The sequence below is a fragment of the Oenanthe melanoleuca genome, unplaced genomic scaffold, assembly GCF_029582105.1.
Source record: "Oenanthe melanoleuca isolate GR-GAL-2019-014 unplaced genomic scaffold, OMel1.0 S056, whole genome shotgun sequence".
Taxonomy (NCBI): domain Eukaryota; kingdom Metazoa; phylum Chordata; class Aves; order Passeriformes; family Muscicapidae; genus Oenanthe; species Oenanthe melanoleuca.
This window is the reverse complement of record NW_026612705.1, coordinates 2774-71231: the sequence shown is the minus strand read 5'-3', so window position 1 is coordinate 71231 and position 68458 is coordinate 2774. Positions and strand designations below refer to the sequence as shown.

The 68458-nt window shown below is 47.6% G+C and overlaps 5 protein-coding genes across 7 annotated transcripts in view; 3 read left to right on the top strand and 2 right to left on the bottom strand.

Annotated features, from left to right (window-relative positions):
- Positions 1-10038: 10038 nt before the first annotated feature.
- SRPK1 (SRSF protein kinase 1) lies at positions 10039-35911 on the top strand. 2 transcript variants are annotated; one of them, XM_056515736.1, is made up of 16 exons: positions 10039-10152; positions 10238-10298; positions 21576-21694; positions 22564-22672; positions 23078-23165; positions 23326-23413; positions 24760-24866; positions 25521-25686; positions 26665-26690; positions 27186-27399; positions 27656-28075; positions 29523-29623; positions 30540-30647; positions 31954-32023; positions 32469-32561; positions 33434-35911. In XM_056515736.1, the coding sequence occupies exons 1-16, from the start codon at positions 10140-10142 to the stop codon at positions 33616-33618; spliced, it is 1968 nt and encodes a 655-aa protein (XP_056371711.1). In that variant the 5' UTR covers positions 10039-10139; the 3' UTR covers positions 33619-35911. The 2 variants fall into 2 exon arrangements, with proteins under 2 accessions (XP_056371711.1, XP_056371712.1); XM_056515737.1 differs by lacking the exons at positions 10039-10152; positions 10238-10298 and adding an exon at positions 16939-18175.
- LHFPL5 (LHFPL tetraspan subfamily member 5) lies at positions 35425-41380 on the bottom strand. The gene is made up of 4 exons (XM_056515739.1): positions 40822-41380; positions 38088-38324; positions 37374-37406; positions 35425-37114 (listed from the first exon to the last, which is right to left on the bottom strand). Exons 1-3 carry the CDS (start codon positions 41231-41233, stop codon positions 37390-37392), a joined length of 666 nt encoding a protein of 221 aa, XP_056371714.1. The 5' UTR covers positions 41234-41380; the 3' UTR covers positions 35425-37114; positions 37374-37389.
- Positions 41381-43089: 1709 nt separating this feature from the next.
- On the top strand, positions 43090-44160 carry CLPS (colipase). The gene is made up of 3 exons (XM_056515741.1): positions 43090-43227; positions 43707-43829; positions 43908-44160. The coding sequence occupies exons 1-3, from the start codon at positions 43132-43134 to the stop codon at positions 44043-44045; spliced, it is 357 nt and encodes a 118-aa protein (XP_056371716.1). The 5' UTR covers positions 43090-43131; the 3' UTR covers positions 44046-44160.
- Positions 44161-44222: 62 nt separating this feature from the next.
- Positions 44223-46394, bottom strand: LOC130266475 (uncharacterized). Its single transcript, XM_056515738.1, has 2 exons — positions 44771-46394; positions 44223-44639 (listed from the first exon to the last, which is right to left on the bottom strand). The coding sequence occupies exon 1, from the start codon at positions 45831-45833 to the stop codon at positions 44871-44873; it is 963 nt and encodes a 320-aa protein (XP_056371713.1). The 5' UTR covers positions 45834-46394; the 3' UTR covers positions 44223-44639; positions 44771-44870.
- Positions 46395-52372: 5978 nt separating this feature from the next.
- Positions 52373-68458, top strand: part of FKBP5 (FKBP prolyl isomerase 5) — an 18853-nt gene continuing 2767 nt past the window's right edge. Inside the window, exons 1-10 of one of the 2 annotated variants that reach the window (XM_056515734.1) lie at positions 52373-52444; positions 58611-58684; positions 61014-61131; positions 61961-62105; positions 62305-62447; positions 63335-63449; positions 66494-66650; positions 67085-67175; positions 67879-67962; positions 68390-68458. The exon at positions 68390-68458 is cut by the window's right edge and continues 117 nt beyond it. In XM_056515734.1, the coding sequence (XP_056371709.1) occupies positions 58674-58684; positions 61014-61131; positions 61961-62105; positions 62305-62447; positions 63335-63449; positions 66494-66650; positions 67085-67175; positions 67879-67962; positions 68390-68458 (933 nt within the window). In that variant the 5' untranslated portion in view covers positions 52373-52444; positions 58611-58673. Of the gene's footprint in view, positions 53148-58610; positions 58685-61013; positions 61132-61960; positions 62106-62304; positions 62448-63334; positions 63450-66493; positions 66651-67084; positions 67176-67878; positions 67963-68389 lie in introns of both variants that reach the window. The other variant, XM_056515735.1, reaches the window with a different exon arrangement.

Here is a 68458-nt window from a genome sequence, read left to right as displayed (position 1 = left end):
TAAGCTGAAGCAAAGTATGCAGCTCTATTTATGTTTAATGATCCACCGCACTTCAGCAGAGAAGCTACAAATTAAGGGTGTATTGTATCTCACACACGTAGCCTGCTTTGTTCCTACTAGGTAAGCATTAAAAACTAAACTTTTCAAGCTCCCTGTATTTCTGCAGGTGTCATAGCAGGACTTTACTCTCCCAGGGAGCACATGCTGCAGTAATTCTAGAGCAATAAAACGAGTCTTCCTGCATTCATCTATTATTGCCAAGAAAATATTGGTGCTTGTAAATCCACTATAACAAGTCAGGGATACTAAAACAGCCCTCACAGCATTCTCCCTACTTCTTGCCTATCAACACTTTCCAGATTAAAATACAATTGCCTCAAATGTAATCTATCCTTCAGGTCCAGAAAGAAACTGGGACAAGAGCTGCCAAGCGCTCAGCTCTGCAAAGCCAGCTATGGGGGGGTTTACCAGGCTCCATCCCTCTGCGCTCCCCACCTACAGACTGAAAGAAATGGCACAGAAATACATCCATATGAGCTCATTCGGGGCGGGGGGGGGGGCCGGGAAGGACACATTATTATCTTCCCCTGCAAAAATGTTTCAGAGCCACCTGCCATGTGGTGCAATCCCCGACGCATTCCAAAGACGAGACTGCGGCTTCCCGGCAGCACCGCGCGTGAAGCCGGGAGGGAAAATGTCTCTTGCAGGAAGCTGGTGAAGAGCTGGGGGACAGGGACCAGCGGTGCCCACCCCGCACGGAGCCCTGCGGGGCAGAGGGGCCGCGGGGCGGGGCAGCGACCTAAGGCGACCTCCCCCGCACAGCCCCGTCCCCTCCCCGCACTCACCAGACGGAGCCGTAGGCCCCGGAGCCGACCGGGGAGAGGTTCTGGTAGCGCTCGGGCACCTCCCACACCGTCTTGTTCAGCTCCTGCCGGTAGAACTTGGGCCGCTCCTGAGACATCTCGGTTGCGGAGCCCGCCCCGCCCGGCCCGGCGGGAGGGGGAGGCTCTGCCCGCGGCTGCAACAGCACCGCCGCCGCCACTACCTCCTTCTCCTCCTTCTCCTGCAGCAGCAGCAACAGCAGCAGCGACTTCTTCCTTCCTTCCTTCTTTCGCTCCCTCCCCTCAGCGCTCCCGGGCGGGAGCAGCCCCGCAGCAGCGACGCCCCCGCTGCCGCCCTCCCACAGGCACGGGGGGCGAGGCCGAGCGCGGCCCTGTCACCGCCTTCTCCCGCCGCTCTCCCTCCCTCTCTCCCTCCGCGGGCTGTGCCACGAGGGGCGGGATGACCCCGTGAGGCGAGGCCGGCGATCGTGCGGCCAGCGGCGGGCGAGGCGGGGGCGCCGGCGTGCGGGGCGGGGACACGCTCCCGCCGCAGGTGGGACGGCGCAGGCGACACCGCAGCCGCCGCCTCCGCCCCTCGCGGCACAGCCGCTCCCGAGAGCTGGCCCTGTGCACCCCGCAGAGCCCCGGGCAGCGCCGCTGTCCCTGCAGAGCCGAGCGCGGAGCCCGCTCCTCGCACAGCCCCGCAGCTCCCCGGGGCTCCTGAGGGCCGCGCTCGCGAGAGCTCCGGGCCCGGGGCGCGGATGCCCCAATATGGAGCCCGCGCCGCGCGGTCTCGCGAGAGCGGCGCTGAGGGCGGCGGGGCCGAGCGCCTCCTGCCTTCCCCACAGGGAGCCTCGCTTCTCCTTGGGCGGCTCTAAAAGTAGAAAGAAAAGGAAAATAGATAAGAACGCTTAGCTAGGGCAGCGCAGGGTGAGTAAGAGCCTGCCAGGGTGTATCTCAGCCCTAGTGCGAGCTGCTATGAATTTTTCATCTAAACTCCCCAATGGTTTGTTCCCTTCCAGAGGTGTTGGGGAGAGCTAAGCTCGCACTGCACAGATTTGCCAGTGTCTTGATCGTTCTCTGTGTTTTTTTGAGAATACGCTGCTTCTCAATACTTTCCAATATCAGCGATACAGATGTGTTTGTTTTTAAGTGCATGCATTAAGTCTCCGGTCATAAAGTGCAGCAGGTTAAGCTAATTTTGGAGTGGAAGCCATGGTGTCTTCACCAGGTAGCAAGTACAGAATATCCCAGCAAATAATTAATGTTAGGGATTTGTGCTGAAGGCCGCTTAGCTTTTGATCTCAAGCTTTAGAAAGGTGAATTGTTAGCAATACAGTGCAAGACAGGCACGTTCTGAACGGGTTATAGAAGGTTGCTTTTAAAACATTTGGCTTCCCATATCAAAATGCTTCTTTTTCTCTACACAAAGTGGCACCCTGTCCTATGGTGCTGTGTGTTGAAGCCCGCAGGTGTAAACACTTAAAAGTTGCCACTGCTTTCACCTATAAACTAGCAACTTCTTGGCGTGTTAGGGTTCCTAATACCTTTAACTCGCAAACTCTTTTGCTTCCTGTTCGTTTTGTTGTGTGACTTTGCCTTGAAAAGGTGATTGTGCTCAAGGATGTCAGACACACCTCGCTGTCTCTGTGGTTGGAATGACTGGGGCATGTGCATGTGTGCAAGACAGTAAAGGAAATGCTGGAGTCCCTGCTGTGGTATCAGAAACAGGTCTCAGTGATCATGGTTTTGTTTCTTTTAGTTTGATTTGACTATGAATATCGCAGTTTTCTTTCTGAATCTCTTTATGGATCCAGTCTTGACTCTCAGTGTTTCTGGCTTTGTCTGCTGTGCTAAGTCCTCCTGTGAAAGTAAACACAGAATCTCTTATTCATCATTTATTTGGGCTTTGTTTCAGTGTGTACTGAAACTTCAGCTGTTGTTTTCAGACCGTGACAGGGCTTGAGACTGGAGACTGAGCCACTGGGTGAGGTTTTCCAAGGTGTGGTGAGCTAATCTATCAGCCTGCTGCTGCCAAAAAGGACAGGACCACAGGGGGAAAGGAAAGCAGGGGAACCAGCTTTCTCTTTCTGGATAACCAGCTCTTTCATCAGCTTGGCCATGTGGTACTGAATCCTAAAACTGTGGGTCTTGTCCAGCTTACACTGCTGTAAAGGGATTTTCTGGTGATAAATGCAGCAAACACAGCTGTAGTTTGAGTTGCTATTGTGTTTTTTGTTTTCAGTAACTGTGAAGACTTGTCAACAAGGTTACTTTCTGTAATATGAGATCCTGTACATTGTGCAAAAGCCTTCTGTTCCACCACTGTTCTTTTTATCTTAAAAAATGCAGGAAGGAGATTGGATGAAATTCTGGAGTCACAGAAACAAAATTACTTGATGGTAATAATAGAATTGTGTACAATTATGACATGTGAATTAGGACTGTCCACCAAAAATCACCTGATGTAATAAAATACAATTTGCCTAGAATTCAAAGGGAGAATTTTGCTAATATTATTGGAAACTTTATCATTGCACTCAATGCTTAATAAGAAAATCTCTTTTATTTCTTTCTCCAGCTGATTTTTGAAGAAAAATGTCTGCCTTGCTTCCTCATGATCTTTTCCCTGCTTCTTTGCCACTTCCCTGTTTCATGTGTTTTCTCTGTTCTCCATTTTGTATCCACTTGTTAGCAGAGCTATCCTTGACAGTGAAATTATGGAGAGGGACACAGCTCTGCAATGTTAATTTGAGTCCCCATAGTCACCATTCACAGTTCTGGAATCCCAGAAGCCTCACTTATATTTGGTTTGTAAATAAAAAAAAAAAAATTCACCAACACTGCTAGGGAATTAAAATGAGAAGAAGGAGCTCTGGCAGTGGGGTTAGTCAGAGTTTAGCTACTGGAAATTCTGATTCAGACAGATACACGGGAAATAAATCATGTAGGTCAAGTCCTGATTTAACCCACTTACTAAATAATATAATACAGGAAACATTTGTCTGGTTTTGGGCAGGTAGGATAGGTTTGTTTACTTTTGCTCCCAGATGCAGTGTTTATATGGTTTTCTTCTAGGTCAGGACAGGAGGAATCAAAATACCATCCCCTCTTTTTCTGCAGTGTTAATTAGGTCAAATAATTGATGTGTCCAGTGCTCTGGGCTTCTCCAGTGACAGGCTATCATGTGAACAGCACCCAGGGTATTTGTGATTCATCTGAGTGGAATGCAGGGGCACAGAGGTGCCTACCTGGGGCTGATGGTGTGTGCCAGCTCTGGGATAACACCTGTGCAGAGAGCAAACAGAGCAAACCATGGTGCTTCATGAGGGCACACAAAAGCACTGCAGAGACAGAGGTTGTAAAAGGAATTGTTCATCTGTCCAGCTTCTCCTGTGGAAGGTTCAGAAAGATCACACTCAAGGCATTCCCTGTCCTAAACTGGCTGTTTTCATACTGGTTCAAAGATTGGATCTTGAGGGATCAAAATGTTGGTGTGTTTCAGATTCCTCAAGGTAAGCAGAGAGAAAAAAATGCTCCAGCTTCCCTTTTGTGTATCATGGTTTTCATAATCTATCTCCTGTGTGGGTTTCTGTCCTTTCTAATGTCATCAGGTTATGTGGGAGCTTTAAGCTTGGAAGTTCCTTGAGTCATCAACAATTTATTTGCATATTTACAAGAAAGCAACTTTCCTGTAATCAGATATTATGTGGTATCATTTCAAGGGCAGGATACTCCTCAAAATATAAAGTAATAGCAGCATTTTCCTGTCCCTTGTCCCTCAGGCGCTTTCTAACAGCTTTAGATTTTTCCTAGATTGTGGCACTCAGAAGTGCCCCAGCACTCGAGGTGAGGCCACAGAGCAGAGCAGGATAATCCCATTTTGACCTCCCAGGACAAGGAGTCTCTCCTGGCTACCAGTGTGCTGCTGACCCATGTTCACCTTGCCACGAGGATCACAGGTCCCTTTCCTCAGCCTGTTCCCACATCCAGGGTTGCCCTATCCCAGGTGCAGAACCCAGCACTTGCCTTTGTTCAACTTCCTTCAGCTGGTGATTGCCCAGCCCTCTAACTTGTCAGGGTCTCTGAAGAGTCTGTCTGCCTTCAGGGGATTTGACAGCTCCTCCCAGTTTAGTGTTGTCAGCAAACTTAGTCTACCTTAACTCTCCTGTGTCCCAGTGGTTTATGAAGATGTTGAAAAGAAATGGACCTAAGATGGAACCCTGCAGATAGCAACTTTTGGGAATTTTTTTTTTCTATATTTACATTTAGAAAGGTTCTTTCTAACTCTTTAGATGCTGTGCTGGCTGCTTTGGACAAGCATGAAAAGGTGGGGAAGAATCTACTGCAAAACAGTTTGCTGAAGTCTAGCTGAACAGCAGAAGGTAGAATATTTGGCTTCACATTTAAGCTTTCATGTTAAATTATCCTGCAAGTAACTTAAATACTGTCATGGAGCTCAAGAAATGGGGCTGGGCAGATCCTCCTTTGGATTCTCAAATTTTTCACGAATGTATTGGCTGGATAATCCAATTTGTTTCTTTGAGTCCTTTGTTCCTGTTTGGGCAAAGATATCTTCATGTGCAAGCTGATAAGGCATCCTGCTGAGTTTTGTAGCAGGGAATGACCTTGTTGTTGTTTTTATTTCTCTGACAGAGTGAGGACCCTTCCAGCTATGAACTTGGCTTTTCAAGAAGAATAAATACTTTTTCTTTGCAAAAAACCCTGACAACAAAATTCTGCATGAAGGGCAATGTCAGAGATCTCATACTGAGCCCAGAATAAAAGAGCCAAGCTCTTCCCAGCAGCATCCTACTCCACCCCTTCAATTGGATTTCCAGGACCCAGGCTGGAGAAAGAGATGGAAGTAAACCAGCAATCCCTGAAGGACACTGATGAGGGATTCACATTTCAGTAGAGAGGAGAAAGGTACAGTTAAGCAACAGTTCTGGTGATTCTTTATCAGTTGTTGAACCTCTTTTTATTATTTCTGTTCCAGAGTTCATAAAATAGCCTAACTAATGCCTCCAGAAATCCTGTTGTTCTGAACAAAGACCAACATTTATTTATTTCAAGCATTTTCAAATAGATATGCTACATAGCAGTGCAAAAAGCAGAGAAATTTCAATGTATTGAAATTGTATTGTATTCAATTCCTAGTTTTGTAGCTAATTCTAATAAACTATTTGGACTTGGTTTTCAAAATTCTGTAGAAGTTTAAATGTCCTAACTTAGCACTTCTTAAATATGTCTTTCTTGCTAGTAAGTAAAATTAATCTAGTGTATTTCAACAGATTACATGTAGTCAGTTTTATTCTTTTCAGATGTATTTAGAATGATGTGAAGCTTCAAAGAAAACATTTTATTACTGCTCTTCATTACTGTGCTGAAGCTGATATTGACTGCATCAGCATAACTGGGTGTCCCTCCATCATTTCTTCCTCAGTCCCTTTCTTATCCATTAGAACTAAACCCCAGTAGGCAATCTAATATTTTTGTTCATGTTTTTGTAGTCCTGTGCTGAAGTAGTGGAGAATGGAGGAATATACTCCCTTTTTTCTGAATAGACAGGAAAACTGTAGACTTAGCACTTGAGATAAATACACTTAACACTTGAAAAAAAAAAATCAACTTTGTTATATTGTCTGGAGATCAGCCATGGAGTTTGATGCAGTAATACCAGTGTAAAAATGTGATCTAGTTTTCTGCTGAAAGCAGAAACCTTTAAGTACACCAGCAATACATATCACAAGGCTTCACCATATCCTGTCTGAAGAATTCTCTCCTGGCACAAATTGCCTTGAGTGAAGAGCTGCAGGTGAATTATTTTTGATGGATGGCCAGCACTGTGAGTATATACAATTCAGACCCCATTTTAGGACAAAGCTTGAATTCAAATGATGAATCTTTTGTGTACTGATCCTGTGCTCTGGGCTAAATCTGTTAACATGTGAATAGCTCTAAGTTTTGCTGCTGGGTATTTTGTGGTTTCTGGGTGTGCAGTAACAGCACAGTGGCTCCTCTCAATTCTGTTCCTCCTGGCTGTTAAATTGTAGCAATGATGTGATGACTAATTGGAATATTAATAGTAGTATTAAATTATCTGTAATGTTTTCACCTGGGTTCTTCTAATATTATTTTCAATTTTTGCCATTTAAATTTTGATTGCTTCCAGACAGTTTCTAGATGGAAGCCACAGTACTGCAGTGCAAAAAATGTAATGGTAAAGGATTTTAGTGAACATTACTGTGCAATCTCTTAGTGCAGAGGAAACTGAATCCTGGAACGTTTTGGACTGAAGGACAGGAAAAACTGAAGGCCCAAATGGTATTGAGTAATTCTCAAACCACATTTGCTTCCCTGCATTGTTCTGGACAGTGGCTTCATGCCAGGCTCCTCTCAGCTCTGTTCAAAACAGTAATGTAAAACCCATGAACAGCATATTCCTCATTTCCAGATTCTACTGGCTCTCCTATGGCAGCCTTGATTTAAGATGAAATGGATTCCTAGCTATTGGCACCATGAAAGGTCTCCACTGAAAACTTAAAAAGATTTTGTTTTCATCTTGTTCAGCAAATCTTCCCTTCCTGCCACAAGGACTTCAGAGTTTAGCACCAGGGGACAAATCAGGACGTCAGGATGTCAGCATGCAAGTTATGAGTATTCATGTTGCAAAACAAATATCCTGCTGAGAGAAAGTCCAGTCAATCCTGATCTTTTTCCCTTACAGGTGTGCAGTGCATAACTTTGTTCCCACATACAGACACAAGGGCTCTGTGTTCAGCCAAGCACAAATCCCTGGACATGGGCTTGAAGTGACAAGGCACCTGCTTTATATCCAAATATTCCACCTATACCTCTAAAACCCCACAGAAGACAGAATTTAAAGGCCTGTCTATAATTTTTATTGGCAGCCTGAAGTTCTTACCTGACTTAGTTGCAACAGCACCAATTTTTCTGCATGCAGCAATGTTCTAGTGTTCTTCCCTGCTTTTCTGGCAGGGCTTGCTGCAGAAGCCCAGGCTGCTCTCCCACTGCACTGAACAAGAAGATACAGATCCCCAGACATGCACATGATCATTGCTGATGGTGCAGTCTGCAAATTGTTGTGGTTTTATTCCATACCCCCTCCTCTCTTGTGGTTTTATTCACATGCTTTATTCTGTACTGTTGTACAGAAGTGGCTGCAGAAGACATAAAGCAGCTGAGGAATCTCAGAGGTCACGTAGAGCTTGGCAGGAGCAGTTCTTGGAGCTGTACATGGCAGTGTGTCACTCTGCACTGGGAAGCTTGAAGGAAGGACCAGATAAACCACTTAGGAAAGAGCAGAGTCTGGGGACATTTATTCTGCTCTAAAAACTAATGCCAGGCTGGTTGTGGAAAGATGAGTCTGTCTTGACTTAGGCCTGGCCCAACAACCCCTTGATGGTGCTATTTTCACTGTGTTTTCTACCCAAAATTAGAAAAGTATGGAAGAAACATGGCAAGGGGGAGGATGCTCATTTTTTTCTTTTGTTTTTGTGGCAGAACTTGGGAGGGGGAGTGTCCTCATGCAGACTGGTGGCAGGTACTGCTCAAGGGAATACAATGCCAGCCTGGACATGTGTTTCACTGTGGCTTTCCAAGTCCAGCCATGTTTTTGTCATCCCCATATGAAGAAACCCATAGGGAACAGGTGTGTGAGCACACACCTTTCTAGAGCCAACAGAACAGGTCACTCTGTCCATGGGATGACAGACAGGCTACCTATAAATTGAGATTATAATCTTCTCTGCTCTGTTAAAGTTGTGTCTTCTTTGAGGCAGGACATTGTGCAATGTTTGCAGAGGGGAGACTCTACCACACTTGAGGTCTTTCACCTGAACCTTATCTTTATCACCTTTTCAACAAAGGCTGAAATTTACCCCTCTGTTGTGTTATCACAAAATCTTGTGTTAGTTTCTCACATAGAACTCTTTGTAGAACAGGCAGATGGCCTAAACATCTGATGCTTGTAGAATACAGCAACATTTACAAATATGAAAAGGACTTTTCTATCTTCCAAAGTTGCACACACACATACTTGCCTTTCCATGAAGATATCCATAATCCAGTGCCAAAGAGCTCAAATGTCTTGGAATTAAAATCACACCAAACACAGACCCCACTGATGGCTGTAACTCCCTCTGTGGCTCCTTGACAGGAATAGGGGATCAGAATCCCAGACAGACACCTGAATATGGAATGTGCTTGTGACAGAGCTGCAAGTAGTTTTGACGAGTTTGTTTTTCTTTTTGTTTTTGTTATTCTTCCCAAAGTTCAGGAGTTTAGCATGACCTTGGCTGAGCAGCAGTGTGTGTCAATTAGTAACATTTTCTGAACTTGATGGTTTCTTCCATTTCTTCCTTATCTACAAGTTTCTGGCCCTACCTACAAGCAGATTCACAGAGCCTTTAAAGACACATTCATCTTATTCCTTTCAGGTTAAAAAGTGTTGAGAAAAACTGCAGATAGAACCTGCAAGAGTTCTAAGGTGGATACATAGCCACCTTAAACACAGGTATTTGTTCAATGCATGCAGCAAAACGTTGTTTTGTGAATGGCCCAGTAACTGTAAAGGCTTTTTTCATGGTTGGTATTAAATAACATTAATGTTTATCTTTAAAATTCAATAATTATAATTTATAATGAATGTAAATATATAGACTAATACTAGATAATATTTATATAATATTATATAGTATATAATACTATATATATACTAATACTATATAATATAGTTATATAATATTATATATTATATAAAATGTATTATATTTATAATATCAATCAATTAGAATTAAATCTAGAATTAAATTATATTAATATTTAATATTAAGAAGATGCTTTGTGTGATGGGCGTTGCACTCTGCTTAGAGCACAAGATTTTACACGTGGATTCAGTGAAAGGTTTTGCGGGCAGAGAGGCGGCTGCGGGAGGTGTGCGGGAACGGGTGCAGGTGCGGGAGGTGAGTGGGAACGGGTGCGGGTGCAGGAGGTGAGCGGGCGCGGGACGCCGCTGCACACCCCGAGCGCCCCGCGGCACCACCGGCTCCGCCACCCGGCGCCGCCGCTCGGCTCGGGCTCGGGGCGGCTCCCGCACGGCCCCGCGCCTGCGCTGCGTCCCGCCCGCGCCGCTGCCGGAGCCGGAGCCGGAGCCGGGGCCGCGCAGGGCGGGCGGGGCAGGGGCGGCTCCGGGCCGGGAGGCGGTGGCTCCGCGCGGCCGAGGCGGCCGAGCCGCGCGTGCCCAGCCCGGCGGGCGCAGCGCAGGCGCCCGGGGCCGCCGGCGGTGGCGCGGCCATGGAGCGGAAAGGTGAGCGCGGCGCGGCCTCCATCGCCCCGCGGGGCCCCCGCAGGGCCCGCCGCCCTTCACGCCTCTCTCTCCTTCTCTCCCTCAGTGCTGGCGCTGCAGGCCCGGAAGAAGCGGACCAAAGCCAAGAAGGACAAGGCCCAGAGGAAGTAAGTGCGGCTCCCTTCAGGCGGCATCTCCCGCCGGCACCGCCGCCCCTTTGTTCCCCCGGCGCTCCCCGCGGGGAAGGGGCTGCCGGGCCCGGCGGCGCGGGGGGCGCTGGGGGCAGAGCAGCGAGCGAGCCGCGGGGCCGGGCGGGTTTGTAACCGGACTTAACCGAGCGCACGTTTCGGCCGCAGGCAGGAGCCGCGCGTGGCCCGGAGCGGCCGTTCCGTTCCCTCGGCGGCTCCGGTGGCGGCTCCTTGGGCCGGACGGGGAGCGGGGAGCGGGGAACGGGAGGGCTCTGCCGGCGCTGCTTCTCCCCGAGACCCGGCCGTGGTGGAGCTTAGGGACGCAGCTGCGGGCGGTGGTCTGCCCTTGCCGGCTCCCCTTGGCCGCTGTGCCCCGGGGGAGTTGTCACCGTCCCCTCTCCGCAGCACCCGGGGCGCTTTAGGAACCAGCTTCTCTCAACTCTCTTTCCCCCTGAGTTGTTTTTTTCTTTTTTTTTTCTTAAATCTTGACGAAAGAATGCCGTGGTGTGTGTTGTTTACTTCATTTTCTAACTTTGATGCTCTCGTGTGGCTTCTCTCCTACCGCAGGAATGTCCCGAGTCTTTATGTGTGGGGAACTTTTGGAGGCAGATGTAAAAATTAGAAGAACTCGAGTGAATGCTAAACAATGGCTTTCAGCAGGCTGCACTGAGTGCTGTGTTCAGTGCTGCTCGTGGATTCCTTTCTATAGAGAGGTGATGGAAATCCTAGAGCTGGTTCTGTATACTCCATAAAATGCTGCTTATTTCTCTAAAATCTCTGGTGACTCAGGATGCTTTTAACTTGAAGGTGGCAGGAACTAAAGATAGTTATTAAGTAAGGCTAAGGCTTTGGGGGTGGGAGTTGGAGGGCTTTTTCTTTAGGCCTAGAGTAATGCTTCCTCAGACACATCACAGGGATTTAAAATATCTTTTTTCTTGTTGCCTCCAGCCAGGAGTCAGTGGTTTTGGAATGGGGCTTTTGAAGAGTGAGGAGCCTTAACCAAAGTATTTGGGAGACATGCACTATGGTTCTGTGCTATTCCATATGTGTTCCTGGTATTTCTTGAAGGTAGCATTAGGACAATTTTTGAAATGCTCTCCTCCTCCTCTAATTTCTGTATGAATAATCCATTGTCTAATTCTATACATGTTACTTTTTTTTTTTTTTCTTTCTCTAGCTGCAGACCAGCAATACTGACTCTGCTAACAGAGTCCACAGTGCAGCTGGAAATTATAATTTCTGTGTAGATTTTGAGGCTGCTGAATAACAACTTTCAGACTGGCATGTTAGGGGATTTTATTATCATTCTTTTTTTAACCACATATTCAGGACAGGTTATATGCACTGCTGGTTAGCTCTTGATTTTGCCACTAACCTTGATTTGAATGCAGAGCCATGCTATTTGTCAAATGCTGTGTTTATATTCTTACACTTCATTCTTCAGCTCTTTTCTCTGGTACCATAAGTTTATTGGATTGTATCTCAGAAATTAAAGAAACTTGCATGTGCTTTGTGCTGTACAACTAAATGAACTCAGTGTCAGTCTCTAACTTTAGGTACAGTTCCACAACATTTATTCTATTTAAATACAAAGCTGCTCTACTTAAATCTTCTAAAATAGGCTTAACTGGGTTGTTTCATGACTTTCCATAAAATCTGTACTTAAAACCATATGCAGTGTGCTTTTAATATCTGGTGTTCCATGCTAGTTTAGATCACACATGCAATTTTTTTATGTAATATCTTTTTTCTTTACATTTGCAGTAAGAAGCGTAATGGTTTTAAAAGGTTGAGTTTAGCATTCTGGATTTAAAACAATTCAAAGTAACTTCCATTTTGAAAATTAACTAGACCTGATTTAAGTTTGCCTATAATCCAAATATTGGTAAAAACAGAAAAAAAAAAAACCACTTGGAAAGGTTAAAAAAACTGGAAAGTTACTTATTTTTTTCATCATCCAGTAGTTAACATTGCTGTATGTCTGGTTCAGACAAGACTAGTCTAGATGATTTACAGAAATACCTTGTAAATACTAGTTATGGTTCTGTGTATAAGCTTTTTTTATAGGAAATGAATATATATTTTTGAAATTAGTATATATTTTTATGGGAACGTCAACCACATTCTTAATTTTCTGTAAATTCAGGATGTTCCTATTTCTTTCACTCCTTTATGTCTTAAAAATTTCATTTTATATCAGTGAAGTAGAGAATGCATTTATCCTAACACTCTTCTGTAGAAAGACAGCAGGCAGAGTTTCTTGGAATTCTGAAGGTGTGATACTTGTAATTCCCCAATCCAGTAAAACTATCCCAAATCTTTTGGTAATTTGGAGGATTCCTTAAACCAGCTGTCTCAAATATTTGCTCAGGAAGCTGCTACTTGATTTGCCTGCTTGTTGGTTCCATTTCTGCCACTTCAGAGAATGTCTTGGCTGTGTACCTTAGTTCAGGTCCCGTTTCTGTGAGACCTGAGGAGCAGGGCAGGGACAGTGACAGCTGAATGCCCTGGAGGGACAAAATGCAAGCTCAGATTCAGGGAGATCCTGAGTTCTAGTATTGACTGTTACTGGCTTGCTTTGTGGCCTTAAGTGAAGCATTGATTTGAATTTCTTAATTTCACTTGTTTTCCATCAAAAAGGCAAGAAATCAGAATTGCTTTAATCTATTTTTAGAAAATGAGAGGCTTTTTCCTTACTGTCAGGAGATCTGCACATCAGAAGTTGCTAACAAAAGCTTGGTAGGTAGGTTCCTGCAGTGTTGCTGCCTAAAGGTAGCTTTTCCAAAAGCTGTCTGATGTATTAATTTTATCATTTCTTGAGATGTGAACATCTTGGGTGCTACCAGTCTGTTAAATCCCGAAGGCTTTCAAACAAACCTCTCTTTAAAAACCAGCCTGTGGGCTTGCAAACTCTTTTTCCTACCAGAGTTTTATTAATTTCAACTGTAAACTCTTCAGACAGCAGTAGCTGGTGAGGTGCATCCAGGTAGTTGGTTTTGCCCAATTCTGTATTTTTGACAAGCCTTTTACAGTTCCTTAAATCAGTTACTGTGTCTTTGGAGTTCATCATAGGTGGACAGAGGTGTTGGGTGAAATACTTGGCCATGTCCTTTGGAGGGTGGGGGAAATGCACAATGGGAACACTTCTCTTACTAGTTTTCCTTGTGTTCTGTGGAATTGCAAACACAATTCTCTGTGTTCTGGTGTTTCATGAGCCCTCCTGGATGGGGATGTTCCAGGAAAGGGTGATGGGAGTGTCAGCAGTTCAGCGTTTCAGCCCTGCAGGTGTCCCTGGGAACACTGAATGCCTTGGTGCAGCAGGGTGGGATCTCTTTAGGAAGCAGAGCAGGATAACAGATCATCAGCTGGTTTTTTTCTGAAGACCCCAGGTGCTGTTTGGATGGGAATGTTGCTTTATTAGCTCTTGCTCAGAGGTGATTCTGGAGCACAGCTTCTATCTGCTTGCATTTGAAAGAGGTTCATGTTCACAGAATCATGAAGGTTGGAAAAGCCCTCCAGGATCATCACATCCAACCTGTGACCTCTCCCCACCTTGTCCACCAGACCAGGGCACTGAGTGCCACATCCAGGTTTTTGTTGAACATCTCTTGGGATGGTGATTCCACCACCTCCCTGGTAATCATTCCAGAGTTTACCAACCCCTTCCATGGAGAAATTCCTCCTGAGAATTCCTTCATTTCATACTCTGTAAGTGTACTATGTAAACAAAAGCATAATGCACAAAGAAAGTCTGGTATTTACTTCAGAACTGTGCTTCTGTTTGAAAATACCAGTTTGATCTAAAATACAAATGTAGTTGTATTTAATTGATGTCTCAGGCAATTTGTAATGGAGTTGGGCACTTGTGACTGTTAAATCATGACTGCTAGTAAAATACTGTGGGTTTTTTCTGTCTGTGTTTTATGTTACAAGGCCTCAGAAGTGCAAAGTGTTTTCTTTGTCCTAGGAGAAAATTACTCCTTTTGTTACTACTGAGATTAAGAGCCAGAATTTAAAAATTAGTCTGAAACAGCCATCCAGATTCAAAGCAGAGACAGACAAGAGACTGAAGAAAAAATTTTATATTGCAGCTCATTTCTCTGAAATGAAGAAAATAAGTGTACTACATAGAACTGGGCTACAGGTCTGTATAATGTGTAGGTGGTGGGTATTTCAGTGGCAGTACCAAATGATCATACTGTTTCATCAAATTCAGCATTTCTGTGTTTCAAGAGAAGTTGACATATTCATGTATAAAACCACTAGTTCTGTGTAAGGGGTGTTGAACCAATTGTACTTCAAAGCAAAATATTTTATTACTGTGAGCATGAATATCTACAGAAGCAGTGGCAGCTGTAAGGTATGTGGCCTGTTCTGGAAAATGTGCATGATCTGAATTTCAGTCTGCTAATTCTGCCTGCCCTGGTGACTTTGATCATTTCTTACAGGCTTTGCTGAGTGGGAGATATTTTTTGCAGGACTTTCAATAGATCCTCTGTCTCCCTCTACTCCTGCAGGGAATCAGTGGCAGAGCCAAGTTAGTGGTCTTACTTTCTCCTCATTTCTTCCCAAATGCCTGCAGTATTCATTATTTTCAAGAAGTTGTTTTATCATTACCTGAAAATTTCTGGCAAGACTCTTGACATGCAGTGAAGTCTCACTTCTTCCTCCTCTCTAAAATTGCTATGAAGAGAGACACAGTTGGTAGTTTTTCCGTCTGTGTAGTCTGGGGAGCAGAAAATTCCTAGTAGGATCTGAGTTTCAGTTTGTTCTTGTGTTGTATCACTTTTGTCTTCAAGGAGCCCTTGAGTTCTAACAGCTCTCTCAGGTTCTTCTTCAATTTATTCAAAGCTTTGCCTGGAATCAGGATCCTGGATTATGTTTTCCTCACTTGTCTTTCTTAAGTATTTTGAACATAAGTTTAAGGTAGAGTCAGAATTCATTGCCTTCACAATTTTTTCATTCAAGTACAGAAGTGATTATCAGACTGTGACAGGACACAACTGAAATCTGTTGGTTTCCATGGAAGTCCCTTGCTTTGTGATAGCTAGAATAGCAGACAGTTCTACAAACACTTGTTAAATGCTGGTGTGGGGGAGTGGAGATGGGAAGCAAGAAACTTGATTGCCTGTTATTTGTGTTCTAATACCTTTCTCATGTGAAAGCCAGTACTTATCTTCCAACTGAGCTCCCACAGATCTGCTAATCAAAAGTATATGTTGGTGCCTCTGAATGCTGTTATTTAAAAACTAAATGTTTGACCATCTCCAGTCTTCTTTTAAGTTCTTGACAGTGATATTCCAGTAGCTCTGGAATGAGTGCTCCATAGCAGCAAGTATTGTAGATCTGCCCTACTGGTGGAAAACACCAGTTATGTATTCAGAAAAATAGGGATGCAACAGTGAATGAGCTGCAATAATCATGAAATAACATGGATTGTACACTCATAAGTCCCCCACCATTGATGATATATAATTCCCCCCAAAACAGAATTTCTTGAGCAGAAAGGCTGGCTGCATACGAGCAGGAAAACACTGTCATCATTTCAGACCTGAATTCATCCTGGAAGTTGTGTGTAGTTAGTTACCATATTCATTGAGCATGAGGTTTGCCAGCAGATCTGCATGTGAGTGCTCATTCTCACTAGATGTGTCTTAACATGATCTGGAAATCACAGACACACTAAGAAATAGTAATGAGATGCAGCCTGCAAGCATTCTTCCTTAAAGAGACATTGTCTCCATGCACAGATGTGGAAATGAGAAAGAGATTTTAAAGCCTGGCTTTTCACCATGCCATATGGAGCTTCTTCTGAATTGAAAACACAGAATCCTTGAGTGAGCTCTTGCTGTGTTGGGTGTAGAGCCCAGCAAATCGTTGGCTGGGTGGTTAAGGTGAAAGAAGAGTCCTGGGGTGTGTTTGCAGTGCCTTTATCTGCTGCCTGCAGTGGGAGCTGGGTTTGTCATTCCTTCTGCCTTCTGAGTTGAGTTCTGCTTGGGGGCGTTTCGTGTCTGTAATTTGAGCTCACCAATAAGGGGTGACACTGCTTATAAAGACTGTGTTGTAGGCGACTTAAAATTAGGAAAGCATTTCCCTTCAGTTTCCTGCAGATGGGCGTCATCTTTGCAAATATCAAGGGAGAGGCAGACAGAGAGAGGAGTAAGGAGAGTGTATTTTTTTTGTTAGTACATAATTAAGGATGATGGGTGTGACAAAAGTGTTTTGGCCTAAATGTATGTTGCCTTCCTTGCTTGAGGGTGGGAGGAGTCTGCTTTTATATCTATTCAAGGCAAGTAGTTAGGTAGCATTGACAGTATTTCTGCTACTTGAATGACAAGGAAGAATCTTATCAATCCAAAACAGAGTTTTGAAGTCACTCTTAATACTCATGAATAGGAGAACCGAAGACCTCCTTTCAAGTGTTTGTTTTTTTTTTTTTAAATATAAGTTACTGAAGCAGAGAGAACACATTTAGGGTTTGATGGTGAAGTTGAGGGTGGAGACTTGGCTGCGTGTCTGGTAATTTATAGAGGGCACCCTTCCTTCTCTGCAAATCTGTAGGAGCCCACAGTGTGTAGCTGATATTTCTTAATCATTTTTTACCTTACTTTTAGTGTGTGGACCAGATAAGTGATTCCACTGGAAACTGGCAAGAGAATTCCACAGTGTTTTTCCAAATTGCTTTAACACCTTCTGTGAGGAACAAGTGAGTGACTCAAATCTTAGCTCCCTCAAATAACTTTTTACCATCCCTGCTGTGCATTGCAGGGGTTGGGTGATATCTTCAATGACACAGAGCAAAATCGTGTCTACAGTGGAAAATTTTGAATGTTTTTAGCTCCTTTACTAATATGAAGAGGTTTGGCAGTGCTAAACTTAAAAGCATATTCAGACTTCTTTGAAGTCAGTGAACTTTTAAGGTGAAAATATTTTAGACATACAACTGGATGAAGACAATTCTTTAAACGTTTTGCTTTAAAAGTGCAGGGGCAGCTTCAGTGTGTCTTTTAATAATAAAATCCTCCCGAGGAGAGAAGTCTCTAAATTGTTACTTGCTATGTCACATTGTTGGTGACTTGTTTCCCCTATCACTTACATAAACCAGCAGGATAAACAGGCACAGGAAATGACTGGGAATTGTGCATTGTTGGAAGATGATGTTAAGTACCCACTACTGTGAGAAATACTCAGTTCAACTTTTTAAAGAAGATTTGACTCCTGCTTGTTTTGTCATTTTAAGGATAAAGGATAAGTTTTTTCTTGCAACTCTGGAAGGGGAGTGTGGAATTATTTCAGAAAATTCATTTTTCCTTTGAACTCCCTTTCCCTGCTGGGTGATTGTGCTGGAATTCCTCTATCAAAAGGGTTGCTCTGTCGACAATTACCATGATCCTTGTCTTCATCCCAGCTTTGAATGCACTGGGCTATTGAATAGGCAAATAAAACCGGCTGGTTCAGGAAGATGAAACAGAGTATCTGCCTGAATTTCTAATTTCATTAGAGGGAAGAAGAGACATGCAGACATCAAGAGGAGGGGATCAATCTTTATGCTCACCCCCCTGCCATGAGTGAATTTGCAGGAAGATCAGCTGAGAGCAAGCCCCAGCCTTGCTGCACGGCCCTTCACCTGCAATGCAGTGCTGGGCAGCTGCAGCTGGGTGCTGGAGGCAAATCCCTCTTCTCCTTCACTCTTGCACAAAGCTTTGCTGCATTTGAGGAGAAGCAGCCCCTCTGCCTGCTGCTGATGTCCCCCTCCTTCCCCAGCACTGTGGTGTATGACTTTTGATGGCTTTTTCGAAAACTATTGGGCTGTCTTCAGGAATATCTTTATCCATGGGAGGCCGTGCTTCTTGCAGGTAGGTTCCCCTCTCTAATTTTGTCTTGTGAATTTGCAGTTCTTCAGGGAATAAGGACTTTTGGGAGGGTCTCTCTAGCTGTGAATTCACACGAATTCTGTAAAAGACTTAGGATTTTGCTGTAGCTTTGCTGTTACACATTGTTTTTCTGAAGTAAAATATTGCTGTGTAGTGTAGAGAGACCCTGCAGATCCAGTTTATTCTGATGATTAATTAGCACAATGAGAGAGCAAAAGGAAAATGTGATCACGGTGTTCTTCCGTAGATCAGAGGTGGCTAAAAAAAAAAAGTACCCTAGAACATTTAGTTTTAATGTGTAAACAATCATTTAGTATAAGATTTTTTAATATACTTTATCTGCATTTTGCAATTTTGACAACAGCTTTTCAGGTGTCATTTCTGAATACCGGGTATGGATTTTTCTGCTGTCTTTAACAGCCTTTTGTGCCTTTTAGAATACTGTGAGCAAAGCAAGCAGATGAGGCTTTTGCTTCTGTATATATTTTTTTCTTAGGTATTACTACATTTTCTGCCCTGATTAATTCTCTCTTAATCTTTAGCTTTAGCTGACATGGTCATTTCAGGGGAAGAACAGGGTGGTGTGTAATAACATCAAACACATTTTCACAGGAAGGGAGAGGAATAAGGTGTATTTTGGGGGTGATTTCATAAAGGAAATAGCACTGTAGAGCTGTGTGTGACCTGAATTCGGCTTTCTTACATGAGTTGGTATCAGGCTCTAATGTAGAAGTGAAACGCTTTTGGATCCCCATGAAAGAGTCGCTGCAGACTCCAGGGTGTGTCATGTGTGAGACTGCCAGCAGCAGGATTCGTCAGCCCCTTAGGAGGGGCACAGAAAGCTTCCAGGAGAATGGGCTTTAGTGCTTCCAGTAACTTCTTCCTTGATGCATGGAATTGCTATTATTGAGGAGCACTGGGGCTGCAGAATGGCGTGATGTGTCTCTCTGCATCACTGCCACTTAAGAGGAATTTTCTTTTGAGCCCTTTTCAATCCCTAACATCCTGTGCAGTTAAAAAAGTGAAAATCCCCAAACAGCACTGGGGAAAATTACTCTTTACTACTCATGCTATATGTGAGGTTCCTGGCTTAGAATCTTTCTGTCCAGTTCCTGTACCCTTTACCCTCTCTATAGGATTTGTTGTTTATAAGCATCTAATCTCCCCTTCAGCCATTTTGTCCATGGCCATTTCTTGCCTTTGCTGCCTGCTTTTAATTTGGACATAAAGTGTGACTTTATTTGTATCTCAGTTGTCCCCAAAGGAATGCAGCAGTTTTAAAGCAGCTTTTTGACCTCTAAGGCTATCTGCACCCCCTATTGCAGGTTTCCTTCTTCTTACCCCTGACTTATAGTTCAGTGACTAAAAAATGTCTAAATACTAAATATCTCAGGGCTGGATCAAACTGCAGGGTTGTTAATAAAAGTCTCATTAGCTTGGCAGTCTTTGGTTTATAGTTTGAGACCACTAAGCTGTTCCTGAACTTAAAAAATCAGCAGGACTTACCAACAACAGACTGAAAGTAAATATCTGGTGATGGGTTGTGCCTGGAATGACCTTTGTAGCTCTTCCTTGTTTAAATTAACTTGAGTTGTGGATTTTAAGTGGCTGCAAATTTAGTTATCACATTGGAACACAAGATTTCTCCTTTTCTACGATGTTTAAGATGGCTGTAGTTTGAATGTGTTAGCAATGTGTTTAATGTGTGGAGTCTCAGCTGAGTGCATGTGTAGCAGGTCAGTGCTGAACATTCATTCTACTGTATAACTATTCCAAATGAAAATATTGCATTTTCCCCGTGGATTAAGATGTGTTACTACAGCCCTGATATGATGTGCAGAACTCCAGCTCAGGATTAAGTTGTGAAAATGCATCTGAGGGCCTGCCTGGGTTGCAGCCACTGGGTGGGCAGTTCCTTCTTGCAGCAAAATGAGCTGAATTTGAAAGAGGGTGCTGAAGGCACCAGTGTTATCTGCTACTTCCCTGCAACAATAGTTTCAATACAAGAAACTTCCTCTAATTCACTGCTGGGGAACTCTGTTAAGAATGTTATCTTGTGCTTGTGTGTCACTGCTGCCCACTTCTTCGGACAATTACATTTATTTTTTTTTTTTAGTATCTCGTGCTTCTGAGGAAAGAAAACTTTATGTTGGTATCTTGCAGTACTTTGCCCTTAAATGCTGCCAAGGCAAATGGTCTGTAGGCATTGTTTTCATTAGAGATATTTGCTTTGTACAGAAGGATCTTGAATCTTTGTAGGCATTTAATCATTCCCTGTAATGCTTTGTAAAGTAAATAAATTACCTGATTTTCGTATTAGCCTTTCATGAGCTGTTTGGCTGTGGTCAGGGTGATGCCATGAAAGAGCTGAGAAATGGGAGATATTTTATTTGGGGAGCACAGCCTGAGTGTGAGCGTGGAGGTGGCTTTTGCTGACATGGCCTTCACAAGCTGGAACTCAGAGTAGCACATTTAGTGAAGAGTTAAACAGATAAAATGAACACTTTTATTTATGAATGTGGGAGTGAAAAACCTCCACCACCTTAGTGCCTGATTCCAATCCCTCTGCAGTCACAAGCTCTCAGGAGGGTTTACTGAACATCTGCTCTGCGTCCTCCCACTCTCCATAGTTCAGACAACTGTAATAAACTTTGGATCTTGAGTGAAGAGATGAACAAAAAAATGCAGCCTGCCCCTTGAGAACAGGAGAAATAAATGTCAAGATTTAGAGGCTCTGGTGTTCTAAAGTGTTAGAAGCAGAAGGACTGTTAAATATTCTTTTGAGCTTGAATGTGAAAAGAACAAAGGGCCACAAGTGCTTAAACACTGGTTAACTTTTTTTTTTTCTGAAAGAGAGTAAAAACTAATTAATGTTAGTATTTAAAATAAATTTTAAATTTAAATTTTCAAGTTTTAACAAGGATAACAAAATATAAGCCTGCTTTAGAGAAAGGCAGAGAAGGAGTTCAGAGGCTAGAATTTTGATGGGATCACTAAGCTTTTAAATCTGTGTTGTCTGGACTTCTCTTGGTTCCATTCTGAAAGTGGATCTAGGGCATTAAGGTGCATTTCTCACTAGCATACAAAAAATAGTTTCTGTCCACTTTTAGCTTAGCTTAGGAATAAAAGCATTGGCATGTGAATAGCTATTCTGAAGGCAGAATATTGCATCTCCTCCATCCTCAGCTGTCCCTTGTGTACTGTGGAAGTTGCAGGAGTGCTGAGAGTGAGACATGCAGTGTGTTCTGTGTGTGAGACATGCACTGTGATCTCTGTTTGAAACATTCAGTGTGATCTCTGTGAGATATCTCTGTGAGAAATGCACTGTGATCTCTCTTTTTGAGATCTCTCTCTGTGAGAAATGCACTGTGATCTCTTTCAGACCTGACACCCAGCACCGGGGCCCAGCTGCTCATTCCGAGAATGATCTTCCAGAGCAAGAGGAGGAAATCCTGGGATCAGATGATGATGAGCAAGAGGATCCAAATGATTACTGTAAAGGTGAGCACCTGCCTGTTTAAGATGCAGGAGTTTCAATGTAATCAAGGAATCCCCTCCATTTCCCATTTGCTGTAGAATGCAAATAGACTCCCTCTTACATTGAGTGCTTTGAAACTGCATAATGGTAATTACATTTTTCAAGCCAACATGAAATGAAGGGGGTGGTCTCCAAGTTTCCCTCTGTTATCAATCAAGATTTGAGTTGCAGAGCTGTTATTAATGCATAAGTTTAACGCTGTTAACTTTTCCTCTGTGCCAGAGGGCTTTCAATATTGATAAAAGCTAGTAGGAATTTAATTATTTTTTTGTTTCATTGTAAATGAGACTATTTCAAATCCTTTTCATATTCTTTGGTCTTCTTTTGAAGATCAGATCATTATCTTGATATCCATTCTTCAGAAAAATTTGTTTCTGCAAATAGCCTTGCACTGTTTAGCTGAGCAGAAATGAAATATAGAGCAAATGAAAACACGAAGTCACAATTTCTTCTCTTTGTTCTGTTTTCTGCCAGTTCCATCTCTGGCTTTTCATGTTTTTGCTTCTGTGATGAAATCCCCCTGTATAGTCAGTAGCTTGGGAGATATGAAGGGTGCAGAGGAGACTTTCCTGTTTTCAGTGGCAGAGTGCCTTTCAGTCAGGAAAACCATTGGGATCTTGGGTACAGTACCTGTTTCACATTCTAGGGTCAGAGCATGTAAAAACAATGCTGATATTTAGCTGAAGTTTCTGTTACCATCACAATCTGTATTTTCCTAAGGTGGTCAGCCTAGCAGACTTCAGGTGTTTTCACTGAGGAAATATTTTGTGGTGCTGTAGTGATTGTGATGCTTGTTCCCCACACCTGTTTTCTGGCTCTTGTGTTTTTCCAGGGGGTTACCACCTTGTGAAAATAGGAGATCTCTTCAATGGGCGTTACCACGTGATTCGGAAGCTTGGATGGGGCCACTTCTCCACCGTGTGGCTGGCTTGGGACATCCAGTAAGTGCTCCTGTTCCAGCTGCTGTTCCTGCCAGCAATGCACAAACCTGAGCAGAAAACATCCTTTTAGATAAAACCACAAAGCAGTAGCTGTCCACATCCTAGCACAAGAGTTTCTTCTGACACTGTGCATGCAAGTGTGTGGGAGGGACTTAATAGAACAAACCATATCTGTGGAAACATTTTTATTCTGTCTCTGACCTATTATTCCATATTTTGAGAAATAACTAACATGAATCTTTATTTAAAAAAGACTCAAAGGCAATCTTTGGCTGTTTAAACCTTATTTTTCCATGATGTGTGAAATAAACTCTCTTGCATGCAAAAGAATTGGGAATAATACTGGAGAATAAGTTTGTTATATGAGCATTAACAGTTCCAAATTTACTTGCCATGTGTGCACAGTGGGAGGAGATTTGTGGCAATGAAGGTGGTGAAGAGTGCAGAGCACTACACAGAAACAGCACTGGATGAAATCAAGTTGCTGAAATCGGTGAGTGCCTGAGTTGGGCTCAATTTTATTTTACTTTCCCCCCCTCCATTTTGGGGAATTTACATTCATCACATCCTTGGTATTTCCAGATCATCAAGAATTTGTGTAGGAACCAAACAGTGCAGTGGATCTGACATCAAAATAATCTCTTTCTCTGCAGGTCCGCAACAGTGATCCAAGTGATCTAAGCAAAGAGAGAGTTGTTCAGTTATTAGATGACTTCAAAATTTCAGGAGTGAATGGTTCCCGTATCCTTTTGTGGAATAAAAGCCAAGAATTGCAGAAAAAGATGGGAGTTGCTTGGGCAAGCAATGCCCAGACATCCCTTTCCCTGCCCAAGAAAACCTGCTGTAGAAGGATCTGCCTCCAAACTGCCTGCTGAGCTCAGATCCACAGTGATGATTCAGTCTGCTGTAATTTGTGTCAGCACTGCTTGGTTGTGCTTTTAATATTCTGCCACCAATTTGTGAATCAGGACTGAGTGGCTGTGTCAAAGGGACCTTTGAGGTAGAAGAGCCCATCTATCTCAACCCCTCAATTTTGCAAGCAGCCTGTTTATAACCTGTTATTTCAGTAAAGCAGTACAGCATGTTAAAATCAGTAGCTGAAAATAGCAAATGAGCCATCTATAACTTGAAAATAAGCTTGGTTTCTAGTTATGGAAACATTTTGTCATTTATCAGCAGTGTTAGGATGTTTGCAGTGTATTGCTTTGACAGTGGCCTGTAGTTCTGGAAGCAGCCTTCTCATAGGCAAGTGGTAATAATGGATCATCAGAATTTGGAAGTTGGAATTTTTGTGCATTGTTTTCACTTCAAGATAAGTAAAATTTTATTTCAGTGAGAGTTGCTGGGCTGCTTGAGACAATTGAGCTTAAGATTATCAACAGCAGACCCATAATGCATTTTCTCTAACTACTTTTAAGTAAATGTTGATTTGAGCTTATGTTTCTTCCACTCTTGTGAAATGTGTGCTTTCTGGCAGTGTAGATGAAAAGCAGCCTAATAAACTCATAGAAGTTTTCATTCTAAAACAGGGGCAGTGTACTGAATATGTCACTGGAGTGAGTGTAGCTGTTGAGATCTTAGAGCTAAAAAGCAGATCATATAAATATAGTTGAAATCCAGGCTTGTCAAAAGTCTGTTTTGCTGAGAGGCAAAGGAGGGCAAAGAAAGTGACTTTATTGTTCTGAACATTACTTAAGAAATGGAAATTTTATTATCTTTTCAGGTAATGCTGGTACAGAGGGATCTGGCATCAAGTTTTGCCTGGGGCAGAAGTGTAGGCTGTTCCAAACCATACAGTAAATATTAATGTACATTTGTGCAACTGGCTTCCACTCAGAGCAGGAGATTGCTACTGCTGCAGTGGGGACCTTTGTGCAGCTCCATCCTCTGTATTTTATTTTAGATAATACACTTGTGTAGGGTAGGATGATGCTCTTGAGGAAGGCAACTTTTCCAAGCTGTGTCAGAAGGATGAGGATCCTTTATGTTAAAGTGCCCAACTGATATGGATTTCTTTTAATCCTCAGTCCTGGGAATTGGGACTCCTTGGGTCTGGATGTCCAAGTTTTTCCTTGATTCAGTTCCAGATATCTGTATGGTGTTTGAAGTCCTGGGCCATCATCTCCTCAAGTGGATCATCAAGTCAAATTATCAGGGTCTTCCACTCCCTTGTGTCAAAAAAATCATCAAGCAGGTAAATTCCAGTTCTGACAGCACTCTTCCCCTTGATCCAGTTAGAACTTTTTCACTGATCCTCCTTAGATCCAAGGAAACAAAAGTTAAAAATCCATGGTATCTCCTTCATGCAATAAACTATTCTTGGGTTAGTACTTCCTTTCTCTACTGCAAGCCCCTTCTGCTGCAGATGTTTTCTGACACTTAAACTGTCATGGTTTTTGCTTTTAACCTCTTCTTACCTCAGTCATTCCTCATAAGTGAAGTATTTTTATAAAGCTGTCACAGTAAACACAGTGCCTAATGATGGGAAGAACAAGAGAAACTGGTTCTCCCTACTAGGTGGTTTCCTGAGAAGAAACACCTTTCTACATGGGAGGTGCAGGGGAGGAGGAAGGTGTGATTTTATTGTAGAGTATTAAAATCAGATTTTCACCTATGGTAAGTTAAGTTGTGAGGGTAAATAGAGTATTTTTAAATGGTAACTAAAATCTGATGCAAATCTTTTTTTTTGTGGAACTGAGCAGTAAAACTGATCCCATTGCTCTAACCTGGAGTATTCTCAAACACACAAACCCTTTCAGGTTCACTGGCCATCCTAGGCACTTTGCATTTTCACTTTGCTCTCAGTTAAGATTGTCTAATGGTTGACTTCCTTGTCCCTTGCCTGCAGGTTCTTCAGGGTCTGGATTACTTGCATACAAAGTGTCGAATCATCCACACGGACATAAAGCCTGAGAACATCCTGCTCTGTGTCAATGACCAGTACATCCGCAGGCTGGCTGCAGAGGCAACAGAGTGGCAGAGGTCTGGGGCTCCCCCACCATCTGGCTCTGCAGGTGATGGTTTTTTTTTTTTCTTTTTTTTCCCCTTGAAAATTGATGCTGTTTCTTCCACATACCCCCAAATCATCACTAAGGAAAACTTCCTGAGTACAGTGGAACAATAATGCAAGTAATCTTTGAAAACCTGAGTGTAAATTGGGAAATTAGTCATAAATTGTAACTCAGATGACAGTTTGTCAGAAAATAAGAGAGGGGATAAATGCACACTGTTGCTTGCTTTTAACAACAGCTAATCTGGCATTGGTAAAGTCAGTCTTATGTAGCACAATGTTGATGCACTCAGTATAGAACTGGTGTAAAAATGTGGCAAAATTCTCACATTTCCTTCAAAAGTTTATTACCTTTCATTGCTTGATGCTGGAAATGCATTTGATGGGAGTTTCAACAAGATGAGTTATCTATTGTCAGTTTGCAGAAGTCTGGAAAACTGTGACAGAAACATATTCCTTGACATGCAAACATCCCTGAAGATCTGAGGGCAAATTCGTGTTCTTTGTGTTCCTCCTCAGATGGATCATCTGTAGCTGTGTGTACTTTTCAAAAACTACTGCAGTGTGTATTGGAAGGCTCTGTCAGTCATAATCTCACAACATTGAGCTGAATTGATCACAGCATATCTTAGCTTAAGGAAGCTCCCTGAAGTTTGGTATTTTAATGCTTTGATTTGCATTTTCATTTGGGTAAAAATGCATAATACATGCAGCAAATGAAGCTACGTGACAGGAAGTTTAAGTCTTTGATATCAGTCAAGCAAGACTCCTGCCTGAAACCTGAATTATGCATTTGCTCATTCAATGTTTTTATCTTTTTTTTTATTGTGTTTTTGTAGAGAAATGAGCCTTCAAAACCGCATTTGCTGGTATCATTAAAATGTTATCAAACCACATAGGAAAAATGTACCTTAACATCAGAAAGCAGTTGCAGTTTTTGAGTATAGCCATACTGATTTACTGATCTTCCTTTCCCTTTCAGTGAGCACTGCACCACAACCAAAACCAGTAAGTGTAATAGCTTTTATCTGTAAGTATGCATCTACTGATAGTATCTCCTGCATTGTTTCATAATCCAGTCAGCATTAAGAGAAAGCAATCTCATATCAGAAGGAAAAAGTGGGATTTGTGTTTGGGATAGACATCAGCTTTAATGCTGTCTTGGTCTTGTAAATGATATTAGCTCATTTATCACCAGAACAAGGAGTTCTTGTGGTGATCTCAAGGTCTGTTGGGAAAGTGACTGTTGTGTGGAGTCTAAGACCTCCCTCACTTGGAGAATAATGTAGGTTTTTCAGGTCAGGGCAAAAATGCACTGACAAGAACCACAGACAAGTAGTTCAAAACCCAGAATAGCTACTTTTTATCTGGGAGAGAAGCTGTCTCCAGCATTTTCATCACAGACTGCTTCCTCAACTCTTAAGATAAATTAAACCTTCGTGCATTTTAAATTTATTGAAGTATAAAATGTTAAGTCAAATTTCTCTGCTTGCTTCTGTGTAGGCTGACAAAATGTCAAAGAATAAGAAAAAGAAGTTGAAAAAGAAGCAGAAAAGACAAGCTGAGTTGTTGGAGAAGCGAATGCAGGAGATAGAGGAAATGGAGAAAGAAGCAAACCCTGGGCAGACACAGCCTGGAGAGGAGGAAGAAGCTCAGACCCCTCTGCAAATGCTAATAAAAGTCAGTCCACCAGAGGAAAATGTCAGCAAAAAGTCAGGTATAGACCTAAAGCACTGCCAGCATGGCATGGGCTGTGTTGTCCATTTGCTCATGGGTGTGAGGAGGGAGAACCTTCAGCTGTGCTCATTTCACTGTGTGAAATGGTGAAACTGAGCTCTGTCCCGGTGAGACTGGGAAATCTCTTACAAACTGAGCACATGCAGAGTTCTCCCTACCTCTCAGGGTGCCCTTAAACATCTTCCAACTATTTATTGAGACACTTTCTGCTACATTCTCCTTTTCCCCTCTTGCAGAACAAGCCCTTGGACAGGAGCAATCGAATCTCACGGAAGACGTTGCTGGAAAACGCGCAGCGGAAATCAACTGCAACGGAGTGATCCCAATGACGGACTTGACAGACTCTGGGAATGAGGGGTCTGTGCAGCTCGAGGATGACCTCCACAATGCCAATGACTGTGGCAATCAGCCTCACACACAGAAGGCTGAGAACTGTAATTACAGTCAGCACAGCAATGACTCAGAGAAGAGGCCTCAAGAAGCAATGTCGGACTCGTTTGTGCCCTTGGCCCCAGAGGATTCCATGGTGTGCCAGCCCACATCCAACCAGGAGCAGGCATTCAGTGAGCAGAGGATCAACAGTTTTCAGGAAAGCATCAGGACAGAGATCCCTTCAGAGGATGAGAATGAGAATAACAGCCCAACAGACAACAAAGGTATAAGAAGGACCTTGTAAGAAAGGGCTCCTTGATGTGGGAGATTTCTTTACAACATTTAATCATATGAATAGAAACTTGCATTTTGTAGGCTGGAGTGATCAGAACCACCTGTTTGAGAGTTTTCCTGCCAGGAGTAATTAACCTGACAATCATACTCCATGAGGTTTGCTGTTTGTAGGTGCCAGTTGTGTTTGTGCCTCAGTTTTGACTTTTGAGTGCATAAGTATTTCTACTTTTTAAAAACACCTATATCTTTGGTTTTCAGTGGAGGAACATTCATTTGAATCAGGTGCTGCTTATGTGATTTTCATTAAGCCTGCAGATTGTCACTTGCTGTTAAATTAAGGGGTAGGTTCAGTGTTCTGACAGTTTGGTTCTTAATATGGAGCAAAGGTAACTTCTCTTCCTTACTCAAGATGAGTAAATGTTTTCCCAGAAAATGCAGCCTGAAACAAAGCTTGTACAGTGTAGGGAAAGAAACCCAACTTCTTTAATGCTTTTATTTAAATATGATTTTCTTCAGAGTGGAAAAAATGTGTCTTGTAGGCTTAGGAGAAAATAAGGCATGAAATAGTGTACAGCAATTTAAACACATTCCAGGTGTGGGTGTGAGGGTATTAAAAATATGAATTGATAAAACTGTCAATTTTTGCATCTTTGTGCCATGCCAGGTGATATATATCTGCTTGGAAAAGGAGGGTAAAACTACCATTTATACTTACTGGGAAAAAAAAAAAAAAAGTATTCTAGCATTTTCTTGCCAGAGTACCACTAGGGGAGTTATATGGATGAAAACTTATAAGAGGAATTCATATTTTGAAACTTGGAACTGCACTTTGCTGGATGCCTGTGCTAGATTACTGACATCTTATGCTTACAGTGCTCTCCCAAATTTACAGCTTCAAACTCTCTGAAATTTTAGGTTTAGAGGTACAGCTAGGTGTCATTTATTAATTTAATACTTCTGCTTTCCATGGTGTAATTCAATTTTCCCTATATATCCTTTAGCTCTTGTAATTGTGTTGCAGCAGTGAGTGATGGATATGTCAGAAAGATGCTGTACCATGGGGACTCTTCCTTCAAAGATTTAGGAGGGCTTAAGGGGGGATTGTGAGGTTTGTTTTGTTTCTGGGAATGCCTTTATTTATTAAAAAAAAACCAGGGTGATGTTTTTAAAATATAGACAGACTGTGCAAAAAAATGCTGGGAAATAGTCACTATTGCATATGCTCATTTATCCTTCTGCTTAATAACACCAGTTGGGTCTTAATGATGTTGTTGATGGTGGAGAGTGATGCTCATTTTTATACCCAAGCATCAGGGAGGGAACAGTTCTGATCCATCAGAAAAACTTCCTGGATGGGGAGAGGTTGGTAGGATTTGGGTGACAGATGGTGACACTGCCTGTGTAGCTTTAATCAGCTGTTGTACACATTGCCTCTAGGAAAATCAGCTGCTGGGAATTTCCTCCTTAATCCTCTTGAGCCCAAGAATGCAGATAAGCTCAAAGTGAAGATAGCTGACCTAGGAAATGCCTGCTGGGTGGTAAGTTTAGTCTTTTCACATTGACTTTTTAAAGCTGCAGATTCAGTCACTTTGCCAAGATGGAAAAGAATCTGTAAAACAGATCCTTAGACCTGGCTGTGAAAGCAATGACAATTTGAAACCATGAGAGGGAAAAAAGAGGGGGAAGCAGGGACACAAGGAAAGAAATGGTCCTCCAAAAATAAGATTTTAGCCCATGCTTTGGGTGCCTCACTGTCATTTGATTACTTCTTATAGGGCTGTGAGCCATGTCACATACAGAGTGTAGAAATCTGCTGGTGGGAAACTGCTGAAGGAATTTCTCAGTCTCTAGGAGAGCTACAAGGCTGCAGATAATTGCTCTGATGTGCTGGTTCTGTAGCTTGTCAGACCATTTCAGTGCATTCACAAGCACATGAAAGAGACTCACACAATCAAACTCCCAAGTTTTATTCTTTGATGGTTGTGCTGTAGTGCTTTCAAATGTTTGACATTTCAAATAGAAGAAATACTCTTTTTACTTGGCTTCTAAAGTGGCAAATTACTTCAGATCTGTTGGGAGGGATGAGTCTCAACTCAGAATTGCAGCCAGTGCCTGGCACAGTGATTTCTCACATTGGTGTTGCTTATCTGCATTAAGGTAGCTGGACCATGGCCTGGGTGCCAGGACTGGGTAGGAGATGCTGCAGAATCTTCCTTTATTCTGTGTTTGTGGTGTGCTTGCCTCTAAATTGCTCTAAATTCACTTGAGGAGGAGTAGCTCATGTAGAACATTTAAACAGCACTTACAGGAATATAAGGAAATAGTTAACAAGGATGTAAAGTGCAGCTGAAATGTAATGGTAATGAGCTTTGATCTAGTCTGGCCTTCCAGGTTATTGATTCTCCTCTTCTAAGCAGTCTTGAGCTGTTTAGTAAAAGATTTTTTTCTCTTTAGCACAAGCACTTCACTGAGGACATTCAGACCAGGCAGTACCGCTCCCTGGAGGTGTTGATAGGCTCAGGGTACAACACCCCTGCTGACATCTGGAGCACAGCCTGCATGGTGAGTTCTGCCAGCTGGGCATCCTCCTCTCTCTGCTCTGCCCTCTGAGCTGCTCAGGGACTGGCTAAAATCCCTCACAAGTGTTCAGTCAACTTCCAGACTTGCTAAATAATAGGTTTCCACACCAGAGTTGTTTGTTTTTAAATTTATCTTTTTTTTTTTTTTCTCCATATGTGGCTTTCCTTTTGAAAGTTTTGTTGTCCAGCATCAGCAGATTTCAGATAGGATTGTACTTTGCCATTGTGCTTTCTGGAAAAACAGGACAACTAGGCAATTCTGAACACTTCTTATATTTTTTTTTAAAAAAGCCTTTCTACTGCATCTAGCACTGTTTCACAGGTGCCTTCAGTATAATTTCTAATTTTAATCATCCTCTGCAGGTTTGGAATCAATATTTAGTCTGAGTAATGCTGAGATGAGGCTGAAGCTGTTCCTGTAACAGCTGGCAAATGTAATTTTTTTCATATAACAATGAAAAAAAAAAAACAGTCAAGCCAGTTACTGCATGTGCCTCTTCAGTGTCTCCACTCTGTCTTCTACAATTCAAAGCTTGGGTTTTATAATTTAAACTTGGAAAATAGACATTTTTGCTGTCTCGGAAAACAAGCTGGGATTTTGATGAATGTGGTAAAAGAAAATGCAATAGGGTCATGTTTTCATTGCAGAACATGTGGCCAGAATTACACAGTGTGCCTGATTCAATTGTTTGGCACCAGCAGTTCATAAAGAAAACTGAGACTACAGAAGGTCAGGGGTAGTGTCCAGAGTACAAGTGAATACATAAGGGTGAATGTGTTACAGAATTTAGGAGTGGTGAGTTGAAATGAGTGCAGATGTTTTTCTCATTTAAAATGTGTTTCCATCTCTACAGACAGATGTTCAGAGATTAACTGTTTGAAAAACATGGGAAAACTGGGGAGAGGGAAGAATCCCAAAAAAATCCAAGCAAAACAAACTAAAAATGACCAACCCCAGAAATTATAGTTTGGACATGGTGTTATTTTTGCAAAATTCTGAAGAGGAAGAGGAAAGGCTGAGAGTGTGAAATACCTTAACTTTGTGGTTAACTGGTCGTTCTGCCCCCAAAATTCATCCCAGGCGTGCCTATGGATGTTCTCAATGCAGTTTTTAAAGCATTGCAAAGTCTCTGCACATTTTAGACTGTAATTTAAGATTATAGCTGTAGTCTTGCAGGTTATTCTTTCCCAGTGCTTTCCTTCTGGCCCACAGAGATTTGCAGATTGAACCTGCAGCACATCTTGGGGTGTTTTGAAGTGATTTAATGTGCTCATTTCTGTTTGTTTAGGCCTTTGAGTTGGCAACAGGGGACTATCTGTTCGAACCTCACTCTGGGGAAGATTACTCACGAGATGAAGGTCTGTTTGTCTCAGTTTTTCCTTTTTGAAGTGGGACTTGAAATCCAATGGCTGCCTCTTCAAAATGAGCCTTGTCTTACAAATCAGCAATGCAAAAGCTCCTTGCAAAAAGATTATTTAATGAGCAGCAACTGTGCCCAAGCTTCTGCAGTAAAACACTGCAGTGAAGTCCATGCTCTTGTTCTGGTGTTTTGCATTTCTCTTGCTGCTGGATTCTCTACCTTGTGTCTAAAACTGATTGTGCCTCAAATTGCCCATATTTATTTTCCCCTTGTCCCTTGTCTTTGTTGTTGCTCAGTGGAATCTGATTTCAGGTGGGTCTCCAAAGTAATTTTTAAGGGATAGTGTCTTTATTCTTATATCCCAGAGTATGAAACTAGCATAGAGAAGTTTTGTGTGGATGAATCTCATTGGTTTTTTTTGTATTTTTATTTTTCACATGCAGATCATATTGCATTGATCATAGAACTTCTGGGGAAAATACCTCGCAAGCTCATTTTGGCAGGAAAATATTCCAAGGAGTTTTTCACCAAAAAAGGTAAAAGGAAACAAAGCAAATATCACTTTATCCCCTCATCCCTTGCCCCAAATACACAGGAGTAGCTTGCTGGAAATGCTAGTTAGAAATAGGTGCCAACAAAGATGGCATCTTTAAATCTTTCCTTTGTTTTATGAAATTCTTTATCAGTAAAACTGCAGCTAAATGTAAGGAATTCTTCTCTTACTCCTACCTAGTGCTCAGCATCTTGGTGTAGATCAAATGCAGCAGGTAGAAAAACAGCACAGTAGATGTTCTGTCAAACTTGGTGTGGTTTTATTTAGCTGATGTGTCAGCTAAAGGTGGGAACTCACTTTTGAAGGCTTTTCTAGACAGCTTGACTCCATTGACCTTAAATAGTGCCTGGCATCATGAGCCATGCTGCTCAGAGCACAGAACATTATCATAAAGTCCTGAGTACCCCAGAAATGTATTGAGTCAAAAAATTAGGTTTTTACCTAGTTTAATAATTCTTTTTATAAAAACAAGCTCTCCCTTATTGCAGTGTATTGCTTTCTCAAACAGTGCTCCATGCATTGCATGTGTTCCAGAGTCAGTGGCACAGTTTGTTGTCATGTCAAGCAGCATAATTGGTGATTTAATGAAGTTAGTATTTGCTGATAGGGGATCTGAAATAGCAGGAGGTGAAAAAAAAAACAACCTTTGAGGAAGTGCATTTCTATAACAGGCTTCTAAAGCAGATAGAAAAGGGGGTTTAATAAATTGACTTCTCCCTTCAGCAAGCCCCAGCACTCTGTATTCCCTTAGAACAGTCTCTGAGTTCACTCTGTCATGTTTAGCTGTTCAGCCAATTTTACTGAGCTGCTCTGTTCCTGTATCTTCCACTTAACCCATTTGTCTTGGCTTTTCAGGTGATCTGAAGCACATCACCAAGCTGAAGCCCTGGGGCCTTTTTGAAGTGTTGGTGGAAAAATACGAGTGGTCCCAAGATGAGGCAGCTGCATTCACAGACTTCTTACTGCCTATGCTGGAGCTGATCCCAGAGAAACGAGCCACAGCAGCAGAGTGTCTCAGGCACCCCTGGCTTAACTCCTAGAAGCTTCCAAGCAATGCCACAACGTTATTCTCTGGTTTACAGCATAGCCTACACACCCAGCTGCCCTTTCCCAGATCCATTTTTCTCCTTGTTCACTTTCAGTGTGGAGTTCTTCCTTCAAGGCTTCCAAGATTTTAGATAAATCTAACCTGTTCTGCTGAGTTTGTTTGTGTGACTTACTGGGGACTCTCCTCAGCCAGTGGGCATCATCTGTGTTTTTGCCTTGATTGGGCTTCACCAAAGACTAACTGACTAGATTAAGAGATTTTTCCTCAGTCTCCTCACTGTTAGGCACCGTGTGTGACAGATGTGAGCTCACCTGTGCTTGGATATCACCCTTAGCTAAATTCCAGCTCTCCTTTCTTCCCATGAAGATCTCACTGACTCAGGAGTCAATTTTCCCACTGTTGATCCAATAGCTACTGATGGGGTGAGAAGTCACAGTTGGCATCAAGGTGGTGCCAGATCCTTGTTAGAGCAAAGACCTTGAAATCCTCCATCACTCTCTAGGTGTCTACTGTGTTCTTTACTTTCCAGTCACAAACTTTTATTTAGTTCTAGCTGCATTTGAAAGAGCTTTTTAAACCTAGGTTTTAGTATCCTTTATTTCTTCCTCTGAAGTGCCCTGTCCATTTACTTTTTCTCCTTCCCTGTGCCCTTGATAGTCAGAATAGTTTCTGGACTTGGTGATGTTTTCTACTTCAACACCTGTGACTAAAAGGTGACAAATAAGCAGAATAAGCAAAAGCTGGAACTGACTCAACGCACAACCCTCAGCAAACAAACAGATGGGTGCCTGCAGAGAGAGCCTTCATGCAGGCAACTCTTAACATTATAGTGAGCCATAAGTTTTTGGGGTTTTTTATCCCTTACTGGCACTTTTTTGCCTTGCTTGAGGTGGTATTCATGAGAGATTGGCTTTCACTGATGCAGTCTGCTCTGAGTTTTCATTTTTGACCATTCACTTGTTTGGTTTTTTTTTTTCCCCAAGGGAAGGGTTGCAGTGCCTGTATCACAGCCATGCTGCAGCCCTGGACTTTGAAAATCAACACTTGAAGTTCCAGTGTAAAGATTACTTTTAATTTGTTTCAGGTGCAGGCCTTCAGAAATAACTTCCCAGGATGGGACTGCCTTTTATTTTCTGGGCCACTAGCACAAGAAGAGAGCTAGCAGAAGTGGAAGAGAACTGACTTTTCCACATAGATACTGGATTAGAAGCTGTTTCTAGAGTTACCCTGAATAAAAAATGTTCTGTGGGGTTTCTTTGTTAACTTCTCAGAGGGGGTTTGGACATAATAGATTAATTAAATTAATTTTAATTAAAAGTTAAATTACTGTGGCATTTGATAGTTCTATGATGGCTTCTTCTAGACTTGCCCATCCTATTAGAGATTCAGTGCATCCCACTCTTCTCTAAGCAAGATTTGGCAGTGTTGAGACTTCAGAGTCCCTTCCCTACTTTGGACCAAATGGGATTTTGGATTTGTGGTGGCTTGCAGAGGATAGAAGTTGCTGGAGACCATGCAGATGCTATCCAAGACAATTTCCATTGCCAAAGCTGCCAAGACCACTGTTCTGTGTCACTTCTGTGTGTGTGTTTGGGAATTGTGGTTCATAAATATCATGCACAAACCAGTTCATTGAATCCACTTGAACAGAGTTTCTCCAGTTCAGAGCCTGATTTGGCTTATTTATGCAAATCATGCTGCATGTTCCTTTAGTGGTAGATCAGGTTCTCTATGCATATAATAAAAAAAAAGAAAGGCAGGTAACATACCAAAAACGTTCTAAACTGCTGAGTTAACCTTTTGTTTCTGTTTTTTCCTTTCATCTGGCATTTTCCAGTTGTGGGTCACTTCTGTATCTGTTACAGGGGGACTGCAGACAGTACTGGGTTCCAGCTGACTGTGAAATATATTGGCAGGGCAAACAATTCCTGTGGTCTTGAAAGCTCACCTGGTCCTGCCCTTGAGCCTGGCTGATGAAGGAACATTTCCCAGAAGGGGTCTGCACTGTTTGTTTGTTGAGAGCTCCTGCCTATCCTTCCTTTCCTTCCCTTCCTTCTGCCAGCCCTGACTGACTTGAGGGGTTTTTTTACCATGATAGCCAAGGCTGGAGCCAGCCTGGGAGTTGAAGATCTGCAGCAGCAGCTGCCATGATTCAGTCTTGTATTGTCTGCTTGTTCACTTGGGGTTTGTTCCATTCCCAAATTGCCAAGAAGTGCTCACTCTAAGGATTTGTACTTGCTGTGTCAGTCTAAAACCTGAAGGAAAATACATTTTTATTCTTTCTACTTGGGTGCTTTGTCTCTTTTTTTTTTTTTTTTTTTTTTTCCATTGTGAAAGCCCTGCAATAAACAGATTATTTAATAACTTAGCCCTAGTCTTCATACATTCCCCTTTTTATTCTGTTCTGAGTGAGGGGCTCAGGCATGGAATTTGTTTCATTAGTGAACACTCAGCTTTGATTTCCAGAATGAGGTAGGTAAAGATTTTGTTGCTGGTGTTGTGATCCATTTTAAAAAGGGGAGAAGAGTGAAAAACAGGACAACTCTGCTGGAATTTTTCCATTCTAAAACACATTTTTCTTCAAGTCTGTCATATCTCTGTCTTACCTAGCCAAGAGTCTCAATAAAACCTTCCCAAACACTTTTTGAGAGGGAAGCATAAAACTAGAAGGTACTTTTTAGAATTGAACTGAATTTAGTGCTGCAGGAACCAGCAATTTACAGTGAGTAGAGATGAAAATAATAATGCAGGCTGATTTGGGGTTCTGACCAGGTCAGAGCTGCTTTGTCTTCTGCAGAAGAGTGCTGTACTGTGGGTGGGTGTTGGGTGGGATGGGAGATGATGGCTAAATCAGATTAATTGGGTGATGGAGAGGGGTTGATGCTGCCTGGCACCATCTGCTCTGCTCTGCAGGTGCTGTCCCAGGCCTGCTGCAGCCCAGCACGTTGGTTCCTGGTTTTGCTGTTGGTTTTATTTATTTACTTATTTTCCCAGAAAAGTGCTCTTTTCCAGAGGTTGTGTTTGGTTATTGTTGCCCAGAGCAGGAAAATGATTCATGGCTCAGTTGGGAATTGGCCTATCATGGTATTTTTCCAGTAAAATGCAACCTGGGTTATGGCAGAGAGTTTCCTCTGCCCTCAGGAGACAACCACAAAACCCAAAACACTAATGTTTGGTGGTGGTGTTTGTTTTGTTTTTTTTTTTTTAAATTCATAAATAATTTCCTTGAAAGAAAGTATACAAACCCCCCAAAAAGCAGCAAATTCTCATCCTTCCCCTCCTGTCCTTCTTGCTGATGGACTCAGAAAAACTCTTATGTCCATTTTGGGCTCTTCCCACCAAATAAGCTCCACAAGAGCTGTGAGCCATGAGCAGCCCCATGGGTGAAGAAAACAGCTGTAGAAAATCCACAGAATGTGGTAAGTTTAAGCTTCCTAGAAGAGTCACTTCAAAGAAAAGGGATGATGGAAGAAGAGCTCTGGATGTCCCTGGGAACAGAAAGAATAAATCAGCTGTTGGGAAATGGAGTATGACTTCAAATTTTATGCTTGTTTTATTTTGCACCTGGAACAGGTTTGTGCTTTACCAGTTTTGGGAGGCAAAGCAAAGACTATTTCTTCTTTAACCACAAATAAAACCAATGAGCCTCCAGCACCAAAATCAGCTGTCAATCCTTTGATAATCAAAATACAACAGTGACATTGTGGATGCTGGGAATATTAAAAATCTGAGTGGGTTATCACTTACGTGGTGATCAGCTCTGTCACTCATTGCCCTCTTCTGTAAAACAAGAAGAGAATTGCAGAGTTAGTGTGTAAAACTGAAAGGATGGGTGTGTTTTGCAGGTTTGTTTTCAAAAAGGACTATGTTTAAAACAAGATGAGGAGAAAGTCCCCGAGCCTGGCAAAGGTAATTTGGGTGAATTTGGGCTCCTGCCTTGTTCTCCATTGATTTTCTGCCTGCTGCTGGCTCTCCATCCTACAGAGCAGTGTGTGACTGTGGCAGGGATGAAGCCACACAAGCAACAGCAATTGCTGCCTTGAGTTTTAGCTTTCATATTTCCAATTCTGTACTGCATTAGTGTATAACTCTGAACTTCATATAAAGTGTTAGCAAGTTCTCTTCAGAGTTTAGGCAGTTAAACAATCCTTTTCCAGCCTGAGAACCAAGGACACTGTTGCAGCTTCAGGCCCAAAAAGTGCAAACGGCAGCAAATTGAGGAGAGAATCTGAGACTGCAGAACCTGGAGCTGGAACTGGAAATGGATCAAAACTTACAAAAGTGTGAAAAGTCATGATCTTGGGTAGAACCTGAGCTGGGCTCTTGGGCCGAATCCCTTGAAGGCCATTTAATAAATCCCTGCTTTATTCCTTTAACTCTGCCCAGCCCCTGCTCCAGGCATCACCCTTGGGGCTGAATCGCTGCTGCAGGAGCGATCAGGAGCGATCCCACCGCCCTCACCTTTGTTCTCCACTTTGAAATCCGAGGGGAGGAGGTTGTCCTGCCGGTTGCCCAGCACAAAGGCCAGGAAGGAGAGGATGAGGGCGTCCAGGATGCCGATGATGCACAGGATGTACGCCCAGCGCAGCTTGCAGGCTCCCAGCGTGTACTTGTCCGTTTTGTCCCCGCACATCCGCCTCACCTCGCTCGAGTCCCAGCCATCAGGGTAGATCAGGCAGCCAATCATCAGCCCTGTAGCTGCAGGGACAGGGGGACATGGTGCTCCTCAGCAGGTGATGATGATGCCAAAGATTTTTAGCTTTTCATGCTTTACATGTATTCATACATTCATATATTCGTAACTTTGTAGATTGCTGTAGCTTCTAGTATTTTTCCTTTCTTCCCTACCTTTAGGAACAACAAGCTAAACTTAAAAACACATTCGTAAATATCATTTAGTCTTATTCCAAGAAGAGAACCGACTTCAAGAACTTCTATTTTCCAACCAGAATCTGGACCAGACATAACAAAAGTGGGGCAAGAAAACCTGTGGATTGTTTCCAGAGGGTCAGGACCCCAGGAATTATTACCTAGCCAACTAACTTTTCATTTGGACAGTGTATGATAAGTGTACCAATCTACTAACCTTATAAAAATTGTAGAATTACTATTACCATGTGTACTTTTTGCCATGTTGTTCACCTGAAAGCTTTCAACTAAAGGTTTGGTTTTATATTCACTCCAATTAGAAAGATGTATTCAATATTCCAGGCATCAATACTGGAGTGGAGAGAGCTGGAGGAGCAAAGATCATGCTACAAACACATCAGGTGCTACAGACTCATCCCTTGAAAGGTGCTGTGGTTGCTCATCCCCATGGGCTCTGCTCTGCTCCAGGCAGGGAGGAGCAGGATCCTGCTGTGCTGCCTTCCCACCAGCCAAGGACGTGCTGCAGCAGCATCTCCTGTCTCAGCGTTGCCCAGGCAACATCTCTGCTCCCTCTGCACAGAGCCCTGGCCGTGCCACTCCAAGGAAACATCTCCAAACAAAACTGGAATGGGCTTAGTCTGTGTGAGATGGAAACCCTGGCCTAGCACCTTGCATCTAGAGCTGCTGTCAGCAGCAGCTTTGCAGGCAGATTAATTCTGCTTGTTCAGCTGTGGTGGTTCCAGCAGCAGCTCCTCCTGTGTCTGCTCTCAGAGCTCACACACAACCCTGACAGCTGCTCCAGGGTCCCCAGCACCTCACCTTGACAGCTTTGCCATGGCAGCTGCACCACCCCCAGTGCCAGCAGGTTGGTCATGCCCCAAAATCTCAGAAATGCCTTTTTCCCCCCTCTCAGAGAAATTGTATTTACTGGACCAGGCTTGGGATGGGTTTATATGCAAGGTTTTGGGACATGATTGACAAAAACCCTTCTCATGCTCCACTCTTACACTGGAAATAACTGGTGCAGATGTGAGGCAGTCCCTGACTCCTCTCACCCCGTGGTGGACAAGCAGATGTTGGTCCCTGCCCCTCATGGATGTCTAAAGCCTCCTTAAATGCATCTTGCCCCCACCAGTGCCTCTTCTCTGCCACCAGGTGTTCAGTAAACCAGAACCCCCTTCTGGGACAGTGGCCTTGTCCTTTGCCAATGTTTTCTTTTTCCTTGGCTTGGGGACAAGCCAGCAGCAAGGTGAGCAGACAGCTCCCTTGGTCTGCAGAGAGGATTTCTCTGCATGGAAAAGCAGTTGGTTAATTACATACAAAATAAATCTTCCCTGTAACTAACAGAGAAACAGGGGGAGCAGGAAAGAAATAATTTCTGCGAAATTTTGCCCTTGTACAGAGCAAAGGCCAGGAAATTCATCCTCTCTTAGCCTGCCCAGTTTTTAAAATAATTCCTAAAATGCAGCAGTACCTGTCCATCTGGCCAGAACTGCCTGTGACAATTTTCTCTTCCCCATTCAGAACAACAACAAAAAAAACTGTAAAAACCCCAACTCCCACAGCAAAGCCTTTCTGTGCTCCTGCTCCCCAGGACGCTGAGCTGCCCCAAGCTTCTTATCTAAATCTTTGCTTGAGCTCGATTCTTTAGCTGGGAACTGAAGAAACCCCGCTGCCCCCTCCCTGCCAGGGGGGCTGTGCCAGGGCTCACATGCATCATTCAGGAGCTGGGTTGGGTTTCAGCCGAGGCTCCGATCAAACACAGGAGCTGGGTTACCAGGTGTCTCAAGTGCCTTGGGGGGGACATGGGGAGGGCTTGAGAGCCACAGGGATGAGCAGCAAAGTGAGAAAATGCGGGTGATGGTAACGGATCAGTCGTTCAGTCCCCTCCTCGTGCGTTACTCCCTGAGCTCAGGGAGTTACTATAATGGCCCAGCAAACGTCAGCACTGTCTCCCTGCTTCATTCCTGCAGGATTCCCAGCTCAGGAGAGCGCTCTGTGCCCTGGGGTGGTTATTTGGTCTGATTTTCTGAAGCCTCCCTGCGGCTCAGCAGGAGCAGCTCACCCAGGCAAGGGGGGACACGAGGTTTGGCAGCAGCAGCAGCGCCCGGGGAAGCATCACCCGACACTGCTGTGTGTCAGCTGCTCTGGGAGGAGTTTTTTACTAAAACCTCCCCATGGTAACCGGCAAGGGCGAGCAAACGGCGTGGAGGTGACACTGGGGTCTCTTCGCTGGCCAAACCCCCGCCCCCCACCCCCAGCAGAACGGGAGCAGGGTCGGTCCATGAGCAGCCCCCGCTCCCCGCGCACCCCCAGCCCCGCTCACCCGCCGCCAGCTGCATCCAGGCGCACACTTTGTACACGGTGGCTGCGTTGCAGAAGAAGAAGAGGCTGAAGCAGAGGATGGTGCCGATGATGAGGAAGGTGGAGACGCCTACGAAGAACATGGCAGTTTTGAAGGCACTGGAGGGGATGGTGCCGAAGTCCAGCGGGCTGCCCTTGCAGATGAGCTCTCCGGTGAGCGCGTTGCCGATGCAGTAGGAGAAGAGGCCGAAGTAGCCGGCCTGCGGCGTGTCGATGCTGTCGCCGATCCAGTAGGGCTGGATGAAGGTCACCACCATCAGGATGGAGAAGCAGAGCGTGAAGAGGGCCCAGAGCACCCCCATGGCCCGCGCGTTCCGCACATAGTTGGTGTGGTAGATCCGCGCCGCCTCCTGCGCCGGCAGCAGCTTGGACATGGCGGGGGCAGCGGCCCCGGCCCCGGCCCCGGCCCCAGACCCGGATCCAGCCCCAGAACCAGATCCAGCCCCAGAACCGGATCCAGCCCCAGAACCGGCCCCGGCCCCAGAACCGGCCCCGCCCGGGGGCGGCGGGAGGCTCCGGCAGCGGCGGGACCGCCCCGGGGGGCGGCGGCGAGACCTCCTCCCACCCCCGCCGGGCCGGGGGGGACTCGGGAGGAGCCGGAGCGACCCCGCTCCCCCAGCCGGGGCGGGCGGCGCCTGTCGGGATGCGCCTGTCGGGATGTGCTTTTCAGAATGCGCCTTTCGGGATGCGCCTGTCGGGATGCGCCTGTCGGGATGCGCTTTTCAGAATGCGCCTGTCGGGATGCGCCTGTCGGGATGCGCCTGTCGGGATGCGCTCCCGGGATGCGCCTGTCGGGATGCGCTTTTCAGAATGCGCCTGTCGGGATGTGCTTTTCGGGATGTGCCTTTTGGGATGTGCCTTTCGCGATGTGCTCCCGGGATGCTCCCTGAAGCAGCCCCGAGGATGTGCCCGGTATGCCTGGGATGCTCTGTCGGGATGTATCGCCTCCTTCATGTGCTCTAAGACGCACCCTGGGATAACCCAAATATCCCCGTGGTCTGTCCTGGGCTGTGCCCCTGTGCCCTGCAATGCACTCACGGTGCACCCTGTCCCCCACTGTGCCCCCAGTGACGCCCTGGGCTGTGCCACCCACACCCGGGAGTGTGTCAGGATGTGCCTGGGCTGCACCGTGCACCCCTGGGAGTGTCCCAGAATGTGCCACATGCCCCGGGATGCGTGTTGGGATGAGACCCAGGATGTGCCAGGGCTGTGCCGTGACCCCCAGGATCTCACCGGGCTCTGCTGTGTGCCCTGTGATGTGTCCCAAATTCTGTGTCCCCTCTCTGCCCTCCCAGCCGGTGTCACCAGTGTCCCACGCTGGTAGGGAGCACAAAGGCTGCTGCATCATTGGGGTGGGGACTGCAGGCAGGGAGGGACATCCCCACAGCTGCACTGCAGAAGGGAAATGGCTCAACCTGCCAGCAGGACACACCGGGGTGTCAGCCAGCACCTGGGCAGGGCCAGGTCTCCACTGCCAGAGGAGCATGGAGAAGCCCCAGAGGGCTGCAAGTGCTTGTGGCCACCTTGGGACCTCTCTCCAGGAGCCACATCTGCCCTGCATCCTGAGTGACCACACAGGTTCAGCTCCTGTTGTGGGGACTGTTGCCACGTGAAGTGTGACAGCCAGTGACCTCAGCATCGCTCCTGTGGCTGTCAAAGGCCAGGGCTATGTGCCCATTAATCATGTCCAAGAACATGGACAGAAGCTGTGCCTTTCCCAGGGCTGCTTTCCTTTCATCAGCCACACACCCCCAAGCACTGAAACAGAGCAAATATTTGGCAGGGCAGGCTGAAGTGCTGGCACTTGGACTGGGGACTTTGGTGGGCTCTGGATCCTTGCAGGGGGCTGTGCAATTGTCCTGCACAATATCTCTCCAGAGGGTTTCTTGGTGTCCATAATTCCATTTTAGAGATGAAGGATTTGGTGGCTTTCCCATAGAGCAGAGCTCCTGCCGTGGCCACCAGCCCTCACTTTGCCCATCAGCAGCAAGGAGGGAATTGCAGAAAACTGCAGCTCCACAGCCCACTGCTGCCTGGGGGAAGCAGAGGAGGGACTAGAAGCACAGAAGTGCCATTATTTTGTGTTCTTTTTGGCCAAAGGAGCTGTTTAAAGGGCAGGTTGACATCTCCAGTGCGGGACAGTCCCCTGGGAACAGGAGCTGGGAGCCCCAATGCCACGAGCTGAGGTGTGATAGGGGCAGCCCTGTCAGCTGAAGGACACAGGCTATAAAACACCTGCTCTCCCTGTGGCACAGCCACAAACAAAGCTGCCATGGCCAACGTGCTGCCTGCCTGCCTGCTCCTGGCCCTGCTGCTCCTGGCCCCAGCCCTGGGGGCTCAGCAGGAGAAGGGTCTCATCATCAACTTGGTAAGGGGAGCCCAGCCCTGTCCTTGGCACAGGATGCTCCCACTGCTGCAGTGGACACATGGAGGGTTGGAAGTGTCTCTTGGGTTTTCTGGTGTTGTGAGGGAACTTGGAGCATGGGAAATCAGCTGTGTAAAGGGACTCTGAATACAGAAAGTGGATCAGACTGAAGCTCTCAGCTGCCTGAGCTAGCCAGGATCCCACCCTGGGTGGTTCACAGGGGCTGGGGAGGGGAAAGGCTTTTCCTGTGGTGTCTCAGCCCATGAGACCAGCAAAGACCACTTTTGTGGGTGGTATTTTGGGCCAGACTGAGGAAATGCTGCAGATTGGGAACTTGGGGCATGGGGGCAGTGGTGCTGAGCCTCAGCCAAAAGGCAGAGCTGGTGTTCAACACCCACCCAAACCCCTTGGGCTCACAGCTAGGGTGAGATTAAAGGGGAACAAAGAGGGGCCTGGTGCTCAGGCCCTGCCTTGTGCTGCAGGAGATCGGGGAGCTGTGCCTGCAGAGCGTCCAGTGCAAGAGCGGCTGCTGCCACCGCGCCAACGGCCTCAGCCTGGCCCGATGTGCTTCAAAGGCAGCTGAGTTCCAGGAGTGCTCCCCAAAGGTAGGTGCTGCCTGCTCCCAGGGCTGGGCAGGGCTGGGGCATGTCCCCCACACTGCACGGAGTCCTTGTTCCCTGCAGAGCATCTATGGAGTTTACTACAAGTGTCCCTGTGAGAGAGGCTTGACCTGTGATGCTGATAAAACCATCGTGGGCTCCATCACCAACAGCAACTTCGGTGTCTGCAAGGACCCCCAGGACTCCTACAGGCAGCAGTGAAGGAAAAACCCCCTGTGCCCCTCTGTGCTGCCCCTGCCACCCTGCCTTCCCCCTCTCCAGGGATTCCTGGGTCTGGCTGTGGGAGGATTTGAGTAAAGAATAGCTTCTGCCAAGATGCAAGGTGGTGTTTTCACTCAGCTTGACCCCAGAACAGGGACAGCAGGTCCAAAAAATCCTGGAAAAAGCCACATGGACATGATGGTTTTATGTGTATGTGTGTGTGATCATATAATAATCTGGGCTAGGCAGCAGCAGGCCAAAGCTGAGCTCTGCCCAAGGGGATATTTTGGGCATGGGGAGGGGGCACAGATGTACAACAGCAGGGGGAGGAAGAGGAGGCACCTGTCTGGAGAGCTGTGGAAGCAGCAGGAGATGAGGGGATCATCACAGAGTGCTCTTGGCTTCTCCAATGCTGATTTCATCCCTGAGGCAGTGCAAGAACCAGGCGCCCACAGCCCAACTCCCCACTGCCCCCAGGGCCCTGCACCACATGGGGAGGCCACAAAGGCTGGGGGAAACCCCTGGCAGCTGAGAAGCTGCTCCAGGAAATTTTCTTTCCAGGACAAGCGTGACTTGCAGCTTGAGGATCTGCACCTGCAGAAACACCAGGACACATCTGGGAGGGTGGCACAGCTTGGGGGGTCCCCATTGTTGAAGGGGAGCATGGGGGCAATGTGGGGACCTGCTGCCCTCTACCAGTCTGGCTCAGAGGAGAAAATTCTGACCTGGATTTTAATTTTAAACTCGTGGTGGGTGGTGAAAGCCTGGAGGGTCTTGTTCTTATTGTCATGGTGGTCCTGGTGAGAGGCCACCACAACGGTGTCCTCAGTGGTGCAGGATGAGGTGCGGGGTAAGGGGTAAATGGGGACAGGGATGGGGACAGCAGCCACTCTCCTGCAGCAGCAGCCCCGGCAGAGCCAGAGGAGGGGACAAGGGACACAGGGTCTGTCCGGGGACCCTCCACGTGTGTGGAGTCCAGCTCACGCTGTCCCACAGCAGCGGGAGCGCCCTGCAGAGCCCGGCATTTCCTGGGCCGCGCACCGGGAGCTCTGCCTGCCCGCGGCTTTGCGCTCTTGGCAGGGGCAGGATGCGAGCAACGCCCAGCGCCGGCCGTGCGGGCACCGGCAGAGGGCAGCGGCACCGAGCCCAGCCCGGGGACCCCAGCCCGATGGGGACCCCAGCCCGGTACAGACCCCAGCCCGGCACGGAGCCCAGCCCGAGAGAGAACCCAGCCCGGTACAGACCCCAGCCCGATGGGGACCCCAGCCCGGTACAGACCCCAGCCCGGCACTGATCCCAGCCCGGTACAGACCACAGCCCGATGGGGACCCCAGCCCGGCACGGACCCCAGCCCGGTACAGACCCCAGCCCGGCACTGATCCCAGCCCGGTACAGACCCCAGCCCGGTACAGACCCCAGCCCGATGGGGACCCCAGCCCGGTACAGACCCCAGCCCGATGGGGACCCCAGCCCGGTACAGACCCCAGCCCGATGGGGACCCCAGCCCGGTACAGACCCCAGCCCGGCACGGACCCCAGCCCGGTACAGACCCCAGCCCGGCACGGACCCCAGCCCGGTACAGACCCCAGCTCTGGGGCATCCCCCCTTGGCAGTCCCTGAAATCCCCCAGCGCTGACACTCTGAGTGCTGCAGTGGGGGACCCGTGGAAGGAGGGGGATGATGTTTGATGGTGTTCCCGTTTTTGTGGTGTCTCCACGCTGGCAAAAAGACGATAGGGGCACCAGAGAGGTGGGAAGGGGGTGGCTGTGCTGAAGTGGGGGGACACATAAATCCCCCCCGTGCCCCGCCCCATCTCAGCCCTATATTTACTGGTGAAGCCGCAGCTTTATTTTGGCAGCTCTTGGCTGGTAAATATTGGCTCAAACCGAAAACCAGACGCCTGACTCACGGCGTCTTAACAAACACAGGAAGGGGCCCCTGGCGCGGGTGGGGTGCTGCCAGCCCTGGGGACAGGGGGACCCTCCAGCAGGGTGGGGGCGACCTCATCTGCAGAGCTCGGGGTGCGCAGAGCATCCCTGTGGGGAGAATGGGGACGGGGGTAGGACGGGTACAGGTTTTGGGGTGCCCCTTCCTCCCTCCCTGCCCAGCACGGGGGTCTCCCTGCTTGGTAAAAAGCAGAGAGGAATATGAGACTGAAGGGACGCTGGGGCGGGGGGCAGCGCAAGACCCTCCCCAGCCTCACCCCATCAGCAGGATTGCTCCCCACCGCCCAAGCCCATCCCCTGGGGGTCACCCAAGGGTGTCCCCCTTAGCAGGGAGGTGTGTCCCCCTTAGCAGGGAGGTTTGTGACACATCCCCAGCCCCAGTGCCCCCTCACCCCGCCCTGGCCGCTTTACCGAGGGTACAGGATGTTCTCACTCAGCCGAGCTCCGCTCCCCAACCTCTCCCCGCCTCTCCCCCCTTTCCGCCAGCCCTCGGCCTTCACCTCTCCTCCTCTGCGCTGCTTTAACCCTTTTTCTTGCCCCCAAACACCGCCTTTTCCTCTTCTTTTTTTTCTCCTTCTTGGTTTCTTTTTAATCTCTGCGCAGATGCTCTGAAACTCCCTCTCTGCCCCTTCCAGGGCATCCCTGCACCCCCAACTCGCGGCAGCTCCAGTGGGGTGCCCACCCAATGCCCCAACAAAGTCACCCCATCCCCAGCCTTGCTAAACGCTCCAAAGAAAAAAAAGTGTGTGTGTGTTTGGGGGGGTTGGGGTGTTTGCTCCTGCAGCTTCACCCTCGGGGCAGAGGGACTGCCAGCCCCAGCCCCAGGAGGGGGGAATCAGTTTTTTGGGGGGGGCTGAGCTGCCCCTGACTCCCCCAGCGGAAGGAACAGGCAGCAGCCCTGCAGCTCCAGTGCAGTGATTTTGGGGGGGAGAGAAGACCCCAGGCACAACCTAATTCTGTGTCCCCACACACAGTGCACCCCAATTTGCTGCAGATTGGGGTGATGGGGCTGATCCTGCAGCAGGGTCAGAGGCACTCCTGGGGTTTGGGTTGGGGGGCACAGGGGATGTTTTGGGGCAGTCCTGGGCTGCTTCTGCCTGAGGGGCTGCCCAGAGACGTCTGGGGATGCAAAGAGGTGTTTGGGGTGCATAAGGCACCTGGGGTCCCTGCCTGCTGTTGGCTCTGGGCTTTGTTCCCCCCATAAGATTTTATCCCCTTGGTGGTCAGGACATGGCAAAGCCGTGGCTGGTGCAGCCCGGGGGGGGGGGCTGTGGCCCCTCTCAGGGTGTCCCTTGGCCACTGCAGGATCCAGAGGGATGAAGCACATCCCAAATCCTCGGGGAGATGCCCCAGTCTGCCCCCACCATCCTCTGCTGGCCTGGGACACCTCAAGCTGTGCCTGCAAAACCTCCATGGCAGCTCCAAGTCGTGGGGCACAATGGGGTGCAGACCCCAGCTGCAGACCCAGGGATGTGGGGGCCTGATCCTGTGACTTAGGGTTTTCCTAAATCTGGGCCAGGTTTTCACTGTCCCAGGGAGATGGCTTTGGGATGAAGCTGGCCAGAAGCCATCCTTCAAGCTCTCTCTGGAAGGAAAGCAACCTTTCTAGCAAAAAGAAAAAAAAAAAAAAATTCATGGAAAGCTCTGGTTTGCCTCTCCTTGCCAAAACCAATTGTTGATGATTTTTCATGGCTGCTTTGACTTTGCCTTTGCCTGTGACAGAGGGAACAATGTCAGACACGCTCCTGTTTTCCCACTCTGATTTTTCCCCTGAAGCTGGAAGAGGGGAAGGATTTGACTGAAGGACAGGGACCTGTCCTAGGTAAATATCAGCCCCAGGGGCTCTGAAACCTGGCATGAGGATCTCAGTCTTTCCTCCATCCTCAGGATTGGCTTTGAGGCTGGAAGTGGGGTGTCTTGAACATGTGTCCCCAGGGCTGAGGACTGCCCAGCTCAGGGCAGTAGTGGAGGCTGCAGGTGGGACATGGGGGTGCAGAAGTGGCCCAGGGAGGACATCCAGGCACTCCACACACCTCCACAAGCCCCCCCTGATGTTGTCCACCAGGGCACAAGTGGAAAAATCCCTCATCCTGAATAATTTGCACTGCTGGAAGTGCTGGAAGGGCAAGGAGGGGATGTTGGGCTGCACCAGCCTGGGCAGAGCTCCAGGCCGGGTGCTCTGCAGCAGCCAGTTTGGGGGGAAGTGCTCCCTGCAGCTGGGTTCCCCCTCAGTGGGTATTTTTAGCATTAAATTCCCTGAAATGCTGGCCAGCTGGGCTGAGGGAGCAGAACAAGGGTGGGAGGGGAGGATTCTGGGGGGATTCCTCGTGCACATGGATGGGGATTCACTCTGGGGGATGCTGAAAGGGTTTTGGGGGTGAAGCTGGGGTTGAGGCTGGGGGGACGAGGGGAGGATATTGGCAGGGATGTCGGGGGGGACATGGGAGGGGACATGGGGGGGGATATTGAGAGGGATGATAAGAGGGTCCTGGGGGGTGGTGGGGAGATGCTGGGGGGATGCCGGAGGGAACACTGGAATGCTGGGGGCATGCTGGGGGGATGCCAGGGGAGATGCCGGGTGGGATGTCGGGGAAAACACAGGGGCGATGCTGGAGCCATGCTGGGGAGGTACTGGGGGGGATACTGGTGGGTTTCCGGGTTTTTTTCCCGGAGGTGGTGCTGGGGGCCACACCGGACCCCAGCAGCCAGGAGCCCCGAGCCGGCCCAGCCGCTGGCCGGCCCCGGGTGGCCCTGGCCCGGTGCCCCCCCGCCGGCCCGGCGCTGACTCAGGCTGTTCCCGGTACATCGCGTCCCCACGCCGGGCGCCTGGCACCGCGCCCGCCCGGTGCAGCTCCCGGCGGGGGCACGGCCCCGGCTCCGGCCCCGGCGGCTCCTCCGGGAAAAGCTGAGACCGGGTCCGAAACTCCGGGAGCCGCAGCCTGAGCCACGCTCTGTGCCCATCCCTGCCGGCTGTGCCCCCGGCCCGCGGCTCTCCGGCCCCGCAAGCATTGCGGGGGGGTGGATCTCCGGCAGTTTTTGGGTCTCAGATCCGTCTGGCAGGAGCATCTCCACGGCAAGGCACAGCCTCCGCACAGCTGAGCGTCCTCGGGGGGATTGATCCCCCAGCCCAGGGTAGAGGTGCCGGCTCGTACCCCCACCCTGACACGCCCTGAGCGGGGCGGGCGGGGAGTCCCGGTCACCGCGGCCACCCCGGGCCACCCACAGCCACCCCCGGCCACTTCCAGCCACCCTCAGCTACCCCCAGCCACCCCGGCCACTTCCAGCTACCCCGGGTCACCCCCAGCGACCTTCAGCCACCCCCAGACACCCCCAGACACTCCCGGTCACCCCCGGCCACCCCCGGCCACCCGCAGCCACCCGCCCTCCCCGGCGGAGGCTGGTACAGTTCGTTACGTCCAGACCGGAATGTACTTTGTGTTAGAAGTGGCCACACGCCAGGACGGCAAAGCCGGACTTTATTTATCCTCCCTGCTCCGGCCCCGCTGCTGCATCCTGCCCTGACTCGTGTGGGGCTGGATCTCCGGCAGGGCTGGGGGAGCCCTGGGCTCTGTCCGCTTCTCTGCTGCTCATTACCAGCTGGGGAAGGCAGCGATTTTCCTCATTTTCTCAGAAAGGAAATGATAATGGGGAAATATTTGTGTCCTTTCATCTGGTAAAAGCTGTCCCCGGTGTCTGGAAGGAAGCGGCATGAGGAAGATGGGAACTCAGGGATGGATCCACTGTCTGCTGGCTTGGGGTGGGGGGTTTGCAACAGGGGCCACGGTTTGGGCCACAATCTGGTAATTTATGGGTTGGAAATGCACTTGGAAAGATCACATTGCAAGATAGGGCAGGATCAGGGCTGTGAGAGAGCAGGGACTGCTCTGGTGGTCCCCACATGTGTACTCCTGGTGGGAGCCGTGAGTCCAGGCTGTCTCAGCCTCGGGAGGGGTCAGAGCGGTGTCCCAGGCTGGGTCTGGCGACCACGACTACACCCAGCATCCCTCCCACGGGCCTTCCCATGGGAAGATTTGAGGGGGATTTCCGTACAGAAAGCGGTTTCAGAGCTTCTCTGCATCCCCGGGTCAGAGTGTCCTCATGCCAGGTAAGGGGTTTAGCCCTCCTGCCCCATCCCCCCATGTCCCCATGTCCCCATGTCGCTGCAGTCCGTCCATTCCCGCTGGCAGCTCGGCTGCACCTACAGCCAGGGGCAGGACACGGTGTTCTCCCGCTCTGTGCCGCCTGTTGTGCAACCCCTGGCTGCACCTCCGTAAACACAGAGCTTCCCACTACCACGGCACCCGGCTCTGCCACGCGGGGCCCTCGGAGGGGTGGCCACGCCGCGGGTGCGGGTGGGTGACACCGCGGCATCCTCAGGATGCAAGAAAAGCTGCTGTGATCCCCAAAATGGGCAATGGGGGTCTGGGTTCTGGGGGAAGATGGGTTTGATCCCTCCGGGAAGGGGAGGATCCCTGTCCCGGGGCCATCGGTTTGTGCTGTCACACACGAAAGGAAATCAAGAGAAAAGAGAAAAACCACTTCCTCCACTCGCAAGAGATTCACTGATGTGGCTCTTCACTGTGAGGGACTCCTCTCCTCCCCACGCTCTCGAGGCAGATTAACGCTGGTTATTTTTAGCAGAAGACAAGGATGAATAAAAATATCCCCTGCTTTATTTTAATTTATTTTTTTTCCTCACTTTCAGGAACGCTGCTCTCACCTCACACGAGGTGCTCGGGAGCCTGCAGGGCAGGTTCCTTGGCTTTGCTCCCTGCTCCCAGACTTTCCCCAAGACTCCCTGTCCTTTCGGAGCTGGGCTCAGGGCTGGGGCAGGACATGTGTGGCCAGCTGGAGGGCGAGGGGGAACAAGCAGTACCCCTGGCAGGCGTCACAAAGCAGGACAGGATTATTTATGGAACAGATTTCCTCCAGGTTGTGTTACAGGAATGGGGGTGAACGGGGCAGACCCCAGCACCGGGTGAGTGGAAGGTTTTGGACACCTCCCCACCCAAACAGCAGAGTGAGCTGAGGGCTCTGGCACTGGCATAGCAGTGATTTAGATGTCTTTTATCTTCTAAAAAAGCAGCTCTGATACTTTCCTCCTATGTATTTTTTTTCTATGCAAACAAACAAATTTAGTATTTTTGTATTACAAGGACAGACCAGTGCCATTGGTCCTGTGAGATTTTTCAGGGCTTTGGTGTTACCTCAGGAATTATGTTGTGGGGTTCCTTGGTATTGCAAACCCACAATATTTTAATTTTGTTTTGTAAATGAATATTTAAAGCACTTGGAAATTTAAAGCCAGGAGGCAAATGTTTGAAACCAAAGATGCAAGATTCACCTGGGTTGTTTTAGAGGTGGAAAAATTCAATGCCATGAAAACAATTATTTTTTTTTCCTTCTTTTTTAAAGTGGGCTTTAATTTTCACTCTGTATTTCTGATGGGTGACATCAGTGTCAAAATTACAGCTGGGGAAATCGAACACAGCATAAGGAGCAGACCTGTGAGAGAACACCCACCAACGCAGTGCTGCCTTCAGCCTGGCCCTGAGGGTTTTATTGGATCAACATGTGGGAATGGAGGTGCAGGTTGGGAGCTGCAGGCACTCGTTACAAAACAAACCCGGCAAAAAATGACCACTTTCTAAAAACTCTCAGAGATGTCCTAATTTAAATCTGCCTCCAAATTTTTTTTTGCCCCTCTTGGCTCAGGCGCTGCAGCGATGAGAAGTGATGAGGTGTTTAAAAACAAAAGCGCTGATTTCTAATCTCGGGAGGGTGGTGAGGGTATTTTGAGGCAGCTCTTGACAAAAATCTTATTTCCTTCACCGCAAACTGGAACATTTCTGCGTGTTCCAGCAGCCGCTGTGTCCTCCAAACCCACATCTCTCTGTCCCCAACCAGGGGACAATTTTTCACACTTCAGGGCGGTGTTTCCCGGGAGGGATTGGGCTACCCACGGGGAGTTGGGGGCGAACGAGGCAGGAACCTGCGGGGCAGCTGCGGGGCTGGGCTGTCCTTGCGGGGGTCGCATGGGGCCGAGGGCTTGGGGACATCCCGGGGCTTGAGGAGCGCTGAATGCGGCCGCGGTGTTCTCGCAGCGCTGCATGGAGCTGACCCCCCGGGGGCTGGCACGGGGTCAAACACGGCGGGGCAGCTCCCGGGCCCGGGCTGTCCCCTGTTCGCTGTCCCCTGTCCCCTGTCCCCTGTCCCCTGTCCCTGTCCCTGTCCCCGCTCCCGCCGCTGCCACCCGGGAGAGCGCGCGGGCACAGCGCTCTCATTTGCATATCCCCGCCTCCGCAGCCAATGGGAAAGCGGATCTTGAGACGGGCAGGCGGCGCAGCCAATCAAATGCGAGCGGGGCGGGGCCGGCGCGGGGCGGGGCGGGCGGGCGGGCGCGCGGGGCCACTCGGAGCCGGGCGGCGGCGACAGCGACAGCGACAGCGACAGGTGGGAGCGCGGGCTCGGGGCGCCCTGTGAGGGGCCGTGGGCTCCTGCGGGGCTGGAGCGGTGCTGTGCGTGAGGGCGGTGTGGCTTTGGGGACAGGCGCGCCCGAGGCTGAGAGACCCCGCCCGGATACCTGTGGGGACATCGCTGTGGGGCTGGGGAAGGGGATGGCGGCATCCGGGGGTGCTGTGGGGCGAGGATTGGAACGGGGTTGCTGCCCCGAGGAGCCCCCACAGCGATCCGGGAGGAGCTCCCGCATCGGGCGGTGCTGGGGACACTGGGGACACTGGGATGCTCCGGCACAGCCCGAGATGTTCCGGGATACCCCGGGATGTTCCAGCACAGCCCGAGATGATCCGGGACAGCCTGGGATGTTCCAGCACAGCCTGGGATGTTCCATCACAGCCCGGGATGTTCCGGCACAGCCCGGGATGATCCGGGACACCCCAGGATGTTCCAGCACAGCCCGGGATGTTCCGGCACAGCCCGGGATGCTCTGGCACAGCCCGGGATGTTCCAGCACACCCCGGGATGTTCCAGCACAGCCCGGGATGCTGCTCGCCCGAGGGGATTCCTCTTTTCCCCTCTTCACCTCCCCGTCGAGCCTCCGGGTGCAGCCCAAGCGGTTTTTTTGACACGCGAGACCCCCCGGCTGTGTGCATCACTCTGCACAGCCTTTGGCAGCAGGTAGAGGTGGTTGCACAAGGTAAATGTGATTTTAAAATTTTTTTAAAGTTTCTGCTATTTCCCCCTCCCCTCCGGGCATAAAAACTCTTCCAGAGCTTCTGTTTTTAAAATGCACGTTCGAGTGAGGCTGCTCTTCCAGGAAACTCTGTTTTACACAATGGGCTGTAGGAACTCGTGAGAGATGTGTCTGTCATCGGTGTGTCCCCAGGCTGCAGCTTCCAGCTGAGGCTCCAGCCCTGCACCGTGTTTCTGTCCCCACCGGTGCAAATAATACAAGTACTCTTAAAAATATAATATAGTAAAAGCAAACAAACAAACCAGGAGCTGATGCTTTATGGTTTTGAAGACAGTGTTTACATAGTGTTTCACCTTAACGAGCTGTTAAACCTGAGGTGGACGTGGGGACATCACTGGGGTATCAAAGCCAACCTGGGAACTGGCATTAAAAGTTAGATAAAATTAAGATCACAAATTGCTCCTGCCTTTCAAACATGAGAAAGCTGCCTCCCTCCTGCCTCCTCCCCTGCCCTGTTGAAGGGCTGGGGAGAAGAGAATCATTAAATACATCTGGCAGAGCCTGTAGCATTTATGGGTTGTCCTTCCAAAGGTGCTGTGGGTTTGATTTGAGTCAGAGATCCTTGGGTTGTATTTCCAGCCTGGTACTCTGGAAATGGGACAGCATTTCTGGGGAGGGGACAGAAACATCCCTGACAGAGAGGGAACAATGTCTGTGACTTCCAGGGGGTTAACAGGAGTGTGGGGCTAAGCAGGAATTCAAATAGTGCAGGAGTTTTGCAGCACAGGGGTGGGGTGGAGGAGTCCTGGGGGGGTTGGTGGTCCTTGAAGGGGTGCTGGTCCTCACCCCAGCGTGGAGGGTGGCAGCACCTGAGAGGTGCAGCAGGACAGGGCAGGGCAGGGCTGTGATGGAGCCGGGTGCTCACGGCTGTGCTCACTGGTGGGTGCAGGAAGGAGTGGCTGAGGATTTTCTGAGGGCTTGGGTGATGGAGGTGGGGTTTGTGCTGAGGAAAGTATGTGGTGCCATGGAAAAAAATCCCCCAGCAGATTTCTGGGGAGTTGGTGCAGAAGTTTTCTCCCCTGCTGAAGTGCACAGGGGTGTGTGATAGCACATGGCCTTGCTGGTGGCTCTGGGGGGTGGAAGGGTCCAGAGGGGAAGGTTGGCATGGTACAGGCTGCTCATGGTGCCCATCCTGCTCAGAGCACAGATATCTGCTAGGATAATTGCTCATGCAATTATCTTCTCTTGTTTGTTTGTTTGTTGTTTTTTTTAAAAATAAATGCAAATAGCCTCATCTTCCCAAGGCTGTGTTTGCCCAGCACACACTTTAGCCACGGTGAGATCCTTTCCCAGCACTGTTAGAGCACCTTCTGCTAGGATGAGCCAAAAAATAAGGACAATTCCTGAGTAAAAAGCAAAGTGCATCCCTCAGGAACGTCACTGCTGTATAGTTACGTGTGTTTTAATTAATTACCTGCTTGCAGAAGGAGAAAGTTTGCTGGAAGGTTTGAGATGCTTGGCACCAAGACTTCCTCAGGCTGGCTGCAGCTCCCAGACTGGCTCAGGGGAAAAATATTTTGTAAATGGTTTGAAAAATAGTTTGTCCTCAGTTATTTCTCATTTTATGTTATTTTATGTAAATTTTATTTTATAGTCACTCTCAATTACATGAATTTATATAAAGATTTTGCAGCCCCTTGAGGGAGCTGTGAAGCTCCTGCTGATCTTGGGTACATAACAGGGAAATAGATATTACTTAGCAAGGATTTTTTTTTATTTTAATGCTTCGTGCTTGTGGGTGTAAAGAAGTGGCCACGAGTGCTCTAACGTACAAGTTGTTCATGTAACTTGTTTGTCATGGAGCTGACAGGCTTTTTCCATAACTAGAAATTGTGATTAGTAAGGATTTCTGATTTTGCAAGCGAGTGCGTTGGAAAATTAGGAAAATAATAGTAAAGTAACTGTTAGAAGTGAAGAGCTGGGATGGTGAGGGACTGCACTTAAATCATCTTCTACCTGCAGTGACCCATCTTTGTAAATAGCAGTATTGCTCTTAGATGGAAAAATATCCTCATTTCAAGTGCTGGGGGTGCAACTCTGTCCCCAAAGCCGTGGTGTCCTCTGCCCCTGCTGCTCCTCACAGCGTCCCCAGCCATGGCAGTGCCACCCCTGTCCCCTCCTGCAGTTTGTGTTGCTTCTCCAAGAAACCCTCATTTGGCACCAGAGCAGGCTGGTGTTTCACTGGGAATTGCCGTTTGCCCAAAATAATTTGGCTTTTATAGGCAGATGGTTTTGGGTGCTGAGTTATTTCTGGGTGCCAGAGCTGCTGAGCCAGGGATTCCCCCCTCAGGATTCACCTCTGGGATGCTGAACCCTCCTGTGTGGGGATAAATCATCAAACACAGCATTCCCACTGCCAGGGGTCACCTGGCTGCAAGTTGCTTGGAGAAAACCCCAAACCTCTTGCGAGCAGTGGGATGCTTTTAGTAACAAACAACCAACAAAAAAAAAATTAAATAAATCCAAGTTTGATTGCCACATTTATTCCAGAGAAAAAGCTAAATTAAAACAGAATTGGCAAACAAGGAGTTTCTTGTTTATTCCCATTTTCTATTTATTTTAGTCCCCCCAAGCTGTCACTTGAAATTCAGTTTGCTCAGCATTGATGTAGCTGCTGCCAGGAGGCTGCTCTGAGTCGCCTGTGGAGGGCTTGGACTTCACTTGGTGTGCTGTATGGGAAGGGAAACTTCACATTTAGCAGCCAGAGGTGGAATATTTCATTCCAAAAAGCTCAGCTGCTCTGTTGTCCCTGGTTGTTTTGACCAGGGGAGAAGACACGACTGAAAGGAGCCTGCTCATTTTTGGTAGCAGAAAACCCAGTGAGAGGGTGCCAAGGAGTGGGTAGTGGGATGTCAAGTACTTTCTCACATTTTATAGATGGTTTATATAACCTGCTTGGCTATATTATTATGTTTTTTCCTGTCCAGTTACATAATCCCAATTTATGAAAGCTTTAGGAAATTGCCTTCCCCACTGTTACGTGTCTCTATATTTTGACCTCTGAGCTTGTTAGGGTGCTTGGCCTCCCTGCCAGCATCTCACAAGGAGCTCAGACTGTTTATATACTCATTATTACTATATTTCATTATTACTACATTTCTTTGATGATTTTGTTTTAGCCATCATCAAAAGCTGTGTCAGCCTCTCAGGGGCAGGATGGGTGCAGGCTGGTGCAGAGAAAAGACTTTGGGCATTCCTGTTTCTTCCAGAGTTTTGAGGATCTGTTCTTGTGGCAGAGCCTTGTGATTTTTATGGTGGAAGGAGCTGAAATCCTTGCTGGGGCCAGGGGTTTGGGGGCTTTGGGGCAGGTAGGAAAGGAGGTGCAGAGCATCTGTGTGTAAAATCCTCAGCCTCATCCTGCCCCTGGCACCTTCTCCTCTGGGGACAGCAGCTACCCTTAATGTCTGTGGATTTTGCTTTCCCTGATAAAAGTTTGTCCTTCAAAATAAGGGAGGAGAAAAGAAAATGCTGCTTTTTTTTCTCTTAATTCCCTTTCACATGAAAGTGGAGGGTGTTGTATTCTGGAGGAGATGGACCACAGGCTGCTCACAAGAGAGTTCAGAGGAGCTCTATCCCTCTGATTATTTTTTTTTTTTTTTTTTATTTTGAAGCGACCTGGGAAAGCCACCAAGCAAGCATTTACTTGCTAGAAAACCAGCAGAGGAGCCAGATAATTTTTAATGGGTTTATATTGTAAACTAGGGTGATAACACCACTCCTCTCTGAAAGTCCTTTGTGTGTTGCTGGCACGGGCCTGTGCACCTCCCTCCAGGGGGTGCAGAGACACTGAACCCATCCTGCTTCTGCCTGGGATATTTGTTCTGGCAGGGTTAGTGACCCATCCTGCTCACTTGTTCTTCTCTCTGCAGCTGAGGAACTCTTATTTATATAAGCCTCTTATTCCACATATTAAAAAAAACCAAAAACAATTAGTTATGACTTGAACCTTAAATAAAATTATTTCAGAAGTTTAAGATTATTAGCTAGGCAGAATGATGAAACCAATGTGAAGGGAATATCCACCACTGTATTTAAGTGAGCTGCATACAGAAGTTTTCATTTTCATTTTGTTATCCTCTTAATGGTTTTAAAAGCTGCCCCTGTGGCTGCTTTTCTGGTAACAGGCAGATACCTGCTCCTCTTTTGGGAGGTGGCTGGGGGCTGCAGTGTCCCCATGGTGTGGGTGGCAGTTTGGTACCAGGGTTGGAGACCAGGACTGTGCTTTGGTCCCTGTGAATCAGGGCTCACCCTGGGTGCCAGGGGGGCTTCTCAAGGTGCTGTGCCATTCAAGCAGCTCTGTTTGCATTTTGGTTTTTTGTTTGAGTGGAAGTTACCATGCCCAGGGTGTTGGCTGCTTGCACAACGTGCACGCTAGGAAGTAAATTGATCCGTGGGAGTTCTTAGTTGGTGAACAATAGTTCCAATTTTATGGCTTCTCTGTTTATTTTGAAGGAGGGGGAGAAAGTCAAGTGGCCAGAATTTAAAAAAAAAATATAAAAAATAAAATATTAATTAACTGTGATGTGTGAGTGTGAGAAACTGCACTCAATGTCTGGGTATGTCTTTGTGTGTTGGGGTGCAGCTGAGGATTCTGTGAAGCTGCTTGTCCATCTTAGGAAGGTCATATTTTGTTAGAAATCCCAATTTTAGCTTATTACCATCACCTTCCTTGGTCTCTGCTCAGCAGGCTGGCCCTGAGGTGTCTTAAAACACCCTCATCCAGGAGAAATCACTGCTCTGGTCTTCCCAGGCACAGCTTGCTCAGCAAGAAGGGATTTTATTAAAAAAAAAGGAGTTCTTGTGATGGAAGGGGAAGCAATCCACCGTGGGACAGTGGAGAGAGTCAGCTGCTGCACTAATTGGGTTATTCTTCGTTATCAGTCTGTGCTGGGGCTGGAGGATGGTGTGCACCAGGGGCTGGGATTTGGGGCTGTGATCACCAGGATCAAGGGCCCCACATCCCCCTGCTGTGCTTTCAGATTTGTTGTTTTTAAGCCTGACCTTTGCATTTTCAAGAAACTCCCTCCTGTGTTGCAATCCAGAGCTTTTAGGGCTGTTGTGGTGCCGTGGAAGTGAAAGTGCTTTGTGCTAAGTGGGTCTTAAAAAACAAACCCCAGAGCAGCCAACTCTGATTTTTTCATCCTGTTAATTTTCTTCCCAGTGAAACAATTGGACAGGATATAGCTTTGATTTATTTTTTTTTAAAGTTGATGGTAAGATGCTGTTTTGTGGAAACAGCGAGTCAAAACTGGTTTTGGCCATAGTCTTCATCACCCCTCTCTGACCATGGTGGAGCATGGCTCCAAAGTGCTCTGTTCTCCCTTCTTCTAAAATCCTATTTTAGAATAAAGCATATGTGATTTTTTTAATATTTTTTTCTTTTTGTCCCCCTCTTCTTCTTACCAGGTATTTCCCCTCTGTGTCTCTGGGCCTGGAGTCTCCCTGCACCTTCAAACCTCCAGAGATTGCATGGTGGCAAGGTGAGACCCCTCAAAACCCCTCCCAGCCTTGCTGTTCCCCATCCCTTTCCCCTCCTGCGAGCCTCTGGGAGGGATCTGCAGCATGAAGTTTCCATTTGGAGCTGGCAGATTCCCGGTATGCCGATTTCTAGGAAACGTGGCTGGGGATCGTGTGGTTGGTGAAACCCTAGCATGTGTGATACCTGTCTGTCCTCAGCCCAGGGTCAGACATCTGCATCCCATTCTCCCCTCTGAATTTTCACCTTTTTCTCAGTGTTGGGAGACAGCAACACCTGTGTGGAGAGGGAATTAAAAGGCTTGGTTTCATTATTTCTGTGCTTCTCTGACCCATCCGTGTTTATATCCCAGGGAAACAGAGCATTGTGGATGTTCACAGGAGGGAGGATGGTTTGTCCTGGCTTCATTTACAGATTTACAACATTAATCCTGTGTGTAGTAGCAGCAGGATCTGCTTGGGGTGTCAGAAACACCCAGGGGCATTGCACAGAGTAATCAATTAATGCCTTCCCTGTATGCAGAGCATACAAACAAGAAGGTTCAGGCTTGCTGTGCTCAGTGACATCCCTGCCTGCTCACTATTTAAACCTCAGGGAGTAGCAGATATTTTTTTTTTTCCCCCTACAACTGTTTGTTTCAAATTAATTGCGATTTTGGCCCTTGGCCAGCCTCCTCCTGTCGCTCCAAATGGGAGATAAGTGGGAGCAGTGCACTCTTTTCTCTAACCTAGTTGGAGCTGTTTTTGCTGGACGGAGAAGCCCTGAGCTCTTTCATAACGTGGGCCACATCTTCCTAGCTGGGTGCTGCAGGCTCCATCCCTCCCACTGCTGCTGACGCAGAGCTCTCCCCTCCCTCCCGCCTTGGCCAGCTTCCCTGGATGACTCTTCTAATTGCTTACGTAGAAAAATAATGAGAAGGATGCGTAGGGTGTATTTTTAGATGTCTCTTGGTGGGATTTAGCAAGAGGCGAGCTGGAGCCAGCACCTCCCTGTCCGTCTCCTGCTTGGTGGACCTGGGGAGGTTCTGGTAATTCTTGGGCAAGTTTCCCTGATATTTGGGCTTCTCCTGGTCTTTATGGGATGATGTTTCCCTGGTGCTGCACAGGATCTGTGCTGAGAAGCCCTGAGCTGGTGCAGGGTGCTGATGCTGGGATGGGCACCACCATCTCTTCACTCCTCATCAAGAGGAAGGATGTGGTGGCTTGAGGATCATCCCAGCACCCAAATCACTGAATCATGGAATAAGGATCATCCCAGCAACCCAAATCACTGAATCATGAAATGGGTTTCAAACTCACCTAAATGTTCCCAGGAATGGGGCATCCATCACCCTTTGGGGTAACCAGCACATCACCACCCACATCATCAAACATTTCTTCCAAAGTAACCCATGGCACGTTTTCCAATAAATACCTGGGAGATAATGGGTCTCACCACGTGTTGCTTTGCTTTTTAAGTGCTTTGCTTTCAAGATGTTCCCATCTGAAACCCCAGCAGCGCAGAGAAAAGGGAGCAGACACAGAATCCCATTAAATATCACCCCAAAGACTGTGATAATTGAGCCTTGCAACAAGTAGTTCCTTTATTTTTCTCTTTGCTTCTTCCATTTCAGGGCTCTTTGTGTCTCGGTGGCTTCCTGTGCTGGGGGGGCCAGGCTCGAGTCCTTCCCTTTCCACCCGGGTGCGAGGAAAGCAATTCTTCTTTGCAGCAGGACTTATCTGTCCTTGGAGCTGAAAACATCCTTTCTTTGCTCTTTTTGAATCCCCCCAAATGAATGATTTCTCCTGCTGGTTAACATCAGCTTCCATGCTGAAGGCTGTGGGAAAGTTTGGCAATTAGAGTGGCTGTAATAGAATCTGGTTTATGTCTTAAAAACCCATCGCTTTCTAATTCTCCGTCACATGTTTCCTTGATGATGTGTCGCCCAGCAGTGCAGCTACCAAAATAGCCCCATGGTCTGAAGGAAATCATCAGGAAATATGTTTTTGAAACTGTAGGCAATTCTTTTTTTCACCAGGAACCATTGGAAAAAGTCTGTGTTCAATGGAAAACTTGGCTTTTCTAGCACCTTGGCTGCTTATGTGGTGACATTTGGGAGCACAGTGCTCCAGCAGTTTGCCTAAAAAATCCCCCAGTTCCTTGGATTCTTGCTGTGAGTTTTCTCATTATCCACCCAAATAGCTGGGATTCTTTTGGTGTTGGGTTTGCTTTAATTTTGGGGGGAAAATGCTTGCTTGTGCCTTGCCTTTCCATCCAGGGTGAGAAACCCTTTCCTCTCCCACCACCTCCCATGGTCCTGCCAGGCTGACAGGGTTTGTGCTGTGTCCCCCCAGGTCCAAGGAGACCATGACCACTGATGAGGCCACCAAGAGTGAAGGGGAGGTGCAGGCAGCAGCTCTGGCTGAGCGAGGGGAGGACATCACACCATCCAAGGACCGAGGGGTGCTGAAGGTGAGGGGGGTCTGCCAAGATCCATGCACTCTGGGGGGCATGGTCACCTTCCCAGCCCTCAGGGTCACAGTTCCAGGGCTGTAGGATCGAGTTCTTTCATTTCAAAGGCAAAGGGGATGAGCATTTCTTGGAGTAAAGGAGGATGGAGTGGTGGTTGAGGATGGTGCTCCATGAATTTCACTGCTATTGTGTTCCTAATCACATTATTAGCTGTAAACCCACAAAGCATTTCTGTGTGTGACTCACAAACATTAGAAAGAGCACATTACTGAGGTCACCCAGTCTGCTCCACAGCCCCTTTTTCATATTCAGGGCCGTTTCTGGATAGTTCTGCTCCTCAGCACTTACACTTCTCCACTTGAATAGGACCTTTCCTCCAAGAATAGCATCCTCCCCTGCTCCATCCCCAGCTCCAGAACTGCTTGTTCCCGGCTGCAGCGTTCAGAAAAAAGTGTTGACAAGGAGTGAGTAGTGAGCTGACACACCCCTGTGAGTAAAATGTGTACGGACAGAGAGCGAGGGGAGCTGCATTCACTGCAGGTTTGGATAAAAACCTGGTGTTTATCCACCCACTGTGGACTGGTCTCTGCTCCCAGCTCCACTGCTGTGGCTCCAGCTTGAGATTTGTTTTTAGGAGCTGATGAAGGGAAAATTTAGGGGCAAACTGAATAGCTCCACCTTGAGTCTTCCTGTTATTTAGAGCAGCACTGGGGTGTATATGCATGTGTGTATATATATTTTAATGTAAATGCATGTGTGTGTGTATCTCTCTCCCCTCCATGTGCATCCTTTGCTGTCCCATGGCTCATGGGTGGTTTCTCTCTCTCAGATCATTAAGAGACCTGGGAGTGAGGATGAGTCTCCCATGATTGGAGACAAGGTTTATGTGCACTACAAAGGCAAACTGGCCAACGGGAAAAAGTTTGACTCGAGCCGGGATCGGAACGAGCCCTTCATCTTCAGCCTGGGCAAGGGTGAGCTGCTGCAGGGCATGCTGGAGGTGGGATCACCCTGGGCTGGGGGATCAACTGTTGCAGGACAGCTGGACAGGTCAGCCCTGCCTTAAGTGACTTGTGATTTTGGGATTTTTTTGGGTACCATCCTTGCTGCACCCGGTCTGGGTTTTTTTCCTGCTGGTTGCTCCCTCCTGCCTGACATCTGCCTTTCTCCTAGGTCAGGTAATCAAGGCATGGGACATTGGGGTGGCCACCATGAAGAAGGGAGAGATCTGCTACTTGCTCTGCAGACCTGAGTACGCCTATGGCTCTGCTGGCAGTGCCCCCAAAATCCCCTCCAATGCCACCCTCTTTTTCGAGGCAAGTAATGCTGGTGAGCTGATGTGTGCATGAGCAAGCTTGCTTCCTTCCTGCCCTGCCAGCCAGCTCAGAAATAAAAATTTAAAAATTAATAATAATAATAATAATAATAATAATAATAACAACCAAATTCCAAACAACAAAAAAATCCACAGCAACAAAAAAGAAACCCAACCCAGCTTGGATTCCTGAAACGTGTCCCTCTGCTCCAGGAACTGCTGCCAGGGCTTTCTCAGAAATGTGTGTCTGAGCTGGAAGGCTGGGACTGAAACTCCAGCTTAGGAGAGTGCTGGTGCTGGGGTGGGGAGTGGGCAGATACCTGGTTCCAGCATGCACAGGGGAAGGAGAAAGCAGCTGGGAAATGCCTCCAGGTGCTAAAAAACCATTAGTGCTGAGGGGTGGAAGGAAAGTTGAGTTTTTGGCACAGGGGGCTCCCTGGGCAGGGCTGGTTGGGACACGGAAGGAGGAGGGAGTCTGTCCTAAATTAAGGCTCAGGCTTTCCAAGTCGAGTGTGGACTAAGCTGAGAGTCAGAGCTGATCCCATCAGAGGATGAAGGGGAAGCTCCTGCACATGCTGGGAGACTTTCACAGCATCTTCCAGCAGCAACTGTGCTGTACCCTTACAGGTTCAATAAACTTATTTTTGCTGTTACTTTGTGTTATGCTTCAGGTACTGGATGTGTCCCAGTTTCTAATAAATCTGGTGTATTATGCTGTGGTTTGGATCTGGGTTTTATGGGCAACTTCTGCTCGTCAGCTGAACAGAGAATTAGCTGGCTTGGTTCTCCAGCCAGAGGATGAACTGCTGCTTTGTGGCTCTCTGTTGTTTTTCTCTTCTCCTTTCCCCCTCCCTACTCTCTGCCCACTTTTTCTTTTTGATTTTCTAGGTCGAGCTGCTTGACTTCAAAGGCGAGGACTTGTTTGAGGATGGAGGAATAATCCGGAGGATCAAGAGGAAGGGAGAAGGTTACTCCAACCCTAACGAAGGTGCTACCGTGGAGAGTGAGTGCTGGTCCCCTGTGGGACAGCTGGAGAGCTCAGCCTGTCCTGAGCTGATCCTGGCGAGGAGCTGCTGGCAGAGCACGGGCTGAAGGTGGCTGGGATGCAGTTACATCCACCCAGAGGCCAGATGGGCTGGAGAGCAGCTGGGGATGCTCCTCTGAGCTCTCCTTGGCCAGCCCTGTGCTGGCTGTGCCACAGCTGCTGCCCTGCAGGGCTGGGTGGAAAACCAGCAGCTCAGGAAAACCCCAGAGCTGCTCAGGCAGTGGCTGGGGAGAGGATGGAAGAAGCAAACCCCCGTGGGGTTTCAGGGCTCTGTTGTCTCCCCTGACCCTTCTGCAGTGTCCAGAGTGCTCTGGGATGTGCCTCTGCCTTGTCTCCAAACAGCTGCCAACCCTTCCTTCCCTGGCACTTGCTGAGTATTTTGGACACTCAGCAGTTTCTTTGGCCTCCTCATTGCAATGTTGATGGTGTTTTTGGGGTGTCTCATCACATCCTTTACAGAATGGGGCTTTTTCCTTCCCTTATGGCCACAGGGCTGTTGATGGCTGGGGGAAGGAAATTATTACAAGGGGTTTGCTGAGGCTGGGGTGGTCTCAGCTGACACAGGAGGATGAGGAGCTCACATCCCATTGGGCTCTCCCTCTTCTGGTCCCATTTCTGGAGCAGACATTTCATGGGGCTGGACGGGGGAGGCAGACTGGGGTTTGGGGATTTTCCTTCCCAAGAACCACTCAGACACACACACAGAGCTCACTCCATATGGGAGACATTTACTTTCTTTTCTTAATTCCAGAGGTCCTGTACCCAAAGATCCTAAAGTCCTTTTAGCACTGAGAAATTGAATCTGAGCTGTGAAAGCTTAGAAAGCTTTAAGTGGCTGGTTCTTCTAACGAGGCTCTCCTTTAGGAGAAAATGAGATTTTGACTCAGATTCTACTGTCTGAGTGGTGGTCACTGTGCTGGGGGGACACAGCAGTCCACCCTGGGGCAGGGCTGTGATGGTTTACCTCAGCTGGGTGTTTTGGGAGGTGCTGGAAGAAACCACACTTCCAGCAGCAAGTACCTCCAGGTTTTTATAGACTTTAAGTTTTACAGACCCTAAACCCCAGTTCTGCTCCCTAAAACCTGTGCTGCAGTTGAAATCTGGCATTCCAGCTTTTGTTACATCCTTTCCCCCCCCACCCCTCCTCCTTCTCCGTTTTTAATCTGAGTACAAATTGCTGTCAGCACATCAAGTTCGTGTGCCAGCCGCACTCAGTACACTCTGTTCTCAGCTCTTCAAAAACAAAATCGCTGCAGGCACTGAGAGAACAATAAGTCAGAGCTGCAACCGGAGTGATGTTCCTTCAGTGACTTTTTTTTCTCTGTAATCCAAGAGCTGCTGAACCAGCTGACCCACTCCTGGAAACCCGAGCAGAGATTTTTCCCCCCTGTGCTCGGTGTGTTTACTGTGCAATTAAAACAGAGCAGAGCTATCCTTGGAAGCAAGGATCACAACATCCCCTTGTGCATCCACTTTTAAAGTGGATCTTCCCATCACTGCTGCATCCCACAGGGGATGTGGGACCTGGGGGAGCTGTAGTGCTGCTTTTGGGGTCAGGGATTATGGATCTGTGCTCGTTAGGAGCAAGCTGGGAGATGCACAGTGCTGTGGGGTGACTGGGTTACCTGTTTTTTAGGTAAATTTTCCACATTTTCTGTGCCTAAAAAAACCAGCCACCTTGGTTTTGGGTAGTGCAAAAGCAGAGGTAGTCCCTGGAGGAGCTGGATTTGCTTTTTCTCCTCATCCCAAGCTGGGTGAGCTCACAGCAGCCTGACTGCTGTGGTCACTGTGCACCACTGATGGATGCAGGATGTGTCCTAGGGAGCTGGCAAGCACCTGAGCATCCATCCTCTGCTTGAGTCACAGCATGGCTTTGGTGGCAAGAGTGGGGTGACCAGGCCAAGCCTGGTGTCCTGCCCCTGCAGTGAGGAGCCCATCCTTGGGTTCTCTTATGGAATGGGGGCTGCCAGCTCCTGTCCCTCATCCTAAGAACTTCTGTAGGTCCAAGGGCAGGGGAGTGACACAGATTTCCTTCAGCCCAGGCTGCAGCTCTCCTGTGCAGAGCCTTGTGGCTGTTTCTGGTACCCAGCTTGCCCCTCACCTGCCACCACAGCAGGATGCTCAGTGCCCTGCAGCATCTCAGGTTGCATTCTGTTATTCTGTTCCCCTCAAGCAAAGGTAGAGCTCATGTCTTTGCAGGCTGCAAAACCTTTAGGCACAGTTGCGAATTTTTCCTCTTACAAAGCTTTTTTTTTGTTGTTGTTGTTTGTTTTTGTTGTTTTGGTTTTTTTTAACAATATGTAGGAGTTCCTTGTGAAATTGCTTTTACTTGATGCCTGCCTGCATTTGTGTTTGCCTTTTACCCTGCAAGCAGAATGCAAAGGCTGTAAAAGCGTCCCCAAAGCCTGGAACATCTTCAGGTTTGAATAAATAAAGAATAATCTTGCTGTGGAAAGCCAGCCAGGAGTGCCAGGTGGTGAATGTGCCAGGTACCCAGTGTCAGCTCTGGCTGCGCTTCTGCCAGCGTCTGGGGCTGGAACAGCACAGCTCCTGGTTGAAGATTAAAAATAAAAAAGTTTATCTTGTACTTTGAGTTCTCAGAGTCGGGAGAACACGGCCTTGTTTTTGAGGCAGGAGTCAAGGCAGTATAGCACAGTATAGAAGATTTGTAATCACCGTGATAAACTCTGCATGGCGCCGTGCCAGGAGCAATATCCAGTTCCAGTAAGACTTGACTCGTGCACTTGAGTACGAGGGGAACATATTAGTCACGATGTTTATCTGTTGTTTGGTCCTGGGTTATGCCTGCCTTGCTTTTCAGCAATGTTCCCAAGCCCTCCCCATCCCTCTTCTCCTCCAGGCTGCCCCCAGCCCTGGGTCTTCCCTCTTCCACGCTCTGCTGAGCTGCTTTATAAAATGTTCTCTAAGACACTTTGGAGCCCACCTTTCCCCAAGGTTTGGGTGACTGTGGGTGCCACCCTGCCCCTCTTGCCCCCCTGCAGTTCACCTGGAGGGATTCTGTGGCGGCCGCAGGTTCGACTGCAAGGACGTGAAATTCGTCGTGGGCGAGGGGGAGGACCACGACATCCCCATCGGCATTGACAAGGCCCTGGAGAAGATGCAGAGGGGAGAGCACTGCATCCTCTACCTCAGCCCACGGTGAGGAGCAGCTCCACAGGGATGCTGGGTGGGTCTCAGCCTCCAGCCCTTGTGGAAGGTGGTGATCCTGAAAATAGGAGAGTGTCAGAGAACACCAGCAGGAACAGCAGGAGTGACCAGTGGCATGTAAACAGGAATATTGAGATGCTTTAAAAACAAACAGGTGAAAGGGTTTTATCCAAGTCCAAGATAAAAATGTCTCCCTGGTAATGACCAAGGCTGGAGGGAAGCCTGTGTGAAAAGATGGCTTTGGTGCAGACAAGAAGAGATGATTCCCAATAAATGCATTGTATAACCACAGGGAGGAGAGTAACATCACCCTGTCCCAAAATGCTACAAAGCTGTGGGTGACAACCTGGGTCTGCATTTCTGGGCTAGCCCTGCTGAAAATGAGCTTTTTCTCTCTTTTCTGAGTGCCTCCTCCTGCCCTGCAGGTACGGCTTTGGGGAGGCTGGGAAGCCAAAATATGGCATCCAGGGGAACACGGAGCTGGTGTACGAGGTGACCCTGAAGAGCTTTGAGAAGGTGAGGGCAGAGGGGCTGCAGCCCCTCCCTGGCTCACAGGAATGTCAGGGCCTGTGCAGCCTCCAGCCTTTGTCCCTGGTGTGGCTGCAGCCCAACCCCTGCTGAAGTGGACACGTCACCGAGGAGCTTCGTGTTCTTCATTTGTTCTTCTCTGTTGGTTTGTTTTATTCTTGTGGCTGAGGTCCAAGGCTGGGTGTCTTATTTGTTCCTAACCTTGTCCTTTTGTACTTTCTTTTTATTTCAATATTATTTTTTCTTTTTGCTTTTTTCCCCCCTCTTCTTTTTTCTCTTTCTTTCCCCCCTCCTTTTTTTTTTTCTCCCTTTTTCTCTTTTTTCCTCCTCTTTAATCCTCTTTTTTCCTTTTTCTCCATTTTCTGCTTTTTCCTCTCAATTTTTTCTTATTTTCCTTTTATTTTCTTCTCCTTTTCCCTCTTTTTTTTTTCTTCTTTTTTCACTCCTGGACTGCACATGGCTGTGCCCATGAGAATGTTGGGCATGGGATGCTGGAGAAATCCATGGGATTTGCACATCCCTGGATGGGTCCCCTGTCTGTGCCATCACTGTGGCCAAAGCAGGGGCAGGACCTGTCTCCACACTCTGGTGCAGCCCTGAGTGTCACCATGCTGTCCCAGAGAGTGACCTGGTCCTGGGGCAGGGGAGGCTGCTCTTCTCCACTGGGAGTGCTCCAAGTATTCCTTTGCAGGCCAAGGAGTCGTGGGAGATGGACACCAAGGAGAAGCTGGAGCAGGCAGCCGTGGTCAAGGAGAAGGGCACGATGTACTTCAAGGTTTGTGAACTTGGGGGTGGCAGAGGAGGGGAGCTGGGACTAAATTTGTGAGCCATCAGTGTCAGAGAAGCCATGATAGGGCTGGGGAAGGCGAGTCTTGCCCTCCCTCTGCCTTTGTCTCACTCGTTGATGCTCCCTGAGGTATCTGATCCTTTCCCATTGCCTTGGCTCTGTGTGCTCCCTGCAGAGCAGGACAGCAGATCAAACCCTTCCCACGCTGGGGCCAGGGCTGAGGGGCTTTGCATTCCCCTTCCCAGCTGGGGCATCCCAGCTCCCCAGTGTTCTGACTCAACTCTTCCCAAACCTTCTGGTCTGTAGCAGTTGGGATCCTCCTCCTTTCCTGTTTTTATTGAACAGCCCCATTACACTTGTCACCTGCTCAGGGGACACTCCAGTGCCAGACTGAGCCTGTCTTTGCTCTTCCCAGGAAGGCAAGTACCTGCAGGCAGTGATTCAGTATGGGAAGATTGTGTCCTGGCTGGAAATGGAGTATGGC

Coding starts and splice junctions, on each gene's coding strand:
- CLPS (XM_056515741.1), top strand. CDS start 43,132: ATGGCCAACGTGCTGCCTGCCTGCCTGCTCCTGGCCCTGCTGCTCCTG. Junction 43,228..43,706: donor AGGGTCTCATCATCAACTTG/GTAAGGGGAGCC, acceptor CTTGTGCTGCAG/GAGATCGGGGAGCTGTGCCT. Junction 43,830..43,907: donor TCCAGGAGTGCTCCCCAAAG/GTAGGTGCTGCC, acceptor TGTTCCCTGCAG/AGCATCTATGGAGTTTACTA.
- LOC130266475 (XM_056515738.1), bottom strand. CDS start 45,833: ATGTGTCCCCCCACTTCAGCACAGCCACCCCCTTCCCACCTCTCTGGT.
- SRPK1 (XM_056515736.1), top strand. Junction 23,166..23,325: donor AAATCAAGTTGCTGAAATCG/GTGAGTGCCTGA, acceptor CTTTCTCTGCAG/GTCCGCAACAGTGATCCAAG. Junction 23,414..24,759: donor TTCAGGAGTGAATGGTTCCC/GTATCCTTTTGT, acceptor ATTCAGTTCCAG/ATATCTGTATGGTGTTTGAA.
- LHFPL5 (XM_056515739.1), bottom strand. CDS start 41,233: ATGTCCAAGCTGCTGCCGGCGCAGGAGGCGGCGCGGATCTACCACACC. Junction 38,325..40,821: donor CTGGATGCAGCTGGCGGCGG/GTGAGCGGGGCT, acceptor CTGTCCCTGCAG/CTACAGGGCTGATGATTGGC.